The following is a 72089-nucleotide window of genomic DNA, read 5'->3' as shown; positions in this document are numbered from 1 at the left end:
CGCCTAGTGGATGGGCAGCATTAGATTTGCTTTATATGCTTAACTGACAAGTGTATACATGGCATGCACAGTGGCGTATCTATAATGGGTGCAGTGTGTGCGGGGCACAAGGGCCCCCGGGTCCAGGGGGGCCCCGCACCGCACACACTGCACCCACATTTTTTTTTAAACTTACCTGTCCGAGGTCCCACATCGGGTGTCACTGCTGCTCTGACACCGTAAAAATGGCCACCGCGGCCATTTTTCCGGTGTTCTGCGCATGCGCAGTAGACTCCGGGCACACTCTAGTGCCCGGAGTCTACTAATGCTCCAGTGGCTGGCCAGCCGCGTCAGTCGGCTGCCAGCCACCAGGGAGAGAGGAGGGGGCCCCGCACGAGGAGTGCACACGGGCCCCCTCCTCTCTTAAAACGCCCCTGGGCACGCATATACATCGGAATACCTAATTTGGACTAATTGTTACTTAATACTGTATATTACACTATCAGGCGCTTGTCCTTCTCCCCCTTTTTTCCGGAGGTTATCCGTTATTTGTAAGGAGACACAAAACTTCTCAGTGACGGACGGTCGGTTTAACAAATCATACATTAAAAAAAAAAAATCCTACAGCAGAACCACAACATATGAGGCAGCTAAAGAAGGAGCAGAACTGAGACAGAGGGTAGAGAGGGCCCTGCTCATGAGAGCTTACAATCTAGCGTATTAGCCAGTTCTGCCTGAGATTGGCCTGGTACCCATCTTCGTCTGCTCTGTTTGGGTCTAATTTAGGTGCTGAATAGATGGCGTGATTTACATGCAGGCAGCAGCAGAACACTTTGTCAGCCCCGTCTACTACCGCAATGTCCAAGTCCCGTCGAGATCAGTTTTAGCCCTGGGCTGGGAATATAGGCGGTGGAAGCAGTGGTGGTTTGGCACAAGGGGGTCTATTCACTAAGCCAGGGGTTCCCAACCACGGTCCTCAAGGCACACTAACAGTCCTGGTTTTAATGATAGCCATACTTGAGCACAGGTGACTTAATTAGTATCCCAGTTAATTTGATTTAACCATCTGTGCTGCAGCATGGCTCACTGGCGGATCCAGGGGGGGGGGCGATTGTGGCGATCGCCCCACCCTAGAAGTCACCTCCTAGCAGCACAGACTCTGCTGCTGCTGGACAGCGCTCCGCGTCCCCATAGAATCCAGCAGCTGGTCATGTCACGCTGAAGCAGGCACTAGGGGGAGGTCTGGGCACTAGAGTGTGAATATGTATAGTAACAGGTGTGTGTGCAAGAGTTAAGGAGTGGCAGCCATTTTCCCGAGGACCATCTCCCATCAGGATAGCATGCCCGGCTCCCGAGTCCCGCATGCTGAATACACCCCCACCCCCCCTTTCCTTCCTCTCTGTTAGGTGAGGTCCAGGAGCTGTGGGGATCGAGCTATTAGTGAGACTGTAAGAGGGAACTGATTGGGGAGAGTGCTGAGGTGGAGACAGGCAGAGTGCAGGCTGTGGAGGTAGTTGTTAAGTACATCACAGGAGAGCACCCGGCTCAGGGATAACGTGGTACCATAACAAGGTAATAATAGCACATATGTTCCTTATATTTCAGTGTTGGTATAAATGTGGCTGTGTGTATATATATATATATATATATATATATGGTTATCTGTGTATATATGTGGCTATGTGTGTATATATATATATATATATATATATATATATATATATATATGGTTATCTGTGTATATATGTGGCTATGTGTGTGTATATATATATATATATATATATATATATATATGGTTATCTCCGTTTATATGTGGCTGTGTATATATATATATATATATATATATATATATATTAGGGGTGAGCGGGTTCGGATTTCTGAAATCTGAACCCCTCCCGATCCGAGTCAGACTCGACTTTTCCCGCCTGACTCAGATCTGAAATCGAGGCAATACGTCATCGTCCCGCCTTCCGGGTCTTGCGGGTTTTGGATCCTATATAAGGTACCCGCGTCGGCGCCATTTTCTCACTCGGCTGTGGATAGTCAAGAGGGAGGGTGGGAGTTAGGGCTGGCTGGGCTGTGTAGTGTAGTGTAGTATAGTGCAGTGTAGTGTTGTGCTGTGCTGCGCTGTGCTGCTGTTGTCCATAGGGGCTGTGTCCACTCCTCCAAAGTCCATAGGGGCTGGCTGTGTTGTGCTGTGCTGCTGTTGTCCATAGGGGCTGTGTCCACTCCTCCAAAGTCCATAGGGGCTGGCTGTGTTGTGCTGTGCTGCTGTTGTCCATAGGGGCTGTGTCCACTCCTCCAAAGTCCATAGGGGCTGGCTGGACTGTGTTGTGCAGTCAGTTGTCCATAGGGGCTGTGTCCACTCCAAAGTCCTGTGCAGAGTCCCAGTCCTAAAGGGGTGCTGTAGTGTTGTCCAGGGGGTGCTCTGTCCATCAGGGGTGCTCCCCCCAAGTGCAAAAAAAATAAAAATTTTCTGTGTTTGTGAATTGTGTGCGCAGTAGCTGCACGTGCATCAACAAAGTAGTGCCAAGCGTGCGCCTGTGTCATAAGTAAAGGGCCGGCTGGCTTGACCGTTAAAGGGTGCTGTAACCCCCAAAGTACACTCCAAACAAAATAAAAAAATATTTTCTGTGTTTGTGAATTGTGTGCGCAGTAGCCGCACGTGCATCAACAAAGTAGTGCCAAGCGTGCGCCTGTGTCATAAGTAAAGGGCCGGCTGGCTTGACCGTTAAAGGGTTCTGTAACCCCCAAAGTACACTCCAAACAAAATAAAAAAATATTTTCTGTGTTTGTGAATTGTGTGCGCAGTAGCTGCACGTGCATCAACAAAGTAGTGCCAAGCGTGCGCCTGTGTCATAAGTAAAGGGCCGGCTGGCTTGACCGTTAAAGGGTGCTGTAACCCCCAAAGTACACTCCAAGCAAAATAAAAAAATATTTTCTGTGTTTGTGAATTGTGTGCGCAGTAGCCGCACGTGCATCAACAAAGTAGTGCCAAGCGTGCGCCTGTGTTATAAGTAAAGGGCCGGCTGGCTTGACCGTTAAAGGGTTCTGTAACCCCCAAAGTACACTCCAAACAAAATAAAAAAATATTTTCTGTGTTTGTGAATTGTGTGCGCAGTAGCTGCACGTGCATCAACAAAGTAGTGCCAAGCGTGCGCCTGTGTCATAAGTAAAGGGCCGGCTGGCTTGACCGTTAAAGGGTGCTGTAACCCCCAAAGTACACTCCAAGCAAAATAAAAAAATATTTTCTGTGTTTGTGAATTGTGTGCGCAGTAGCCGCATGTGCATCAACAAAGTAGTGCCAAGCGTGCGCCTGTGTCATAAGTAAAGGGCCGGCTGGCTTGACCGTTAAAGGGTGCTGTAACCCCCAAAGTACACTCCAAACAAAATAAAACATTTTTTTCTGTGTTTGTGAATTGTGTGCACTGTGGTTGCACGTGCATCAACAAAGGAGCAGCGCCAAGCGTGCGCCTGTGTCCCATAAGTAAAGGGCTGGCTGGCTCATTTCTTAAAGGGTGGTGTAACCCTCAAAGTGCGCTCCACAAAAAATAAAAAATTCTTCTTTTTTTTCTGTCTTTGTGAATTGTGTCTGTCTGTTAAAGGATTACATCGGTGACAGCATCCAAGTAGGCATGTCAGTCCTGTACCTGTACTGGCAGGAAAAAGAGGCAATTTGGAGGTCCCTGTACAAACTGGCTCTATTTTACCTGAGTTGCCCCCCCTCCAGTGTGTACTCCGAAAGAGTGTTTAGTGCAGCCGGGAACCTTGTCAGCGAAAGGCGTAGGAGGTTGCTTCCACAAAATGTGGAGAAGAAGATGTTCATAAAATGAATTATCAACTCTTCCAGGGAGACCAGCCCCCAGAACGTACAGAGGGACCTGTGGTTGTGGATTCCAGCGGGGACGAATTAATATTCTGTGAGGATGAGGATGTACACAACACTGAAGAGGGTGAGGAATCGGTGGATGAGGAGGATGAGGACGACATCTTGCCTCCGTAGAGCCAGTTTGTGCAGGGACAGATTAATTGCCAGCTTGTTTTGTGGGGGCCCAAACGAACCAATCATTTCAGCCACAGTCTTGTGGCAGACCCTGGCGCTGAAATGATTGGTTTGTTAAAGTATGCATGTCCTGTTTATACAACATAAGGGTGGGTGGGAGGGCCCAAGGGCAATTCCATCTTGCACCTCTTTTTTTTCTTTGCATTATGTACTGTTTGGGGCCTAGTTTTTCAAACTGCCATCCTGTCTGCCACTGCAGTGTCACTCCTAGATGAACTATGTGTTTGTGCCGCCCACTCGTGTCGCTTAGCATAGTCATCCAGCTACCTCGGTGCAACCTTTTGGACATAAAAACACTATTGTGAGATATGAGGTGTTCAGAATAGACTGGAAATGAGTGGAAATTAAGGTTATTGAGGTTAATAATAGCATAGGCGCAGAAAAACCAACAATGTACTAGTTAAATGATAGCTACACTCTTAATTGGTTGCTACAGGCAACACCTGCACTTTTTAGAAGTTTTAGTAAATCTACCCCCAAGTTTCTGCCTCTGCTTTCTTAGTAAATCCTACATGTCAATGCAGAGAGAGCATTACAATTATTAAAGGGTATTCTGACAATTTAAAGCCGCTTATAGAATTGCTTTACAATGACTATTTGTGAGATCCAATGACTATGAATGGGTTACCATTATGTACTTGTTAAATGTACTCACTGTGGACTTGTTTTAGAGTTAATGTTAGTTGGTTGCAAGTGCAGCTGCATTGTGTGCCCGGAGATAAATCCGGATCTTGTCCCATATTCAGAGTTGGGCGCATCTATACGACTGCACCTATCCATCCTACCGTGAACGTAGCCGTCATCACTATCAGCGTCAGTCCTATAAATGGTGTAAAAGATCCGTCTGCTATCAGATGGACCTCTGCAAATGCTCAACACTGCTTAGATCACAATTCTGCATATACGCCAGCGACACGCCCCTCTGTAAACCTCGTCTACATGCGAATGCCCAATTGCTACCCAGTTATACCCATTCAACCTCTAGTAAAACGTGACTGAGATTTGCATGGCCCAGAATCACCTATAGATACATTTCAGCTCCTGTTGCTAAAAATTGTAAGATCTGTCTGTGAAACTGACTCACATTTAATTCTGAATCGGGTCCTGTCTACTTCAACATTGGAGAGGTGTAATACCAGCATATTGTAATGTTTTGCTTAGGGATTTCCCATATCTAATATTATTTTATAAATTGTCTTATTTTTTGACCCAAACCTAATCCTTAACTTTTTTTTATTTCATTTTAAAGATCAATAATATTGGAAATTATTGGAAACCTTGGTTTTTCCAACATGTTAAGTCTTATTTGAAGAGTAACCGAAGTGGAACAGAGTACATCCCCCTACGGCATTACTATCACAGACACACACGGAGTATCTTCTGGGAGTTGCAGGTAGGTGTCCAGCTCCGCCAGTGCACAAGTGCTCTAGAAAGATAGGATTGTACCAGTGCTGCTAGTAGGACTAGATTTGTAATATCATGTCGATAAACATCGCCTGTTCCAAAACGTTACAGAAGTATTAAGAGCTTTATCGTTTATTAATAAATTATTTATTAACCGTGTGTCAAAAAATTTGTAATAAACTTTTCTTTTTGTTCTCCCTTTGTTTTAGGACATAGGGCCTGATTCAGACCCACTCGCGAGTGGCTGTCCGCTCGCAAGTGGGTCGATGGTGTGCACTGCGCATGCGCACGACGGAGGGAGCTCCATTGTGCGCATGCGCGAGACGCGACGAGCGAAGGACTTTCCTTCGCTCGTAGTGTCTGATCAAAGGGGGCGTGCTGTCGATGTTGATTGACAGCACGCCCCCTTTGTTGGGCGTGCCAGGGGCATGCCTGCCAGACGGAGGCGTTCCCAAGGGGACGCCTACCGTCAGAAGCCGGCCCCACTGACATCACTAGTGATGTCAGTGGGAGTGATTTTGGCTCTGATAGAGCCAAAATCACTCCTGGCCTTGCGGTTGAGAAACTCAACCACAGGCTTCTGGTCGCACTGGCGATGGTCACGATGGTCAAGACCATCGCAACCATCATCCTGCACGCTTGTATAGGCTGTGGGTGGTGACCCACAGCTATGCGAGCGTCCAGGAGGACGCTCCATAATTATGGAGGTGGGCCCTGATTCAGAGCGAGCGCTCTGGTCAGAGCGTCCGGCTCTGAATCAGGGCCATAATTCCTTTTGGTAATCACCCAGTGTTCCGGTACCTGTTTGGTTGGATGGTTCCTCCAAAAATCTCCTTATTAAAGCTCACCCAGGGCGAGACCATCCGAAGGCTGTATGAGCAGCACCACGTGGTTCAGGATATGCTTGTTCCCATGAAATGCCTACAAAAATCCATCACTGCTTTCCACAAGGAGATTAATGTGAGTTCTAAACAATTATTACTGCAATGTACAGAGAATATGGCAAGCTTAAAAAAAAATACATTTTTGTTATTGATAAATGATTTCCTCTGTGTCCTTTTTTTTTATTGTTTTGCAAAAAAATTTTTTTTAAATGTTCAGACTACTGGATCTGATTTGGATGCTTTTCTTGCCCCAAAACGTTATGTCCCACAATCCTTGAAACAGTCTTCCATGATTATTCCCTACCAGTTAGGAATTGGTAATCAGGGGTGTTCGAGGAGTTTAGGCGCCCAGTGCAAATCGAAAAATGGCGCCCCCTCCAAAAAAATTTGTGGCCTGGTCCTATTGCCCAAGGTCACTTACAGGAGCATGGGCCTGATGCCCACTAATCAGTGCCACAGACCTAAGGCCTGATTACAACCACGGGTCTAGTGCCCGACAACCTGGTGGTCTAGGGAGGGGTTAATGACGGGAAGGCCTCATAGAAGGCTTACCTGTCTGGCGGGAGAGGCTGCAGTGGAGAGCTTCGTTAGCTCTTTTACTTTCCCACTCTCCAGTCCTCTGCTGCATTCTTCTGCTAAATCAGCCACGGCGATTGCATATGCAGCTTGAGAGCCCACTGTGTGCTAAGACACTTGCAGTGTCTGCATCAGGTCAGACCAGCTGTAAATGCTGCGTGAGTGGTCGATGTGCATCAATGGTACCGATGTTTATACAGAAGACCGACAGTGGACGGATGTGAGATAGCAGCAGTGGGAGTCTTTATGTCGGCGGTGCTTTGGCAAGCATTAGCCAAATGCTTGCCAATTAGCGTTCACAGCTGTGATCGCCCGCTGAATCAGGTCCACTGTCCCAGCGCCGGCCACTGATGTGTCCCACTGGGGACACCTCTCACTGGACTGCTGGTGCTGGAATCACACACTCGATCCCAGTGTGTAGCACATCTACACACTCTACATTGCCCTGGCCGGCGGCGCTCCTCTCTTCCGGGCATGTCATGGCACCCAGGGCACGTGCCCCGCTCACCCTGGCCTCGTTACGCCACTGTTGGTAATGGCTCACCTGTAGACAGATGGTGCCCCTCCTGCTACCACAGGAAAGAATACTTAATATTTTGTGAGAAAGTGAGGCTAGTAAGGAATGGACATTGGAGGTCAGCTGAAACCTGGGTTTTGACAACCCTCATGCACTGAAAACCTGAAATATATCGGATCCCAGAGTCTGAACCCTTTCCAGAAAGAAAAAAAAATTGTGTGCGACACCCCTAATGTGGACAGTGGTGGAACTTGCACCCCACCACCCAGAGATGGAATTACCTCCACCTTTTAAACACACGTCCAATTTTCGCTGGGAGTTCTGCTTGCCCTGTCTACTAGGCCCCAATAGAGCCACACTCTGTAGCCTGTTAGCTGTTGGAGAAGACTCTCTGCTAAATCATTCCCTTATCTATAGTAGGAAGGCAGGTTGCCCTGGGTTGCTATCCAGGACTGCAGGAGGATACAGGCAGGACAAAGTCCTGATTAATCTGCAGGTAGTTTACTCTGACATTTGTCACAGCCATTATCTGCATCAAGCAAGGATTAAGGCTCAAGACAATCCTGTAGATCACTAAAATGATTTAGGCTTTCTAGTTGTCAGAGTAAAAGGACAAAACCCTTCCCTGAGTAGGTAAGAAACAAACAGGAGACCATCCTCATTGGGTAGTTACCATTGGTCCGGTCCATATGCAGGCTGATGTGGCAGGACAATTGGGAGGAAGAAGCACTGGGAGACTGGTTATAGATAGTAGGCACATGCATCTGTAAAGTGCAAGGTCCCCGACCAGTCCGAAACTGCTTCTATAACTCCTACTATTGAACACGTCATGTGTGCAAGACTCAAATGCTGCTGTGTTTATTTGTAGCCTGATTTGTTGCTAACTCTTTTAAATGTGATATACTTAGATATTAGTGAGAGCTTATCATGTTGATGGATCTTTGGTGCAATATTTCTACATACAGTATATCCTGTTTGTATTTCATTTCAGTTGTAGTCAGTGTTAGTGGTATATTTACTGAAGATCATATTTAATCGATTGAAAATCATTCAAAATCCATCAACATTTTTATTGTGTTTTTAAGTATTAGTAAATGTGTGATTTAGCCCCACACACAACATCGATGGTAATCTATTTTGAGTGATTTTCGAAATCAATTAAAATCAACTTTTAGCAAATATACCCCTAATGCTGGGTACACACTAGACGATTTCTCGGAGGATATGGCGAATTGGACGGACATATCATCTGGATCGTGTAGCGTGTATGCACTATGCGCACCCCTGCACAGCGACATGGGGGTCATTCCGTTGACCGTGCATGTATGGCAGATGGAGCGAGCCATCTGCCGAAGCCAAGAGGGTGAACAATGTATCGGTCGGTGGGACACCGGATAGTGCAGTGTGTACGAACTGCCCGGTATATCGTTCCAATCGTACCATCAGGTGTCGCATTGGCGGGTCGGGTAATGTGTACCTGGCTTTAGTGTCAAGAATTCTAGACTAAGGGCCTGATTCCCTACGGATCGCTATTGCGATTACACACACATGTCTGCTGTGAAAATATGCTAATGAATGCAATCGCAAAGCCGTCGTACAGCCAGCATAGAGATGCCCACTACCACTATCTCACATCTGTAATACCTTGCAGTCCTGTGTCTACATTGGGAACATCGAGTAACATCGGCCCCTCATGCACAATTACAGCAGGTCTGACCTTACTCGGAAATTGCTATCCGCATTGCACGCAGTGAGTACTCAAGTTGCGTATGCTTTCGCAGTGGCTAATTTATGCACGCCCATGCAACGGCGTTCAAAAGGACTGGCACGCCTGCGTTTCTCCGACCACTCCCACGTCACCACCCCCAAACACTGACCTCCATCACTCACTCTGCGATGGCTTTCTTTCTGCGTGGGTGATCACTGTGCGATCACAATGCTATCACGCACACGGCGTTTCATACGCAAGTGCAGTACGCCCCATCGACCAATCTGCGCACGTGGTTGCAATTGCGATTCGTGATCAATCAGGCCCTATGAGTTGAGCTTGATGCAGCTATGTCCAGGAGCAATTTTGTTTTTACACTGGAATTTAAATTTGAGCTAGCACGTGCTCTTCCCAACTAGGGGATAAAGGGCCTGGTTCAGAGCTGAACGCTCTGAATCAGGGCCCTCCTACCTGTTTTAGGAGCATCCTCATGGACGCTCGCATAGCTGTGGGTTACCACCCACAGCTTATGCGAGCGTCCATGATGATGGTCGCGATGGTCAAGACCATCGCGACCATCGGGCTTGCGACAGAGACCCTGCAGTAGGGTCTCGCTGCCGCAAGCCCTGGAGTGATTTTGGCTCTATCAGAGCCAAAATCGCTTCCACTGACATCACTAGTGATGTCAGTGGGGCCGGCTTCAGACGGTAGGCATTCCCATGGGAACGCCTCCGTCTGGCAGCCACGCCCCCGGCACGCCCACCAAAGGGGGCGTGCTGTCAATCAACATCGACAGCACGCCCCCTTTGGTGCGAGACCCGGAGCGATGGAGAGCCCGTCGCTCTCCGGGTCTCGCGCATGCGCACGACGGAGCTCCCTCCATCGTGCGCATGCGCAGTGGGGCAACATCGACTCGTTTGCGAGCGTCCTTTGCTCGTGAACGGGTCTGAATGACCCCCAAAGTTACTTATGGTCGTTTTTAATCTATTAAAAAAATCGATCAATATCGATGTTGTGTTTCAGAGACTAAATCACATATTTACTAACAGACAATTTTTTATATACATTTTTCAGTGTTAGTAGATGTGTAATTTAGCCCCTAAAATCAATCTTGATTGATTTAGAATTAAAATCGACCTTTAGTACATTTTACCCCTAAATCTCTCTGCAGATTAAGGGCCTGATTCAGAGCCGCACGTAAGCGGACGGTCGTTCGCTCCGAGCGATGTTTGCCCAACTGCGCATGCGTACGGATCGTTATACGCATGCGCGTACCAGTCAGTGCGGCTGAAAATCGTTTGTTCGCTAAATAGCGAATGCCTGCTAATGAGTGACAGGAGGAGGCGTTTGTGGGTGGTAACAGGGGAAGGTGCTTGAAAACGGGGAGTGGAGATCCGAACGCAGGCGTGCTTAAAGGTCAAAACGGGTGTTTTAAGGGTGTGCATAATTAATACTGGAGCGTCATTGACCACGTCACTGGGTTATTTTATAGCCAGAACTGCTCGCAAATTTGTGGTAGCAAACACCAGCCACAAGAATAGCAAGCAGTTCATACGCTGGTCGATGTACTCGATTAATCTAATAAATAGCAGACATGACGTATGATGCGAGCGGCCAGGGGGCGTCTCTTTCAAAATTACAACCGCAAGTTTTGTTCGCTCGTTCAGACATAGAGGCGTGAACAGACCGCAAAGAGCGAACGGTTCATTTGAATAGCCACCCCTTTTTGTTGAACGAACGACCGCAAATAGCGACCGGCTCTGAATCAGGCCCTAAATCTGCCCTGTCTGCAGTGCAATGTGGTTTTCCAAGGCTCAAATTCCTTTTTTTGCTTTGTTCCTAACCCTGTATCAGCCCCTTTGTTGGGTTTTAAATCATGTAAATCTTGGGTAATAAACCGTGGTTCTTGGGCTTTTGTCAGGACTCCTGAGTCCCAGGTTGCAGCACATTTATCTTTCTGCTCTGTAACTGTATATTACATTTTGAGGCATATGTTCTTTTCTTTATTACAGGTTTACCCACTTTGGCTTTGTCCATTCATATTACCAAGTCAGCCAGGCATGGTACATCCCAAGGGCAATGAGGCTGAGCCTATGTAGATATTGGAGCATATGGGGAACCCAAGACAAAGCACTTTGATGCCAAGGCTTCCATGCGCCAGTTAGAAATGTTTGTCAGAGATGCTCATGGGTAAGTTACCGATATAAATTCCAGTTGTAGCCTCATTGGGCAGTTACTTTACCTGTATTATTTGCCTGGACTTATTTGGTCAGTATCACAAAAAACTATATTATTCCAGTACAAATGTGCAATACTACACTATTTTACCCTTAATCACTGATCTGCCTATTGAGGAAATGGATAGAATTTTGGGGCCTATTCATCATCGATAAATGGCCCGGTAATCATGTGGAAACGCTAGTTTCCGCATATTTTAGTTACCGGGCCATTCATCATTAGGGGTCCCAAATGGGCCACCTGATATTCAGCAAACTCCGAAAACTTTTTGGAGCTTGCTTGCAAGAACAAGCGCCATGTTCAGATGGCGCTAGTTTTCTGATCCCCGCTCCTTCATATGGGTTCCTATGGGAAGGAGTTCCGGGGATGCGAAGAGGGATCCAAGCGGATCCCTCTGCCGCCTTCTCGCTACCTTTGCACATGCGTAGCCGCGCCAACGTGGAGGAGGTAAGTAATGCAGCTACTTCTCTAGTTGCGATACTAACCAAGGGGACAGTTGCCTTTCAGAGCAGTTGTCCCCGCACCGAAGAAATGATGAATTAAGTTTTCCCCGCTGCAAGTTGGATACTTAAGTATCCCTTGCAGCGAGATCAATACTTAATCATCAGGGGCCATGCGGCCTCCGATGATGAATAGGCCCCTAATTGCTGTAGCATCTGTTGTACAGCTGCCGGAAGCATAGAGTGTGATTTGTTTATTATAACCCTCCTGTGGTTGCTTTAACTGGTGCTTTAACTGATGTTGCAACATTAATTTACTTGGGGTCTGATTCATGAGATGTACGGAAACCCGTTTACATACATCTCTGATGTTTTTAGATCTGCGCAGAGACCGCACTACGCATGCGCAGATCTGGGGCTGTGATGTTGCTTGCAGTGCCCCACATGCTGCAGCATGATTGACTTGCTGCTGGCATTTGGGGGTGGCAACAGGTAACGTCCTCGGATGCATCAGCGAATCAGAGAAGCCTACAGGTGACGTCTATTTACAGAAGACGCCTCCTGTGGCATTAGTCTATTATCACACAGCTGCTGAGTACAAAGACGCGGCAACTGTATGATTTCCATCCGTTTCTGACACAGGCCATTGGTGCGCATATACAAGCAGACCAAATGCATATTTACATCCTGTAGTTGTTTATTTGCCTCCAAATGATAATTATTTCTTTCTCTGTTCAGCTTCCAAATGCTGTATGCAGACTGTTACATGAGCCGTGATGAATTCTGGGAGATGTTTGACTCTTCTTTGTATCAGAAGCTGCGAGAGAAACTGAACTGCAAAAACGCTTTTCCAGAGGTGTATAATAAAATCTGTAAAGCCGCACGTCATTGATGGCAAAAGACATAAGCTACAGAAATGGACTGTATACAAAAACCCATACTACAAGCCTTTTCCCAGCCGCTTGTAGGGGCTCTGAGCCTAATATTGTGCCATCACTGACGCAAAGACTCTTTAGAAGCTGCACCTTGTACAACCTTGTGCAATTACACCTTGGCAGTCCCAGAGTAACCTATTGTTGTCCAACGCCACAGATTTTTAGGACCCATGTAATTCAGACATAATAATTGTGATAAGAGGTCCAAAACGGAACACAAGTTTGGGAAATGAAGACCGAATTTCTATCCGGGGCTGAATGTGAGTTTTTTTTTTTCAGAAATGTGAAACCAAATAATGGTAATGTTTGTGTATTGGGAAGTGCCAACAAGCATAATGGTTTAATCAAGTGCTTTGTTTGTTTCTCTATATTTTATTATGTCATAATAAATATTGAGTTGTGTGTAGCCACCTATGACTATTTATGAAATGCATATGAGCAATGCTCGTACACCAATATACTTACAGCATCTGCCTGTACAAATCATTCCGTGGGCCCGATTCAGAGCAAAGCATTGGGCACAATTGCGCATGCGTCCGAGAAGCACTACACGTGTGTCCTGATGGTTACCAGTAGGGATCGCAGATCAATATTGCATAAAGATCCATGCAATTGCAGTGGGGCTCTTGGGCGATGACTGTGGGGTGGGGGCTCACGGCAGCGGTCATGCCCGTGACACTGGCAGCCATGGACCCACTGCAGGTCCAATGGTGCAGCCATGGATTCGCGTTGCAGCCGGTGAGCTTCTCTATAAAACACACATCCGCCGCAGCATTACCCTACAGCCGCTACCTTCCTGCCTCCACCTCGGAGTAAGGCCCGTTACCTCTGTTTGTTATGTTTAGTAACTTCCATAATTATAGAATCTCTCATTGTGCAGTGAGAGAAACATTTCATTGGGTGATCTTCTCGCATCTACATCTATATCTGCCTGTTATCTGCGTACAGCTCAGTCTTTCCATATGACTTTCCATGCAGTTGCTCATCATCTTAAAGTGAGATTAAACTGCTAATTATCTTTGCTTTGCTCTAGAGCTGTGGTGTTTAACTTCTGGGAAGTAATTTGGGGGGAATTCAGGGCCTGATTCAGACCCGGTCGCTCTGAAAGCGCTCGCTCTGAATCAGGGCCGGGGTTTTGTTTTTTTTTAGAACGGCCTCCTGGCCGCTCGCATAGCTGTGGGTGACCACCCACAGCTACAGCAAGCGGCCATGATGAGGGTCGCGATGGTCAAGACCATCGCGACCATCGGGCTTGCGATGAGACCCTTGTGGTAGGGTCTCGTGGCCGCAAGCCCCAGAGAGATTTCGGCTCTAACAGAGACGGAATCTCTCCACTGACATCACAAGTGATGTCAGTGGGGCTGCCCCCAAACGACAGGCGTTCTCATGGGAACGCCTCCGTTTGGGCAGCCACCCCCCCGGCCCGCCCACCAAAGGGGGCGAGCTGTCACTCAACATTGACAGCTCGCCCCCTTTGTTGCAAGACCCTTAGCGACGGAGTGCCTGTCACTAGCCGGGTCTCGCGCATGCGCACGACGGAGCTGGCTCCGTTGTGCGCATGCGCTGTGGGCCACCATCGACCCCGTTGCGAGCGCTCAGCGCTTGCGACCAGATCTGAATCAGGCCCTCAGTTCTATGCGATGTGATATCAGGCAGTTACAGGAGTGCCCACATCACAAGTATCCTCTCATCTCTATCTGGTGGAAGAAGAGATTTACGATGCAGGCGGATGCTATATGCCGTTTTGCGACGGTAAAGCGCATGGATGGTGGATAATTTTATTTATTAAATGAAATAACCTCTCTCTTATTGACAGTACCAAGCCTGGCATTCCTGCAGGTCTCGCTGTATTCCATCTCGTCTCTGATGATTACCGGTCATTACTCCATGTATTGGCTCCCCGGAGATCTATGAATGAATGCTGACTCAGAGCTGTGCGCTATTGCTGCCACAGATGAGATTTTCACAGTTGAGGATTTGTGAGAATATGCTAATGGCACAGCGGCCGGGACTTGTACTGAGATGCCCACCTGAGCCATCACACCTGCCGCAATTGCGTGCACATTCGCTGCATCGGACACAGATAATGCAAACATCGACTCCCTGAGTGAGTCTTTGGCCAATCAGAATGTCCACCAGAGCCATGTTATCTGCGTACTGGATCACAGACACAGCTGGAGAACCGCCCGGAACATACCTCCATTTTAGTTGACACTCCCAGTTACCTCCCACAAAATGTTCGCTTCCTGTCCATCACTTGCAAATCACTGCACCGTAATCGCAATTCAATCGCCACGTGTGCTCATTGTGGCTGTGACGCATGCGTAGATCATCGATAATCGCTCAATTGCGTGAACATCAGATTAGCGTACAACTTTGAACCCTACACTTGCTAATGACTGACTTTTGGTTTGTGTACTGATTCCCAGTGCTGTGCTGCCAGCTCCTGACCCCCGGCCTATCCCTAACAACATGTCTCATGATTCTATTGTCACCTCGGCCCAAACTTCTCAGTTGCTGCCTGGAGGAGCCAGGGGGCCACAGAATGTGCATAGCTCACAACAAAGCAAATTATGTCCTTAGGGTGGCCCTGTTCCATACTGGGGTATTCACTAGACCCATCCCCCATGTGAGCCAGCACAAACTACTAGTAGAAAGTGGGTATATTGCTGGTGCTGTGACAGCAGGTGTTTACTTGGTTCCATCAAAGGACCACATCAAACTGTAATGGTACGTACACACTGGGCGATTAAAGTGGACGACTGAACGATAACGATATCGTTATCGTTCAGTCGTCCACTTTATCGTCCATTTTTAACACAAAAAAGATGAACGATGACGACGACGCGCGTTCCCGCGGGTCGTTCGTCATCCTCGTTCATCGGGCTGACATGCAGGCCAACCTGACGACCTCGTCAGGTTGCTGCATGTCAGGGAATGGGTGAGAGAGCCCGGCGCTGAACGATATCGCTAATGATATTGTTCAGCGGCTGTGCTCAATGTCATGAACGACATTGAGCACAGCCTGCCGGGGACACACTAGACGATATCGCTCAGGGAGCATATCGTCTAGTGTGTATGCACCTTAAGTCCTTTTAACAGAATATTACAACTTTCGCACATTTAGTTATTAAAGATTCCACATATATCTCTCTTCTGTGCTCCTGTAACACTTTCATGGGTGCTCTGATGTCCTACAATATGACTTGCAGGATCACGCCACCTATATTAGAGCTTTAAATACTAGGGAAAAAAATACAAAAGAATTGAACAGAGGTACAGGAAAGTGAGAAAGATGTAATTATAAGGCAACCTTGTGAGAAGTAGCGTAAGCCTCCACAACTCTGTGTGTGAGATGTGATGTGTGTAGTGTATGCTATAGTAGATGACTTGGGGGGTGATGTATCAAACATTCTAAAGAGTGGATAAGTTGGGCTTAGCAACCACTCAGCTTCTACCTATCATTTTATAGAATATACTAGATAAATGCTACCTCGGAGCTGATTGGTTGCTATGGGCAACTTCACTTGTCCACTCTTTTTAGAGCAGGGGTTGGCAAAAAAGCGGCCCTCCAGCTGTTGTTAAACTACAAATCCCAGCATGCATTGTAACAGTTTTAGTAGGGCATGCTGGCATTTGTAGTTCTACAACAGCTGGGGGGCCGCTTATTGCCCACCCCTACTTTAGAGGGTCTGATTCATTTCCCTCTAACAGTCATAAGTCCTCCTTTCTACTTCAGGGTCCATAGGGTATCCACAGGATACCTTGGGGTATAGGTGTGACGTCAGTCGCAGGGCACCATAGAGTTAAGCTTTCAGCCTCCCAGGATGCACTAGGTCCCCCTCCTATACCCCGCCCCCGGGCCAAGGCACCTCAGTTTAGTTTGGTGCCCGGCCGGAGTCGGGTGCACCTGTTGGAGTGGGGGCTAGAAGAGCCCCTGAAGCTTTTTCTTCATGCAGCTGTGGCTGCACATCTGGATGAACAGCATGGACAGTCAGTCCTGACGTCCATGCTGTCTTCCCTACACCCCGCCGGTACCAGAACGCCGGTACTGATCCGGGGATGCTGGTGGGCGTCTGGGGTCACAGCTAGCGGTGACCCCAGATGCTCCAGACCATGGCCGGATTCAAGGGGGACAGAGGTAAGCAGCGGGGTCCCGCGGTGGGTCCCCGCTGATCACATGGTCCTAAGTCCCCAGGCAGGGGGCTCCCTGGGGACTGGCTGCAGCGTGGAGCCAGGCGACCAACCTGCGCTTCCACTACCCCCTGGGACAGCGGACCGCAGCAGAGCGGTAGCGCTGCGGCGTCCCAGGGGTTAAATGCATGCCAGGGGAGCGCGCCTTCCCTGTCTCACAGCCGGCGCCTCCCCCGCTGCACACAGCCCTCTCTGCACTGTGCTGACTGGTCCTGTGTCAGCGCTCCTCCCCCAGGCCAGCTTCTCTCTGCTCCTCGGCGGCCATCTTCTCTGCAACGCATGGTGAACGCTGCTGGAAGTCTGGAAGGAAGCATCGTGGTCTGGGTCCCCCCGCATACCTCTCCTCCGCTGTGGCTCAGGTCTGTGTATGCAGCGCTGTGTCCTACCAGGCCCTGTGTCTGTGTAGTTGAGTGATCAGCGCTGTTAGTGCAGGAATTGTTATTTCTCTGCATTGTATGTGACTGTGCTAGCGCTGCCTGTAACTTTTCTTCTCTAAACTGTCAGCTTTATTACTGTCCCTGTTCTTTCTGCTAAAGCCCTTGCGGTGCGGTGCTGCAGGGTGGTCTCTCGCCTATTTAATACTTAATTGGTGAGAGAGGTCACATACGTGGTGCCATCATGTCTGAAAGTGATTTTCCCCTCCGGCTACAGTGTACCACGTGCAAAGTACCGTTAGCGGAGGGGGAGGGTAGCGCGGAGGGCCTTTGCCGGCAGTGTTTGTCCATGGCGCGGCCTATTACGGTTACAGCACCGGTACAGGAGCCGCCCTGGGCTTGTTTCGCTCAGGCGTTAACAGCTTTAGTGGGCCAGTTAGCTCCGCAGCCCGCGTTTACTCCGATGGGTTTGTCCCAGCAGTCTGTGGTGTCGTCACCCATGCAGGGGTTCCCACGACAATTGGTGGTACCCCACAGTCTCCCTATTTCCCCGCTCCCGGGTTCTCAGGAGCCAGCGTGGGTTAACTCCCTGACGAGTTCTGTACAGCACTTGTCGGATGTGTTGCAAGGGGAGTCTGTGATGCGGCCTCATAAAAGGCCGGTGGCGTCTCTGTCCGCTCCTTATGAGGATGACGAAGGGACGTCTGATGATGGGGAGATTCTGGATCCTTACGATCAGGAACCTTTCCATACCAAGGACGCTGATGCTAAGTCCAAAGTATATATTCCTGGACTTATTCGGGCGGTCCGCACAGCCTTGGTGATTGAGGACGAAGTTCCCCCAGCGGCTAAATCTAAGTATGCCTTTTTCAAAGATGTGAAGGGCGATGCCACAGTCTTTCTTCTTTCGGGTCAGTTGGTGGACCATTTAGAGGAGGCGTGGAAACAACCTGGCAAAAGATACCAGCCGCAGAGACGCCTGGCGGTGGCTTATCCGTTCGCGGATAATTATTTTGCTAAGTGTGAATCCCCTCCACAGGTGGATTCTCACGTGACCCGTCTTGTCCGTAGTGCCACATTGCCGATGCCATCCATGTCCTCCCTTAAGGATGCTACGGACCGCAAGGTAGAAATCTGCCTGAAGTCCGCTTATTCCCTTGCAGGGGGGGCAGCACGGCCGGCTATGGCCATTTGCTGGGTTGCCAGAGCGATGGAGCGCTGGGCGGATTCATTAGAGGCTTCTTTTGAATCCGACTGTCCGGCCGAACAGGCGGAGTTGATTGGCAATCTCCGTGATTCGGCCACCTACATCAACGAGGCGGCTCTAGACATTAGTACTCTGGTGTCTAGAATTTCTTCAGCAGTGGTAGCTGCTCGTCGCACCTTGTGGCTGCGATCCTGGAAGGTGGACGCAGATCCAAGAAAGGTCTGGAAGCGTTGCCGTTTACCGGAGAAGTTCTCTTCGGTCCGGATCTGGATAAGATTGTGGCCACGCTGGCGGCAGCCAAATCTGCTTGTCTCCCGTCGGCCGCTGCTCCTTCTGGTTCTGGACCATCGTCCTTTCGGTCATCTAGGGCCCAGGGCAGGCCCAAACCACAGTCGTTTCCTCGACAGGCTGGCCCTAAGAAATCGGTCAAGCCCCGGAAACAGGCATGGAGTACCAGACGTCCGGCCCCCAAGCCAGATGACAAGCCTGCGGCCTGACGGTCCGGGTCTCCCCTTGGGGGATCCCAGGGTGGGAGGCCGCCTGCTGCAGTTCTCCCGGTGTTGGTCGTTCACTACGACAGACACTTGGGTTCTGGAGGTGGTCTCTCACGGGTACGCCCTCTCCTTCCGGCACAGACCCCCGGCTCGATTCTTCACCACGGGTCTACCATCAGACCGGAACAAGGCTACGGAGCTGCGGAAGGTATTGCACACTATGCTCCAGGCTGGAGTTATAGTGCCTGTTCCATTCTCCCAGAGGGGCCAGGGTTTCTATTCAAATCTATTTTTGGTACAGAAACCCAATGGGTCATATCGTCCGATTCTCAACCTCAAAGCACTCAACAAGTCTTTGCGGGTCCCGGAGTTTCGGATGGAGACCCTACGGTCCATCATTCTGGCGCTGGAACCTGGGGACTACATGGTGTCATTGGACATACAGGACGCTATGGCGGTCATGGCGGCTTCTCTGCGGCTGCAAGGAGTCCGCATGTTGCCGTACTTGGACGACCTGTTATTGGTGGCAGGATCTCCAGAGCTCCTGTTACACCACTTGGACCTGACCATTGCACTGCTGCAATGGCACGGCTGGCTAATCAACTGGCAGAAGTCCACTCTAATCCCGTCTCGGAGGATTCTGCATCTTGGAGCCTTATTGGACTCGGGACAGCAAAGGATCTTCGTGACGGAGGACAAGATCTCTGCTTTACAGTCAAGGGTGCGCAGTTGTCTGCACAGCCGCCGGGTGTCCTTACACTCGGCGATGAGGTTACTGGGCTCCATGGTGTCGGTGTTCGACATGGTGGAATACGCCCAGTTTCACTCCAGACCTCTGCAGCACCTGATCCTGTCCAAGTGGAACGGGCTGCCTCAGTCTCTGAAGTTCCAGATGATTGTGCTCACCCCGGAGGTTCGCCTGTCCCTTGCGTGGTGGTTAAAGACGACCCACCTCAACAAGGGACGTCCGTTCTGGGTTCCAAATTGGGTCCTGTTGACAACGGACGCCAGTCTTCGGGGCTGGGGAGCAGTTTCGGGTCCACACTTGTTCCAGGGCAGGTGGACACCGACAGAAGCGGAGCTTCCAATAAATATCTTGGAACTCCGTGTGGTCTTCAATGCTCTCCTGCAGGCACAGCGGTTTCTCCAGGGTCACCCGGTGCAGGTCCAGTCGGACAATGCTACCACCGTGGCCTACATAAACAGGCAAGGAGGAACTCGCAGTCGGGCGGCTCTCGTAGAGGTCTCTCGGATCCTGGTTTGGGCGGAGCGCAATCTTCCGGCCATATCAGCGGTCTTCATCCCGGGAGTGCTAAATTGGGAGGCGAACTTTCTAAGTCGCCAGGACGTTCATCCAGGGGAATGGTCCCTGCACCCGGACGTTTTTCAACTACTGGTGGACAGGTGGGGTCTTCCAGAAATCGACCTCATGGTGTCCCGGCACAACAACAAGTTGCCGGTGTACGGGTCTCGCACAAGAGACGAAGGGGCGTCTCTGGTGGATGCTCTGTCCGTCCGGTGGACGTTCAGGTTCGCATACCTGTTCCCTCCGGTCTCCCTTCTTCCATGGGTAATCCGGAAATTCAAACAGGAAGGAGGGACGCTCCTGTTGATAGCTCCCGCGTGGCCCAGACGGCACTGGTTCTCAGACCTTCAGGGTCTGTCCGTGGACAGTCCTCTGCGGTTGCCGCTACGACCGGACCTTCTGTCTCAGGGTCCTTGTCTTCACCCGGACCTGACTCGGCTGTCTTTGACGGCGTGGCTGTTGAGACGGCCATGCTGAGGTCCTGGGGGTTTTCCAGCTCTGTGGTGCGTACCATGTTACGAGCTCGGAAACCGTCTTCCGCGAGGATATACCATCGCGTGTGGCATACGTTCTTCCAGTGGTGTCGACCGAGAGGTTATGCACCGCGGGAGTTTCGTCTGTCTCGGATTCTCGCCTTCCTGCAAGCGGGACTAGATCATGGGCTTCGCCTTGCTTCTTTGAAGGTACAGGTTTCGGCCCTATCTGTCTGGTTTCACCGTAGGATTGCTACAATCCCGGATGTGCGCACCTTTATGCAAGGTGTTCTCCGTATTCAGCCGCCCTTTGTTCCACCTGTGGCGCCTTGGGATTTGGCTGTGGTCCTGAGGGCTCTCCAAGGACCGCCGTTTGAACCACTGGGCTCAGTGGATATTAAATGGCTAACAGCTAAGACTGTTTTCCTTCTGGCCGTTGCTTCAGCCAGACGTGTTTCTGAGTTAGGGGCTCTTTCTTGTAGACCCCCTTTCTTGGTTTTTCATGGGAACAGGGCAGTGCTCCGCACTCGGCCCGAGTTTCTTCCCAAAGTTGTTTCCCAGTTTCATGTTAACGAGGAAATAGTTGTTCCGGCCTTTAACTCACCGGGTCTTTCCGTGGGTGAGGCCTCTTTGGATGTTGTGCGGGCCTTAAGGACTTATGTTGACCGCACTTCTTTGTTTAGGAAGTCGGACGCTTTGTTGTCCTCTATGGCTTCTGTAAAAAGGGTTGGCCTGCTTCAAAGCAAACTTTGGCAGCCTGGATCCGTATGGCTATTTCTGAAGCTTATCTTCATGAAGGCCTACCGGTCCCTCCTTCTCTGAAGGCTCATTCCACTAGGTCTGTGGGTCCTTCGTGGGCAGCTCGACGTGGTGCCTCGGCAGTTCAGATCTGCAAGGCTGCTACGTGGTCTTCTGTCCATACCTTCGTGAGGTATTACAGGTTTGACACCTTCGCCTCTCAGGATGCTTCCTTCGGGCGGCGGATTCTCCTTTCTGCACAGGAGCGTCCCCACCCTTAAAGGATACTGCTTTGGGACATCCCCAAGGTATCCTGTGGATACCCTATGGACCCTGAAGTAGAAAATATGAGATATGGTAAGAACTTACCCTTGTTATCTCTATTTCTACGAAGTCCATAGGGTTCCACAGGACTCCCGCCCTGTCGCACCTGTGCTGCAGATGGGCTTTGCTCTGGTCACCGGTTTTCCGTCTCCCTCTGGTGAGAATGTGATTCTTGTATGTGTCCAGATCTTTGTTCTCTCTCTTCCTTCTCCTCCTCCGGCCTATGGCTTGGTAACTAACTGAGGTGCCTTGGCCCGGGGGCGGGGTATAGGAGGGGGACCTAGTGCATCCTGGGAGGCTGAAAGCTTAACTCTATGGTGCCCTGCGACTGACGTCACACCTATACCCCAAGGTATCCTGTGGAACCCTATGGACTTCGTAGAAATAGAGATAACAAGGGTAAGTTCTTACCATATCTCATATTTTTTAATTAATTGTATATCAATTTATGTGGTATGAATATTTGCATTTCCTTACAGTGCATAATTGCAGGCTATACAAAGTTGGATGGAAGCGTAAATACAGCTAATTCAGACAATTCTTTTACCCCAACTATAGGCTGGTGCACGTGTGAGCTGATGTTGATAAGTAATAAGCTACGCATATGGATAGTGGGCAGGGCAGAGCACAGATGCGTACAGCTCTGCTTCCAGGCGAACATACGCATCCTTTTCCATGCACGTAAAGAGGGAGCATCTGCGGTAGAGTTGCGTTCAACTCTGCATTGACCCTGTAGTTTGTGTAGGAGAACTATCTCCTCTATAGACCATGGGGTACATTTAATAAGTGGTGGGTTTGGTTCTGGTTCTGGTTGCGATTGTGGTGGAAAATGAAGGGAAACAACAGATCTGGTATTCTGCCTTTTACAGATACATTTTTCACATAAAAACCACTCACATTTACAACAATAAAATATAGCCCTGCATAAAATCTTTGTTCTCTCCAACCATAGTAGTGCACATCTTCCTACCAGAGAGCAGGGTTATGTCCTGCACCACTAGGAGATTCCTCAGATTCGTTTCCTTTGTCATCCACATAAGTACAAGTAGTGAGATCTGCTTCTACTGTGCTGTCATTCATTTATACTTCAAGTTGGAGGCACTCATGTATATAAAGTGTGGTTTTAAAATTGGATCCTTCTAGTGTGTTAAAGCATAATACTGTGAGTTCTATTCGCTGAAAAACTTACTATGGCTTTCCTTTGTTTACCTCTTTTTCTTGTTTGTTGGGCTTTTAGTATATTATTATTTAATATATCATTAAAATTTGTATTGCAGTATATAATTAGTGGGTTACTTATGTACACCACCATAGTATAACTTCCTTTCTCATTTCATTGAACATGATCATGTTGTAGTTATTAGCGGTAGCACCCTATGAGTTGAATATAAATCTGTTATAGTGTCAATGGTGAAGTTATTTAATCGGAGGGGGATATCATTGCCAACAATTATTATTGAAAGATAACAGCAGTGACTACTCCCTCATAGGACTCTAATTCATTTACCCATCCATGCTGAATCCCTCAATTACACTGAAGGACAGTGTTATGAATTGAGCTGTTGGAAAACCTGGGAGTGCTTCATAAAATAACAAGAGGTAATAACTATTGAATATCTCCTGGAACATATAAGAAACAGACCACTATATATAACAATTATCCTGATGAAAATGAGTAACGTGTGCAATTAATAGCAATAGACAGATTTTTGCATTAAGATGTTAATGATTAATTCCCACAGTTCCTCTTAACACATAAAACATTAGATTATCCATCATTTCAAGTTCTCAGCCAAAATGATGTCCGGTAAGCCTCATCCTCTCTCTCATGTAGTAGTAGATTGTAGTAGAGGACCATTAGCCGGTGCTACTAATGGCTGAACAGGCAAAGTACTGTGTGATCTCTGGATCCGTTCCCTAGAACAACAAACAGTGGAATTAGAAAATATAATGGCCGTCAGAATGAGAATTCAAGTCCATCTTCTTGTAGGGCACAACTTACATGTTAAGAGGATGTATAAACAATACACTACTGAGGGGGACATTTCTGAGACTGATGCACAGATAACAGAACACAAAAGTTGCTGTAACTCAGCAACCAATCAGTTTTTCTAGTACAGTTTGAATAAATTAAAGGCAGCATCTAGAGCTCTTTAGCCTCAGTGAGCCCACTGGTTGCTAATCACATGTTAGTATATATTATACTAAGGATGTGGTTCCCAAACTGGGTTCTGTGGTACCTGGGGTGCAAATAAATTACTTGGGCCACCATATTTGTAGGCTGGGCCATGTGCTACCTGTTAGCCTTAGAACGTCAGAGTGCAGCCAATTACACAGGCTGCACTACTTGTGTGTGGCTGTGCTGTACAGCCCCATCTGTCTTCTCATTTCTCCTCCCTCCTTCTCTGTGCAGCAAAGTGAGAAGAGGTTAATGAGCACCAAATATTTGCTGCCAATACAACAAGGGTGAATGAGCGCTCTGCACAGATTCCTGTCCTGATGGGAGAATTCATTGTTGTCTCTTCTTCACCAGTCCAGCCCTGACTTTGGTCCACCCACCCAAGTTTGTCACATCCTCTGTGTGCATCTCTGCTCCCTCTCTGTGTCCCTATCTGTCCCTCTCTATCTCCAAAATGTAATATGTACCTGTTTCTCTGTCAATCCTTTGTGGGTATATCTCCCATTGTCCCTCATCCCAGCTATTCCCCCTGTGTTTTTTTGGGGGGAGATTCATTTAAGTATGAAGTTCCAACTGTGCACACAGCAGGTTATTACTGATGAAAAGTCTAGCTTACTCTTGCTTGCACCTCTATGGGGTGCAAGAAAAAACGTGTTAGGAATTCCCGTCATAGGACCCACATTGTATTAGTGCACAAGGTTCCAACAGAACCTCGAAGCTAATGGAGGAGTCTATTTACTAAGCTTTAGATGGAGATAAAGTGGACAAAGCTAAAGTACCAATCAACCAGCTCCTAGCTGTCATTTTTCAAACACAGCAGTTAGGAGCTGATTGGAATGCACTTGATCTTAGTAAATAGCTCCCCCCTGGCCTAGGGATGCTGTGAAAAAAATGCTGAGGACCTAAGGGGACCATGTACCAAACAAAGTTTGGGAACCACTGTACTAGGGTATGTTAACCATTGAATGCAAAAGAACCAAATTGTAACTCACTTGAAAGCTTTTTCTTTTTCCCGATCAGAGAAAGAGCGTGCGGTTTTTGAGAGAAATGCGGATCGGTAAGTTTTGCCACTTGTGGGTTTGTTGATATCGTATCGACCAACGCCGACTGGGTTCTGCAATGTGACAAGTACAGTAGATTAACTGAATGTGAGAAACAAGGGGACTGGATAATCCGGAGGTTCTAATACTCTGTCTAAGACATAAGCTTTCAATTTGAAGACAGTACTAATTCAGGGTCCATATTCATAAACGTGGCGAACAGAAGGAAAATGCTAAAAGTATTTGAAACTATTTTTATACTATAAAGCAAAAAAATAAAAAGCTTGCTGTAAATGTGAGTGCGAAATACCCATAGATCTCAGGGAGTTACTGTGTAAGTTTGTGCAGAGCAACCCAAAATCTTAGGAAGAGCTAACTTAGGCCGAGTCAGCACCAGTAATGCAGAAATAAAAAGAACATCTATATTCTATGCACAATAAACTTACATTACTTCCAAAGAGGACTCTGCATGACTTTCTGTCAAATCGCTTAGCAGAGGTCAGGAAGGGAACCGAGGACTGCCTCACAGAAGCGAACCAGGACCTGGGGAATGCTATCATGAAAAACAATAGATCAAGATGCAGTGACACACAGTATATTAGTATAACACAGGCATAACAGGCCGCACAGACACTTCCTGTAAGAACTCTTGCTGCGCGTACATAAACATTGCAGATGTTATTGCCTAGGTGTCATTAGTATTGATACTGGAAGCTAGTCACTAGGAGGACTGTCACAGATCACCCCACTAACCATGTGCACTTTATTGCTCCCTCTAGGGACTGATTCTGAGCCAGACAAAGTGGCGTACGTGTTTGCGCTCTTCTGTCACAGTCTCACCTGTGACTTTATGCTAATTCTACAATAAGCACTTGGTGTACAGCCGTGCGCAGGAATGTGCAAGGACTGAGACAGCCACTTTGTGCATCTGTAGGTGCTACATTACTGCTTGGTGCGTCACTGCTAGGTGCAGATTCTCCGTCAGAGTGTGGCCTCCAATGCACGCAATTAAGCATCTGATTCCAAAACCCCTCCTGCGACACACCCGCAAAACTCCCATAACACACCCATAAGATGCATCTTCCTGTGTCAGAAGAGCCACCTCCCAGTTACCGTTCAGGAATGCCCAATACATTTCTGATTCCATGCAAAGGTATCATTGGGTCCTGCGACTTTGTACCCACATACTGTGGGACGCTCAAGCTGAAATTTAAACGCATGCAAAGTTGAAAAAACATTGACCAATGCGAGAATATCGGCATTGGAACATACTCATAATAGGGCTCAATGGGTACATTTACTCAAGTGAGTTTTTAGAAGTGGAGATGTTGCCCATAGCAACCAATCGGATTCTAACTATTAGATTCTAGTTAAATGTTAAGTAGAATCTGATTGGTTGCTATGGGCAACATATCCACCTCTAAAAATTCTCACTTTATTAAATATATCCCCTAGTGTCTTCATTTACCTTTATGTAGCATATGTGGTGTAGCACTTGCATGAAAGTACGTGATCACCAGCCAGCATCAGTGGGCTACTATAATTATATGAGACGCAAGAGTGGGATGGCCAAGTATAAGCTTCCCCAATATATCATTTCTGCACGATTCATGCTGCCCAATAGACACCAGCACAGCAGTTCCAATGCCTTATTTAGCCCCTCAGTTCCTTCCATCTTTAACATACTGTATGTGCAGTCCTTTTAAATAACCAGCTCTGGAAAGCTGTGTTCTATATGTACAGTACATACATTTTGTATTAAGGAATGTATCAAATTCAGGATTCTGTTGGAGACTTGGATGGACCTTAACAGCAACTCAAACATTTGGGATTCATTTAGATCCATGGGATTCAGCCAACTAAACCCAAATTCTGAGCTTACAGGAATGTTAGTGCACAAAACACTTGTTACAGCCAGGAGTCAAAATACTATTTTATCATGCTAAGTCTTAATATGCAATTAAGTAATGGAAACATATTATATGGCCCATCCATAGTTGTGTACATTTGCATAAAGGGTGCATTTGTATACATTCACACCCATCCAAGTTTCCATGGTAATACAGGCTAGATTTTGAAGCAGACATCCTGCAAATGGTTTGTACTGGATAATCAAATCCTGAATACTGACAAGTGGCCGGGGACAGTGGGCAAGCGAGCTGTAGAATATCCTGTCCGTTGGAGTTTTTGGAAAGCGATGAATTGTTCCAAACTTGCCATGTTTCTTTTTTTGATCATTTTCAAGATCTTCAATGAATGACTTTGCATCAAAGTATCCTAGCTCTGTCTGATAACATTCCTAGGGATATAATGAAACAGACATAAATACACACACAGAATAACCACCATATTCTGGCCACTTGTTTTTGCCTTTTTGGGAGAATGTAGGTGGGTTGAGTCTAGCACGTGATGTTCTGAAGCTATATCATGTGCACTGTGAATATATTTCATACACTTCTATTAGCACATTCAGTCATATTTTTAACCTCCATCTGTATTGAATCAGGAATACTAGAAGCAGAATTTAGGGTTGGCCATCGACCATTGATGATTGGCAACCATCGATGGTCTGATGTCGATCATAACTAGTTTTACCGTCAATCGGAGGCCACCAATGGTGAACATCAATGGCAAAATCCAAATGGCTAATGCCGGCTGTGTTCAGCGCATGCGCAGAGTTAAACCATTGATGGCTCAATCATTGATGGTTTCTTACTGATGGTTTGAAACCATTAGCCATGGATAACAGAGCCGTTGTTGGTCGACCCTAGTAGAATTTTGTGCACATGATTGGCGTAGCAGCACTGATAGCAGAAAGGCCGAGTTTTGCATAAAAAAAAAATCCTGTGGATATTCATGTCCCTGATGTCCACTCAAAGCACTAATCTTATAGGTAGGCATGGTATGTAAAACAGTATCTATGCTTATAAAGTAAATGCAAAAAAGATGAGGCAGTTTGTGTCCAGTTCTCCAAAGAACAGGAAACCCAATGTAAGGGCCGATGCAGATTTGAACGTAACTTTGTTTTGCAATTGGCTTCTGAGTGTTTTTGTGCTGTGTATGCTCCATAGCTGAGTCCTATGCAACTCAGTCGCATGACCGCTTCGCAGGCCTATCAACAGAATTGCGTGCTATGCAGAGTAGTGTGTACACAGCGATATGGCGGTTATCAGACTGGTGCATTCATAACAATGGTGTCTATGAAAGCGAGCAAATGCATAGGGACAGTGGGCTGAACAGATGGGACAGCACAGTTGGTATAGTGGTTAGCATTGCAGACTCACAGTTCCAAGATCAGGAGTTCAGTTCCTGACCAAGGCCTTCGGCTCTCCCAGTTTCCTCCCAGACTCCAAAAAACATAGCGTAGATTTACTGACTTCTGATAAAAAAGGACCCTAGTGTGTATGTATGTTCATGGGATACGGACCATAGATTGTAAGAACCATTGGGGCAGTGAAGGACTGAATTGTTCTTTGTAAAGCGTAGCATTATATATTCTAAATGTAAATAAATAAATGCGTACAGCTCTGCAAACAGGTGATCAACCACATTAGTTTCCTGTGCGCACAGTAGCGTATAACTGCATCCAACTTACATTCAACCCCTCATCGGCCCCATAGTGTGAAACTTGTGAGATTATTATATATATAAATAATATAAAATAAGAGATATGGTAAGAACTTACCTTTGATATCTCTATTTCTGCAAGGTCCATAGGGTTCCACAGGGATACCTTGGGTTATAGTCATGGCTTGGCCATCGGGCACCACACAGTTAACTTTGTGCTCCCAGTATGCACTGGGTCCCCCTCCCCCAGGCCAAGGCACCTCAATTCAGTAATAAGCCAAGGCCATAGGAGGAGAGAAAAAGAGAGAAGGAAGTCTGGAATACACAAGAATCACATTCTCACAACAGGGAGACGGAAAATCGGTGACCAGAACCAGACCCATATGAAGCACAGGGCGACAGGGTGGGCTCCTTGTGGAACCCTATGGACCTTGCAGAAATAGTGATAACAAAGGTAAGTTCTTACCATCTCTCTTATTTTCTGCAGCAGGCTCCATAGGGTATCCACAGGGATACCTTGGGAGTTCCCAAAGCAGTATCCTCAACGGTGGGGGCGCTCCTGTGCAGAAAGGAGCTGCCCATGATGGACCCACAGACCTCATAGAATGAGCAGTAACAGAGGGCGGAACAGGAATGCCCTCATGACTGTAAGCCTCAGAAATCGCCATGCGAATCCACCTGGCCAACGCTTGCTTGTTGGCCGGCCAACCCTTCTTATGGAAACCATAGAGGACGAACAAAGTGTCCGACTTCCTAAGGGAACTGGTATGGTAAAACCGTAGAGCTCGTACCACAAGGTCTTGTGAGTTAAAGGCCGGCACTACAATTTCCCCATTAATGTGGAAACTATAGACCACCTTAGGCAGGAACCCAAGGCAAGTCCGAAGCACTGCCCTGCTGCTGTGAAAAACCAGAAAGAGCCCCCAAATCTGACACCCTCCTGGCGGAAGCAATAGCCAGGAGAAACACAGTCTTAGCTGTGAGCCATTTGAGATCCACTGAGCCCAGTAGTTCAAATGGAGGTCAATTCCCAAGGAGCCACAGTAGGCACAAAGGGAGGCTGTATGCGAAGAGCACCCTGCATAAAAGGTGCGAACATCCGAGAGTGGAGCAATCCTCCACTGAAACCACACAGACAGTGCGGAAACATGTACTTTCAATGAGGCTAGACGAAGACCCTTATCTAATCCTGCCTGGAGAAAAGCCAGAACCCTGGATATCCGAAATACCTGGGAATCGTACCCCCTGGGGCGACACCATTCAAAGAAGGTATGCCATACCCTGTGGTAAATCCTGGCAGAAGCAGGTTTCCGAAGCATGGATGTCTCAAGACCCACGCCGTCAAAGACAGACGACTCAAATCCGTGTAAACACAAGGACCCTGAGACAACAGGTCCGGACGTTGAGGAAACAGCAACAGAGCGTCTATGGAGAGACTCTGAAGATCTGAGTACCAGTGACGTCCGACCACACTGGAGCCACCAGCAGGATCATGCCTCCCTCTTGCTTGAACTTCTTCAATACCCGAGGAAGAAGGGAGAAAGGAAGAAACAGGTACGCAAACTGGAAGGTCCACCGAACCGACAGAGCGTCTACCAGGAGAGCCTCTGCGTCTCTTGTTCTGGACCCGTACACTCTTAGCTTGCATTTGTATCTGGAGGCCATGAGATCTATCTCTGGAAAACCCCATTTGTCCACCAGGAGTTGGAAGACCTCCTGGTGAAGTGACCACTTCCCTGGATGTACATCGTGTCGACTGAGGAAGTCCGCTTCAGAGTTGAGTACTCCTGGAATGAACACTGCCGTATGGAATCTCATGCATGAACACCACACATTATGCACAGTTAAGCTGCTAACATGACGCTCAGTAGCGAATGTACAATATCCTGCATGCGAACGCTGTTTATTAGCTGCATGCGTGCACATCTGCCCCAAATCAGATAAACCTAACTAGCGTCTTTACATCAAACCCCACATACTCACACATTACATATTCACATACAAGGTTCCAAAAGCTTTAAGGTATAAGATTCAAGTATGCACATTTACTATAATTGCTATGAAATAAAGATTATTTTGTAACTAAGGTTTTATATGTGATAAGTAAGCCATGTTTGGTATTGTACTGATGCATACTCTCTCAACAGTATTCCGGTAACATCGATGTAGAGATCGCAACAGGCATTCTCAACTTATGGACCGCAGAGACTTCAAGCAACAAAATGAACATTATATGACCAACCATTAGGATTTGCATGAGGTGGGAAACCAGAGACCACCAGTTGTTAGAGGCTGGACTGTGTATATTTGAACCAACCTGTTAAATGCCTTGTAACATATGCCCTCTCCTTTAGGACCAATGGTATTAGCAACAAACTTCTCTATTGTGTTGTCTATTTCTGGAGGGTATAAATATGTGTGCTCTGACCCTGGGTTTCGAGTCTTCGTGCTGAATGCTGATTGACGAGGGGTTTCTTGCTGATGCCTACATCTGGTCCAGAGCGCTGCGTATGTATAACTGTACTTGGGTCTGTATAATTCCTTTGCGCTAAATTTGTACTTATAACTAGCGTGTAACTGACTGTACTTTTGCTTGAATAATATTTTGTGCTTTGGAACCACAGGTTCTAGGTCTGGAGTCTTTATTTACTGTATAACTGCGTACGCAAAATAGCGTCGTCCTTAGAGGTTTATAGGCAGGATATCAGAAGGTATAGGCAGGGGTGTATAGAGGTTCAAAGGCAGAATCCTTAATCCGACCATGTGATCCATCCCATCTGAAGAGGATCAGCCTCTGTAGAGGTCTTGAACGAAACTGGGCATATTCCACCATGTCGAATGTCGACACCATGGAAATCAGTAATCTCAATGCCAAGTGAATGAACACCTGGCGACCCTGGAGACAGGAACGTAACCTGGTATGTAGGGCTGAGATCTTCTCCTCTGTAAAGAAGATTCTCTGCTGCTGAGAGTCCAACAGTGCTCCCAGATGCATCATCCTCTGAGATGGCATCAGTGAGGACTTTTTCCAATCGATCAGCCGTGAGTATGCAACACCGATATTGTCAGTTGCAGATGATTGCGAAGTACCTCCGGAGACCCTGCTAGGAAAAGCAGGTTGTCCATGAAAGGTAACAGGCGAACCCCCTGTAACCGCAGGCGAGCCGCCATGACCGCCATTACCTTGGTGAACACCTGCGGAGCCGCGGAAAGAACAAACGGCAGCGGTTGAAACTGGTAATGGTGATCCAATACAGCAAATCTGAGAAACCTCTGAGGAGCCGTAGCAATGGGGATATGCAGGTAGGCATCCTGAATATTCAGGGACACCATGAAATCCCCAGGTTCCATAGCTAATATAATGGAACGTCGAGTCTCCATACTGAACCGAGGGACCCTCAGAGACTTGTTGAGAGCCTTGAAGTTGAGAATAGGACGGACAGAACCGTTCGGTTTTGGTACCAAAAAGAGATTGGAATAAGAACCCATCCCCCTGAGGGACGGGGGGACTGGAACTATGACCCCGTCTTGGAGCATAGAACTTACCACTTTCTGGATTTCCAGAGCCTTTGTGGAATGAAGGCCTACCTCCGGAGTGTAGGAAACAAAACTGATGGGGAGGCCTTCTGTTGAAGGAGAGGGCGTACCCGTGAGAAACCACTTCTCTGACCCAGGTGTCTGTGATAATCATCCACCAGTGCTGGGCAAACCAAAGAAGTCGGCCTCCCACCCTGGGGTTCCCCAAGGGGAGGCCCAACTCATGCTGAGAGTTTGCCCTAGGCTTGGTGACAAGGCGTCTAGCACTCCAAGGTCGCTTCTTGGACTAGGGTGTCTTCCTGGTGGCTCCTGATGGCCTGGGAAAAGACTGCACCTTCTGCTTACCTTGAGGACGATCGTCTTTTCAGCCTAAGTAGCAGTCCTAGACGGAGCCTGAGGCGATGGCAGACATGCAGACTTTGCAGCTGCCAATGTACTTACAATTTTATCCAGGTCTGGGCCGAAGAGGACCAGACCATTAAACGGCAAGCCTTCCAGGCCCTTCTTTGAATGCAGACGTGGAATCTAAGAACGTAACCACCACGATCGGCAAGCCGAAACTGCTGCTGCTGAAATCCTGGAAGTAAGCAGGCTAACATCCAACGCTGCTTCGCTAATATAAGTAGCAGAATCACGGATACTACCAGCACCGTCTGCTCCTCAGAAGCATCAGAGGAGAATGACGATTAAAAAGCATCAGCCCATTTTTCCATGGCCCAAGCCACCCAACAGACCGCCATGAGCAGTCTGGCGGATCCCCCGGCCAAAGAGTAAATGGATGTTAAGTAAATCTCTACCTTGCGGTCCGAAACGTCCTTAAATGAGGACATAGACGGCATGGGTAAGATTGCACTCTTAATCAGGCGTGTCACATGGGAATCCACCTGAGGAGGGGTGTCCCACTTAGTGAAGTAATCCTCTGCAAAGGGATAAGAATATGAGTCTCTTTTGGGGCTGAAACATTCTGCCTGGGAATTTCCACGCTTCCTCCATATGGTCCACCAGCTGACCAGAGAGGAAAAACTGACGCCTTACCTTTTAAAGTATGCGTAAGACGATGCAGTCTCAGGGAGACAGTCATCCTCCATAACCCTGCGGAAAGCTTTAATTAGCCCGGATACATAAATCCTGCACTTATACTCAACCGCTTAAGTGGGTCGTTCCGAGTCAGATTCCGGGAGCTCCCCTTCATCTGACATCATCATCGTCATAATGTGGTAACAGTGGCGCTACTAATGGTCTCTCAGCAGGCCGTAGAGCGGGCACCTGCAAAACGTCCGTTAAGTTCTGTACTGTGGCGGACCGAGGGCCTGATTCAGAGACGGATGCTCTGAAAGAGCGCTCGCTCTGATTCAGGGCGGTTTTTTTTTGTGCAGCCTCCAGGCAACTCGCATAGCTGTGGGTGACCACCCACAGCTATTGCGACCGGCCAGGCCATCGCGACCATCGGGGCTTGTGGTAGGGTCTTGTGGACGCAAGCCTCAGAGAGCTTCCGGCTCTAATAGAGCCGGAAGCTCTCCCACTGACATCACTGGTGATGTCAGTGGGGCCACCCACAAACGGTAGGCGTTCGCTTGGGAACGCCTCAGTTTGTGAAGCCACCCCCCCGCCACGCCTCCAAAATGGTGCGAGCTGTCGATCAAAATTGATAGCCGCCCCGTTTTGGTGCAAGACCCGGAGCAACGGAGCGCCCGTCGCTAGCCGGGTCTCACGCGTGCGCACGTCAGAGCCGGCGCTTGCCTGCACTAACAGCGCTATCATCAACCACTCAGATGCAAAGTCTGAAGTGGGAATAGCGCTACCTGACCAAACATTAAGCTGTAGGAGAGGTAGGATGGTGGGGGACCCAGGCTCCACATTCCTACTCAGCGTTGCTGTGCATCCAAGATGGCCACCGTGCGTTCTGTAGGCGGAGCCGTGGGGAAGGATCCCAAGCACCAGCGCGCCAAGCCTCAGTAGAAAGGCAGCTGGTGCAGTGAGAGAGGGGTCTTTCCCATAGTCTAAAACCGGAAAAGCACCCTCTCTGGCAGGCCATTAACACTCAGGATGCTGGAGCGCTTCCTTAATGCTCCAGCCCCATATCCCTGGTGGTCTAGTGGTAGCGCAGGATGAGTACCTGGCTCCACTAACTGCACCCCTCAGGTAGCCCCCAGCCCTGAGGACACTGGACTGTGCCACAGTGGGCTCCGTCCGCAGACGCCCCCTGTGCTTACCTTGTTGCTCCCTGTGCACCTGACCACAGTCCTGCTAGCTGGGACCCCCAGAAAAGCCTGCCGAGTTCCCTGGTTCAGTACCGGTGGCTCAGCGCCAGCAGGGGTGTAGGTGGGGGTAGTGGGGGCTTCCGCTGGACTGTCCCCACTAGCCGCACTTGCAGTCTTCTTAACTTCGGGGCTGTTTTTGCCAGCAGCCCCCATGCAGTGACCCGACTATGGCCGGGTACCAACTGAAACTGAGGTGCCTTGGCCTGGGGGCGGGGTTATAGGAGGGGGGCCCAGTGCATGCTGGGAGCACAAAGTTAACTGTGTGGTGCCCGATGGCCAAGCCAGGACTATAACCCAAGGTAACCCTGTGGATACCCTATGGAGCCTGCTGCATAAATATATTTTAAATAAACAAATTCAAATGTTGTTTTCTGTATTAGTTCCCTAATCGTAAACAATTATAGACATTCCACCCATAACTGCACCAAGTGGGACAATAATAACACCAATTTGACCTACAATGTTACAAGTTTCTCCAGATAAAGTTGGCCAAATCTGGCAATTTCCACATACAATTTATTCATTTACCACCCCTGCAGTGTCTTTGATCAAGAGGTCATAAAATCTTGTGGGTGGCTGTATTTTATTGTACTGTATTGTATTGTATAGGGTGCAGTTATTCAACCTCACCTCCTGATGGTCAGATCTGCCTTATTCAGAGATGTACGCAAACCCAATGGTGTGAGATCTGTGCATGTGCAGATCTCGTTCTGAGAGATCGCTAGCAGTGCCCCCTAAGCCACAACATGAATGACAAGCTGCGGCAGTTTGGGGACTGGGTGGTCTTGAAAACAGATGTGTCTGCCCCGTTTTTGAGGCACGCCGTGGCCAGTGTCTGCGTCTTGCAACACAGGGTTACTCAGATGGCAGATGTTCCCACAGAGTGAGCCGATGCTGCACCCCTCGGATCTGCAATGCATACAGTAGGCGTCATTTTAAACTAGACGCCACCTGTGGCATAAGCATATTATTGCACAGCCGCTGCATGCAAAGTCGCAGTCTGTGCATTATCACCCATCTCTGATCAGGCCCAGAGTCTTCTGGATTTCCAAGTTGGCCACAGAACAGAGAAGATTGCTTTTTCTTATTTTTTTAAACAAGGGAATATTGTGATCATTACATGGTAGCCATAAATCACAAACAATACTTAAAGAGAAGTATACCATTTATATAATAATTGAAAATAAAAAAGTACAGGCATATACTATTGTATACCTCCTGTACCGTTCGTCATATACTGGTTCCCTAATTTCTTATATTCAGTTTTATACATGTACATACTATATGTGGTCAGCATCTTCCATTCAATGACCTCTAATGGAAGCGTTCCACTTTGTAGCATACTTACAGGTGTAGCAAAGTGTCCGTACAGGATGTGCTGTGATCTTGGCCCGGTGAATAGGTCATAAGGTCCTCTTTTACCCACAACGTGCTTCAAGGTTTCATCTATGGAGCATTTTAGGTTGTAGGTTCCTGGTCCCGGCACACATTCCTGAAATATGAGCAGTGCATTAGGAAAGCAATGACACACGGCCCCTCTCATCCCATAATCACTTACATTGCTGCTTGCTGAGCCACATTTAGTCGTTTCGCTGTCCATTATACCCTTGGAGCTGGCAGACTCTGAAGCCCTCTCTTCTATGAGTGTGTGGATTCCCTGCTTTGCCGTAAGTTCCAGGTCCTGGGGTACAATTCTGTGTGGAGGACAGAAACAGGAATCATGAACAAAATAGATCACATAGCAAACATTCATCTGCATGTGACATCATTCACACACTGCCAGGAAGGGGGTACAGAACTGATTCAGGTGTCTATTTATTAAGATGAGAAAAGTCCTTTCTCTGGTGTTTTCACCAAAGGGCTTTTCTGTGCTTTTATTACATTATTAACAGATTAGCACCAGTGAAATCAGTTTGTGAGGCTTACCCCCGCCCCTATAAATCTCTATGGAGATGGCAGCTTACTGTAATTTATTCAGATTGCGTTACACTGTACCCGACAACGGGGACATGCAAAAATGGAAATACTTTGCTTCGCCAGCGTCGGGTCAAGCTACCGTGTAAAACAGAGGGGGCGCTGCCAGGGCATGCTTATATTACTGTGACCGTTCGCCGGCAGCACTAGGCTGGGAATTGGTTAATCGGTCCCATAAATGCACAGTGTGTACCTAGAACTAGCCTACAGTTTGGCTGACCCACAATGTGTAGAGGATCATTGTGCATATTCCTAGAACTCCTCTATCACTGTTTAACATGCTCTACCTTTAATTCGTCCTTGAATCGCACATCTTTAGTGTTACACAGTCCTCGCACGCTGGCAGGTTTCTTTTCCATTAGCTCCAGAAATGACTTTATGTTGTATCGACCCGGCCCCATGTTTTGCTTCTAAAGTAATCAAGCATACAAACGTTTCAGAAAATTGATTCATGTTTCCCAGAGTGTAAATTACAGCTTCACCTCACCAGCAAACGGTTCCTCTCCCATGTTTCCTTGTACAGGACATGTGGCATCACAGTCAGCCGTTCTGTTTCTTCTGCTCTTTTCCATCCAGGCGTAGATGCAACTCGCTCCAGAACGAAAGGATTATAGGGATTATAGGTTCCAGGCCCTAAACGTCTTGCCTGGATTAAATCACAGTCTTTTTACAGATACAATTTATGTCCAACATTCACATTCTTACTTAAAAATAAGAAAAAACGTGAAAAATGTTTTCTTTCTCAAGAAAAACATATAGAGAAAACCAGTCTTACCCTATAAAATACAGCCCTGCAATCAACAGAGGCTTAGGTAGATGAGGGACAGAGGGGGTAAGTGGTGTCCTGTGACCTCTAAAAGGACATTATTGTTATTCGGATGTAGCCTTGAACTGTACATCTTTCATAAACTTTCTTGAATCTAAAATCAACTTCATCAACTAGATCTTATTTAATAACATGGTGCAATGAGCATGAACTGTTTCAATCCACAGCAACCAACCAGATATCACTTTACAGGACTCTAGAGACACAAATTAATTTATGTAGTTGCCATTGGCTACTGCATGTTCCCCTCCTAATATTTTATGAAATATGTTCTTTAGAGTTTCTTAGCCAGTGGTGTATCATATATGTACTCACTGTCTCTGAAGTTGCCCTCTTGCAGGAAGGTACTTGTGTGTAGGAACCAGGTTTCTTAAATTCAGGATAAACCGCAGATACATCAAATCTATGGGATAAGATAGAAAATCTAAATGTAACTATTTATGTAAAAAAATGTATTTGTTGTTCACTCATTGGTTCGTGGCTAAGAAGTGTGTAAACATTAAAGAACAGTGGGGCCTGATTCACTACGGATAACTATTGCAATCGCGGCTGCGATTACGCACACAGGTGTGCTGAAACAATATGCTAATGAATGCTATCGCAATGCCGTCGCACAGCCAACATAAAGACGCCCACTACCGCTATGTCACATCCGTAATACCTTGCAGTGCTGTGTATACATCGGGAACATCGAGTAACATCGGCCCCTCACGCACAATTACAGCAGGTATGACCTTACTCATAAATTGCTCGTTGCACGCAGTGAGTACTCAAGCTGTGTATGCCGTCGCAGTGGACAATTTATGCACGTCCATGCAACGGCGTTCAAACGGACAGGCACGCCAACGTTTCTCCAGCCACTCCTCCATCACCACCCCCAAACACCCTCCTGTCCTTCAGTCTGTGATGGCTTTGTATCGATCGCAATGCTAACTCACGTACGCGCACTGCAATGCATACGAAGTACGTACCATCGGCCGATTTGCGATCCGTAATGAATCAGGCCCAGTGACCGCAAGCCATGACTGATTCTACATAAGTAACTAATTGCTTACTGACCATATGATAGAGGTTCCCAAACTCCGCCATACAGTCCATGTTTTAAGGATATCCATGCTTGAGCACAGGTGATCTACCGTATATACTCGAGTATAAGCCGAGTTTTTCAGCACAAAAACTGTATAAATCACCGGGACTCTTGGAAATGGTTGCACCAGTTGTTTAGCAGATTAGAACTTAGATGCTGATTAAGTACCGCCGTGTGTAAAGTGGAATCCAGTTCCGACTTATATATTAAAGTAGGGTCATATGTTAATTTTTCATATACTGCAGTGTCCAAAAGTTGATTATCTAATTCCTGTTTGTACTGGAGAATATTTTGAATATTCAGGATTGAGGATGTTCATGGACACCATTGTTAATACACCGCTATTTAAGGTAAGCTTCCTTATTTGTCACACTTTTGCACCCTGATGACAAGACCGCCCAGGTCTTGAAACGTTGGCGAATAAAGTCACTTTTCTTCATTTATAAAGACCGTGGAGTGCCGCCTGTAGCTGTTTTCTGACAGACATCGCATTTTTACATACATACACATATATATATATATATATATATATACACACTGTACAAAAAAAATAGGCAGCACTCGGAGACTGGATAAGACTCGTGAAACCCTCAGCCGAGGGACTTTTAATCAATCATAGGTCGACGTTTCGGGGTCTTGCACCCCTTCCTCAGGACAGCAGAATAACACAATTCAAACAAACAGACATATTTATATCATAACTACTCACCACTAAACAGGCGCCATGCACACCTGAGCTCCGTCCAGCAGCCGCACTTCCGGTCGCGGCAAGTCCGCAAAAACCGGAAGTGACAATTAGATATCAGGTCTAAAAAATTTGAGAGGAGAGGGTATCCGGTGGAAGAATTGATTAAGGCTAGACAAAAAGCATTGTCTGAGTAGGGAAGAGTTATTGAGAATTGATCCTAAGGACAAAAAGCTAAATCAGCTACCATGGGTCCATGAATACGATGTTAAGAGCAAATATACCAACAAAAGAGCTAAGAAGTTATGGCCCATTATTACATCTGATCCAGAGCTAAAGTGTTTGCACAATACTAAACTATTACCTAGCTATACCAGAGGGAGAAATATCAAAGATCTGGTGGTTAAAACTGATGTGACAAATTTTTTAAAACCTATGCCTAAGCCCAATTTCTTGACACGTAAAGATGGATGTTTTAAGTGCCTAGGGTGCACGACGTGTTCATATCTTGAGACCGGGGATACCATACTCCATCCATACTCGGGGAAAAGATATAAAATTAAGTGGCCTTTGACATGTACCTCTAGATTCATCATCTATGTTATTATATGCCCATGTGGCCTATATTACATAGGCAAAACTGAATGCCAATTTAAAATCAGAATGGCTCAACATAGATCGGCAATTAGAACAGCTATCTCCACTAATGGTAGTGAACAACCGGTAGCACGCCACTTTGCGCATAACAAACACAGTATAGCGACCCTCAGATATAAGATTATTGACCATGTACCCTTGTCACTAAGGGGTGGTGATAGAGGAAGGAAACTCCTGCAATTGGAGACACAGTGGATCTGTAGATTGGATACTCTTTTTCCTCGAGGGTTAAATGACTCTTTGGGTCTTATTAATTTCTTATAAATTTGTGTAATTTTGGATGGCTTTATATGCCAATGTTGTGGATCTTCTATGACATGAATATGTTCATTAAGGATTGTATATGCATTTAAATTTGGTAGTAGTGGTGTTTTTTTGCCCACTAGATGGCTCCATTTCTCCATTATGTAGTATTGATTTTTTACTTGTCATATTGATGACAATAAGAGGCAATGTCATTAGTGGCAAAATGTTTTTTATAGTGTTACTAATGCATTTTTTATCTTTAGTTATATGTCCACGTTAGAATATGTGTATTTTATTTGAGTATTTATATGTATGTGTATTCACTTTACACTTTTTGTAAGTATCACTTTTTATACACAACAAAGTTTGTATAATCCTTTCTGTGCATGATATTTGTACGCAGATCTTATGTTTTTTACACAGTGTACATGTGCTGAGATATATACACTTTATGGATCTATTGCATTATGATAATGACTAAGTTTGTTCACGATCGCACTGTGTATGTTATTGCAGGTTGCCATGGCGCTGGGTCCCGCCCGGGTGACGTCACTTCCGGTTTTTGCGGACTTGCCGCGACCGGAAGTGCGGCTGCTGGACGGAGCTCAGGTGTGCATGGCGCCTGTTTAGTGGTGAGTAGTTATGATATAAATATGTCTGTTTGTTTGTATTGTGTTATTCTGCTGTCCTGAGGAAGGGGTGCAAGACTCCGAAAGGTCGACCTATGATTGATTAAAAGTCCCTCGGCTGAGGGTTTCACGAGTCTTATCCAGTCTCCGAGTGCTGCCTATTTTTTTGTACAGTGTGTATTGGGGGTGCTGTCCTCCTAATAAGGAAGGCACCGGAGCAAGGTGTGGGCTGTTTGTCCAAGTTACACTGCGTGAAGGAGTGCCGGAGTTGTTGCTTATATATATCTATACACACACACACACACGTATAATACGAGGGCAAATAGCACCCTGCCCTCCAGGAGGGCAAAAAGCGCCCTGCCCTCACAGCCTGCGGGTGCCGTCTTCACCCGCGGGACGCAGTGTCCCGCAGGGGGAGAAATGTGCGGTGACCCAGTCACCGCCGGAGAATAGACGCCGGGTAGCATCTATTCTCCCTCTCTGCAGCGCTTGGGGGCTGCCCGGCGTTACCGTAAGTGCCGGGCACGCCCCCAAGTATGACGAAAAGGGGACGCGTCTTATACACACACCCCCTTTTTGGGCGCGCGCACAACGTTGCCCTCTCTAGCTCCGGCACCCTGCCTGCCGCCGGAGCTAGAGTGAACACTAGGACACTAATATATATATATATATATATATATATATATATATATATATATATATATACACCCACACAGGACACTATAGAATTATATATATTTCTGCTGGTGCCTACCTGGTGCTGCAGTACTGTACAATAATATTGGGCAGTTTGCTGCTGGGCGCTGGCGGCCTGGCTCAGTGCTGCATTACATCTGCTGCCTGGTCTGAAGTCTGAGGCTGACGGCGCAGGGGCTAGAGACAGAGCAAAGGCTCCGTCAGCCATTTTTTTTTTTTAACTCCATCAAGCATCCAGCTGCCTGATCGCATGGAGGGGGATCAGATATTGAAGGGCGGGCTGAGTGTGAACTGACCTGGCGTCCCGGCAGCCCAATCCACCCCCATCCACCCCCGGAATCAGTCCAGGAGGGGCGCATACATAGCACCAGGACTCAGGGAACATTGAAGACTGGAGGCGGAGCAGCAGACTGGGCCGGCCAATGACATCGCCGGCACAGGACCCAGGCAGCTGCCGCAGCCTCTAGCATTGTGAGCCATATTCAAGTAGAGGTGTAGTTTTCACCTGTCCGACTGTTCGCTTCATTCGCCTGTTTCAGAGGCGAATTTATTCCATGCTCGTCCCCGCTTTTCGCCTAATTCAATTGCAAGACAGGCGAAAACGGAAATAGGCGACTGCGGAACAGGCGAAAAATACTGAAAGAATTGGGGAAATGAGTCTGTACCCCAGAAAAAGATATATTAACCTAGGGAATCAATATAAATGTGTACTAATAGCCCTAATAAGACTATTTTGGGTACTTAAGTTGTGTAAATTGCTTGCTATTAGCGTCTTTGTAAAAGTGGTGAAGAATGGCATAAAGCTGTATTTTTTGGTGAAATTAAGTAAACCAGTCAAATTTGGGGTGCTTGAAAAGGGTGCTAGCATGTTTTTATGTCTCTAAAGTGAACTTTTAAAAAACGTGAAAAATCCACCTGCTGCATGCACCTGCAATCCCAAAAACCCCTGACCCATACTTGGGGACCCCCAAGAAGTCTATTTCGATACTTTTAATGTTTATCCCCCCACTTTTTAAATTCTCACCCCAAAACTGACATGTCTTTTTTGGGGTGTTCTTAGGTTTTTGTTTCTGTTTTTTTTGCAGATTTGTCCTTTGGTGGGCTGTCCCAAGGGGTCAGAGTTTTTTCACCACGTTTACACCCCAAAATAAAGATTTTGCATTTCTTTTCACCAGCTATTGATTGGAGAATCATTTTTGGAGAATTGTTTCCACTTAGGCGAAATTGTCCTGGAATTGAATTTGGCGAATTTTTTTTTAGGCAAATTTTTCACAAAAAAACAGGTGAATATGGCTTTTCGCCTCTAATTGAATTCCCCTCTATGTGTGTCTGTTTAGTTTGTCTTCTCCGCGGTTGGGTGGGAGGGAGCGGGTGTAATGGGCGCCGCCACTGGGATTCACCGGGTCTCAGCCTGCAATAGTGGCTTCTAAGAGAGGGAAGGCAATGCCCTCTCTCCAAGACAGCCTCAGCGGGCCGCCCATCAGGTCCCGACGCTCTTAGGCAGCTGCCTAAAGCTGCCTAATGGAAGCGCCGGCCCTGGAAGTGTCAGCTTATAAAACCTGCCACTACGTAAATAAAGCCCCTATAGTGCGAAGTTAGAGTTCAGCTGGAGACTATGGTGTATCCCTTCATGAGTGTTGGTGCAGTATTATATACATCAATTACCAGACCATATTTCAGTTTTTCGGTTATTCCAAAAAAATATATTTTTTAAAATGCTTTTTGTGCCCTGTTGTATGACACCTGACAGGAAGATCTCAACAGAAGGACAGCACTAGAGCATTTCATGGTAAAAAAATATTTTTCTAAGTTGGTTTAATTTCACTTTATTTTTCTATAAACATTTAGTTCTAATTTTAAGTTGCATAACATATCTGCAACTGCACGTTTAAATGTATTAACATGGGTGGGAGCTTTCATACTGCTAATCCTGCCACTAGCTAAAATACACTATAGGATTTGACGGCAGATAGGAACCACTTGGCCCATCTAGTCTGCCCATTTTATTTTGGTAAAAGAACCGTATATGATGCTTTAGAAACATAGACTCTAGGGAAATAGTGCACATTTATCAACAACATAAAAAATTATATTTCCATTTAAAATTCGATTCGCTGTTTACCAAACATGAAACTGGCATTTCACCTAAAAATTTTCAAAGTGTCTTTTCAAGGTCATCAAGGCAAATTTACATCATTATTGGTAGAGTTCAGTATAAATGGACTTTGTCATTGTGTAATGTCAAAATGCCAAACTATTGGAACAGTGTGGAGGGTCAAAGAGCCTGATTCATTACGGATTGCACAGCGAAAATATGCTAATGTTTGCAATCTCAGTGCCATCGCAGCCTAAAATAAGGATGACCACTTCTCCTTACTCACATCCATAATACTTTGCAAATCTGCATAATCATCGGTAGCAACGAGTACCATCAGACCCTCACGCACACTTGCACAAGGTCAGAATTTGCTAACCTCATCGCACGCAGTGAGATCCCAAGCTGCATATGCCATCGAAGTGGCATTTATGCACGCCACTGTAATGGCGTTCAAATGCACTGGCATGTCTGAGTTTTGCCGACCACCCCCCCAATCACCACTCCCAAACACTCACTCTGTTATAGGCCTGTGTAGTCACTGCGATCGCAGTCCGATCGCAGTGACATTTGCGCACTGCAATGCAAACGCAACAATCGGCCGTCTTCGTGCATAATCGCAGTTGCGATCAGTAACAAATCAGGCCCAAAGTGCAAATAGGGGTGTGTTTACTTAATACAGAGTATTATCCTTTATTTCTTGCGCTGCTTATACATGAATGACTTACACCAATATTGTACCGTGTAAACCTTTTTTTTATCAGGAGACATCTGGGCATTATAGAACAGTTCTCTACTTGAAAGCAACTTCTATTACTATAATTGATGCTGCTATTATTCTGGTGCCATTTCAATTATAATCTATGTGATTCCCACTGTTGTCACATTCTCATTATTGCATATATTTTGCCACATTTTGGACTCAATTACTAAACATTATTTGTCCATATTATCTATTGTAGGCATTATTATTCTTTATAAATGATTGTCTATCTCCCCTTTAAAATACCTTGGGCTCATTTCAGCCATCTACTTAACGCAGGGGTGTATCTAGGGGTCCGAGCACCCCTGGCAAAGTAAAGGACCTGCGCCCCCCCTCCCGCTCCCCTCCTTTTTATAGGAATAATTATACTTTCTAATTATAACTTAAATATTTGCAAATAAAAACAAAATTAATCAGTTTTAAAAGAACTAAAAAACTCTTTATGAAGCTATCTGGGGCTGCTATGAATAACAGGCACACAGGAAATTAACTACTGCACAAACTTCTTACCCCGTTACCCTCCTGCTCATCCCCCTTACTACACTATGGGTGGTATTCAATTGTTATAGTGCTCCCAATCTCCCGTCTAAAGTGACAGGAGATCGCAGGGCGCTTTTCAATTGTTGCAGTTTTTCGCGCTGATCGCGCCCAAAGTGTTCAGGTTTAGCCGTGTAAAGCAGCTTCCCCTGACCAAAGTGCTGGGTGCGACCGCGAAAAGTGATGTTTGGGTGCCCAAACAGGTCACTTTTCGCACATTTCAGCTCGCAACCCGCTGGGGCTGCGAGGGGCGTAACAATTGAATACCGCCCTATAAGGACAAAGCTATCATTGGCTACCCACTCCACTTACTTGGGTTGCAGATTGCTGGCAGGTCTCTGGTGGGCTGGAAGACTGCTGGGCCCTGTCACTGGTAAGCAGGCTGCTGGGCTCCCTGGCTGGTGCTGGCTGCTGGGCTCCCTGGCTGGCAGGTTGCTTGTCTAACCAGATGCAGCATGCAGACTCAGCATAGGGAAGTAGAATCCATGTGCAGGTGGAACGCATAATTCCTTTCTACTTCCCTTCCTGTGTACACACAGCACAAGTCCACTCACCACTATACAGGCAATCATTTGTCCAGTAGCCTGTCATTTAAAGTTTGTCCCACCCCCACCATTGGACCTTATCCAATCAGCGTGGGGTGTAGTGGACGGGTGACAGAGAGGACAGAGACAGAGACAACTTCAAGTACTGTATGTAATTTATGTGTTTAACACTTTGCTGCCAGCCAATTTTATGCGTTGGGGAGGAGGATTTGTGCTATAGAAGCTGCTGCCTGTGACTAAGAGCAGACGCTGCCTCTTGCCTGTCTGCTCTAAATCAGTGATCCCCGCAGCAGCAGTACACACACGATACACAGAGCAGTCAGGGAGGAGGGAGGACGGGCTTAGGCTGCTCAGCTCCAGGACAGCGTGTCCTGTCATGCTGCAGCTACATTGTTTCACATACATGATAGAAGAACTAACCAGCCAGCTGCTGTGTGTGTGTGATAGCGCTGGATGTAGATACGCCCCTGACTTAACGATACATTAAAGAAAGTTAGGCTGTAACATTATAGACCTTCTCATACACCAAGGTGTGCTGTTATGTCTCTGTTTGCTTTAGTTTCCCACTGTCCCAAAAGCATTATATTCCCGCAGCCTGTGCGTCCTGGGCTGGACATTTGTACCTGGCCTCCTGGCTGCCGAAGGGAGCTCCACTAAACTTCTTCTTCTCCGCCATACCTTCGCCTGGTCACCATAACAACGGAGACGCCTGTCTCCTTCCCTGCTACTACCGCATCACGTGATGACACTCACTAGCCAATCAGAGCACTGGCACAGTGGTGTGACGTCAGATGCCATGCAGCGTCCTGTGTGTGTTAGCGCCTGTCTCCTCATAACCTGCAGATGATGTCTCCTCCTGCCCTGGCTAGTGGCTACCTGTCAGTGCATTTTACTGTGATTGCTCTACAGAGAATATGAACTGCTTTATGTACCTTCCCACAAATACTGAGCCGGCCCTAGGCATACTAAGCAAATGCCTAGGGCGACTGAAACGCCTTGGGGCGGGGAGGCATTCCAGGGCTCTGATGCTGCCCCCACACCCTTCGCGACGCTGCCTCACCCCCTCCCCTCCCGTTGCAGCTCCGATCGGGCACTACAGTACGGTAGTCAGCCAGTCAGGTGACTGACTGTGAGCCAGGTCAGAAGAATGAGCGTCTGCATAGAAGCTCATTCTGGCTATTGGCTGCAGTAGGAGAGAAGATGGCCGCGGAGGGTATGCTGCGCGTGCCCAGTCACGGCCACTCTTCCCATGTGCCTTTGCGGAGCAGAGCCATGTGTGACCTCACGGCTCTGCTCCCAGACTAACCGCCGGCGCTCCACCCGCATTGCCCAGCGCCCAGCCCTTGCCCAGCAGCATTACCTGCATCAAAAAGTAAGTGTAACCTGCGTAGGCAGGCAATGTTGGCAGAGAGGGGGGCTGAGCTGTCATATATATATATATATATATATATATATATATCCCCCAAAAAAACAACAATGTCATAGATATGTGTGTGTGTATTTATATCTATCTATATATAGATAGATATACATACACACACACAAACATATCTATGATATCTTTGTTTTTTTGGGGATATATATAGATATATATCTATAGATATTTATAATATATATATATGTTGACAATGGATCAGCGGCACTCAGGAGTCTTTAAAAGTTAGTGAAGAAAAGGTGTCTTTATTTCGACGTTTCGGGGGTTAAGTGACCCCGTCTTTAGGAACCTGTGTGTGTTCCTGAAGACGGGGTCACTTGACCCCGAAACGTCGAAATAAAGACACCTTTTCTTCACTAACTTTTAAAGACTCCTGAGTGCCGCTGATCCATTGTCGACTTCATTGAGGGGAGTGATCTCTACCATCTGAGGGCACCTGGAGCAAGGTATATACCCTGACTAGGGTTTGCAGAGTGCCGGGCCATTTGCATATTATATATATATATCTATATATATATATAATGTATCTCAAATAGATATATCTCAAATAGATATATATATATAGATAGATAGAGATCTATCTCTCATCTATCTCAAATGAAGTAATTGCAGCACTCTGTGGACTTCAAGGAAATAACCACGGCACAAGGCATAGGGCCGTATTCAATCACCCGATTTTTCGGCGATATTATCGCCATCATGTAAAAATGGAGAAAACTTTCCTTCATTTTTAAAAAGGTGGAAAATGGGCAAAATCCCTATTTTTGTGTAAAAATGTGGGGATTTCTTACAGAGCCCTTTGGACAGCCCCCCCAATGATACTTTGGCAAAACATTTTTACATAAATTGCGTGCTTTGGCGAAAAATGACAGCTGAAATTTATTTATTTTTTGTGAAAAATGCATTTAATGTATTGGGACTGGTATTTTGAAGGGACATAAAGATGCGCCAAGTGTTTTAAACATCGTACGTTGCCGGCACAGGTGGTTTTTTAGTGGTTTTAAAGAACCACCTGCGCCAGCCACGTGCGATGTTTAAAACACTTGGCGCAGCCTTATGGCCCTCCGAAATACCAGACCCGATACGTTAAACACATTTTTTACGGGGAAAAAAAATTTAGACTGAAATTTCAGCGCCTGATTTTTGACAAAGTACGCAATTTACGAAATATGTTTTCGCTAAATTATCATTAGGGGGGCTGTCCAAAGGGTTCTGTAAGAAATCCCCACATTTTTACCCAAAAATAGGGATTTTGTAAATTTTTTCGCCTGCCCTAGGCTGGAGAAAAGGTTTCTCCAGTTTTTAGGTGAAAAATGTCAGTTTTTCGCAGTTTTTCACAAATCGGCCGATTCGCAAACGAAGGCGAAAACGGCCGATTTCGCCTCTGATTGAATACGGCGCTTAATGTTCGTAAAATTATGCATTGTGCTGTGGTCATTTCCTTGAAGTTCATGGAGTGCTGCGCTTCTCTGCGTTTGGGGTCAGCTTTGGTCTCTGGATGTGCACCCTTGCCGTTTATATTTTGTGGCGCCGACCTCTGTCCGTATAGTATATACATACATACAATACTGCGCACCGGCACTCCCACTATCCGTGTCATAGGGCAAGAAGCCCAATACTTGCTCTGGTGCCCTCCAAGGAGGACAGCACCCCCAAAATGTAATAGTAACAAAAGTCAGGCGGCACTCAGAGTCTCAGTAAATCCAATACCCTCACCAGAGGGATTTAATGGTCAATTGTCGACGTTTCGAGGTGATCCACCCCTTCCTCAGGACAACATAACAAAGTGAAACACATACAACAAGGCATATAAACACATAAAACAATATGCACTTACCCCACTGTACAACCATGCAACCATGGATTTACTGAGACTCTGAGTGCCACCTGACTTTTGTTACTAATATATATATATATATATATTGTATATGTATATATGTAAATGTGTGTATATATAAAAGATAGCGAGAGCTATAATGACAAACAGCGGTAATCTTTGATTATAACTGTTTTCTCTAGAAAAGATGGCATAACCCCTTTAGCAAGCGCTAAAGGGGTTATACTTCATTGATAAATAGGGGCCTTAGATTGGTGGTGGGATTATTTGATAGGGAGACCAGTCAAAATTTTGCCTAGGGCACCAAATTGGCTAGGGCCAGCTCTATTGTGCAGCCTTAGAAAGTTTACCTTATGTACATATGCTTAGTCTGGGAGCCTCTGTCTGGTCTTTCCTACTGTTAGAATTGCTAGATTACATGTGACAGAGCTAACAGCATCTGACATCTCCTGAGACAGATCTCCCTTGCAGCAGCAATGTCTGTAATAAATCCCTGCTGACAAAAAGTGCTAAAACTCATGGGATAGATGCCTAGTATCGTGTAGAAAGCCCTCTAGACTGGTGAAGTGCAGCAACTCGACATGACATCGATTTCACAAGTGGACGGAAGACTTCTGGAGAGATGTGACCCATGCTGTCTGGATAGCTTCCCACAACTCCCTGATATTTGTAGATGCAGGAATGAACCTCTCCACCACGTCCCATAAATGCTAGATTTGATTTCATGTTGGGAGAACATGGTGGCCACACCATTTGTCAAATCTCTCCAGAATGCTCCTCGAACCAATACTAGACGACTTGGGACCGATGACACGGTGCATTATCCTGCTGGAATATTCCATCATTGTGGGGGTGCATGAAATCCATGAAGGGCTGCAGATGGTCATAAAGCTATGCAACGTAGAGGTTAACGGTCAGTGACATTTTCAGGTGGCCCCAACCCATGCTAGATGAACACACCCCACATCATTATGAAACCACCACCAACCTAGACGGTACCTTGTTGACAACTGGGGTCCATGGCCTCATGTTGTTTGCGCCATATCTGAACCCTACTATCAGCCCGAAACAACTGGAACCGTGACTCACCGGACCACGCCACATGTTGCCAGTACTCCAGTGTCAAATTAGCTACAGTCAGGTGGATAAATATTGGGACATTGACAGAATTTTCATATTTTGGCCTCTATTCACCACCACAATGGCTTTGAAATGAAACAAACAAGATGTGCTTTAACTGCAGACTTTCAGATTTAATTTGAGGGTAATTACATCCAAATCATGTGAACGGTGTAGGCATTACAACGGTTTCTATATGTGCCTCCCACTTTTTAAGGGGCCAAAAGTAATGGGACTATCAACTCAAAAGCTATTTCATAGACAGGTGTGGGCTATTCCCTCATTATTTCATTATCAATTAAGGTCTGGAGTTGATTCTAGATGTGACACTTGCATTTGGAATCAGTTGCTGTGGACTCTCAATATGAGATCCAAAGAGCTGTCACTATCAGTGAAGCAAGCCATCATTAGGCTGAAAAATCAAAACAAACCCATCAGAGAGATAGCAAAAACATTAGGTGTGGCCAAATCAACTGTTTAGAACATTCTTAAAAAGAAAGAACGCACCGGAGAGCTCAGCAACACCAAAAGACCCGGAAGACCACGGAAAACAACTGTGGTGGATGACAAAATAATTATTTCCCTGGTGAAGAAAAACCCCTTCACAACAGTTAGCCAAATCAAGAACACTCTCCAGGAGGTAGGTGTATATGTGTCAAAGTCAACAATCAAGAAAAGACTTCACAAGTGTGAATATAGAGGGTTCACCACAAGATGTAAACCATTGGTGAGCCACAAAAACAGGAAGACCAGATTAGAGTTTGCCAAACAACATCTAAAAAAGCCATTACAGTTCTGGAACAACATCCTATGGACAGATGAGACAAAGATCAACTTGTACCAGAGTGATGGGAAGAGAAGAGTATGGAGAAGGAAAGGAACTGCTCATGATCCAAAACATACCACCTCATCAGTGAAGCATGGTGGTGGTAGTGTCATGGCGTGGGCATGTATGGCTGCCAATGGAACTGGTTCCCTTGTATTTATTGATGATGTGACTGCTGCCAAAAGCAGCAGAATGAATTCTGAAGTGTTTCGGGCATTATTATATGCTCATATTCAGTCAAATGCTTCAGAACTCATTGGACGTCTCTTCACAGTGCAGATGGACAATGACCCGAAGCATACTGCAAAAGCAACCAAACAGTTTTTTAAGGCTAAAAAGTGGAATGTTATGCAATGGCCAAGTCAATCCCCTGACCTGAATCCGATTGAGCATGCATTTCACTTGATGAAGACAAAACTGAAGGTAAAATGCCCCAAGAACAAGCAGGAACTGAAGACATTTGCAGTAGAGGCCTGACAGACCATCACCAGGGATGAAACCCATCGTCTGGTGATGTCTATGCGTTCCAGACTTCAGGCAGTAATTGCCTGCAAAGGATTTGCAACAAAGTATTAAAAGTGAAAGTTAGATTTAGGATTGTTTAGTTTGTCCCATTACTTTTGTCCCCTTAAAAAGTGGGAGGCACATATAGAACCGTTGTAATTCCTACACCATTCACCTGATTTGGATGTAATTACCCTCAAATTAAATCTGAAAGTCTGCAGTTAAAGCACATCTTGTTTGTTTCATTTCAAAGCCATTGTGGTGGTGAATAGAGGCCAAAATATGAAAATTCTGTCAATGTCCCAATATTTATTCACCTGACTGTACGTCAAGAGCCCAGGTGAGGCGCTGTGTCTGGTGTCGTAGTGTTAATGGGCACTCTGGTGGGTCTTTTGCTGCCATATCTCACAGATGCTAAAGATCGCTGCATTGACCTTCTGCATTTGCGTGTCTTCTGCCAGGGGTGGATTGGCTGTTGGAGTCAGCAGGAAGATTCCCGGTGAGCCGAGGCAGCCTGCAGTGGGGCCGGACCACATTAAATTACACACGGCAGGCTAAAGTGTGAGGCCAGGCATATATTACAGTCTGCAGTCATCCTGCGGGGCTGAGGGGCGGGCTGACAAATGAGGTGGGCGGAGCTAAGTGGGCCGGAAAGTGCTCTACAAAGCTCCGTACACACGGACCGATCAGCCAGCGATAACAATATCGCTGGCTGATCGTCCTGGTGTACTGGATGATCGATATCGATCATCCAGCACACCAATGACTATAGCGAGGTCCCTATAGTAACCTGCTCGATATCGAGCAGGTTGGCCAGCATGCATGGCCGATGGACGGTATCGCTATCGTCCATACGTGCCCGCACATCGCTGATCGTTGGTAGGCAAAAAATGATCGATAACGATATGAACGATATCGTTATTGTTCAAATCGTTCATTTAAATTGCTGCGCGTATACGCAGCATACGTCAGTCAGCCGGTTGTGCTGGGAGGCCACGCTGACAGATGAGCTGGGCGGCAGATGGAGCTGAGGGGTATAAAGGAAGGGTAGTGGATAGATCCCTTTCATTATTTGTACCCTGACATTAGTTACTGTCCAATGTCATTCCTTACTGCACTCAATCCACGTCACTTCCATAGTGTTCACTCTAGCTCCGGCGTGACGCAGGGCCGGAGCGAGAAGGGGGCGTGGTCATCAAAAAGGGGGCGTGTCTATAAGACGCGTCCCCTTTTCGTCACTCTTGGGGGCGTGCCCGGCACTTACGGACACGCCGGGCAGCCCCCAAGCCCTGCAGACAGAGAGAATAGATGCTGGGCGCATACGCCCGGCGTCTATTCTCCGGCGGTGACCGGGTCACCGCAAATTTCTTCACCCGCGGGACACTGCGACCCGCGGGTGAAGACGGCTCCGGCAGGCTGTTAGGGCAGGGCGCTTTTTGCCCTCCTTCTGGAGGGCAGGGCGCTTTTTGCCTTCCAGAAGGAGGGCAGGGCGCCGCGCCCCGCTAAAACAGCCTAGCGGGAACGCTACTTCCAAGTACATATATTGAAGGGGATCTAAACACTCCCATAAAGGAAAGTAAAGGAAGCGCCAGGGCACAGATCTGACAGATGGGCTGCTGGTGCTGATGATCGCAGCTGCAGCCTGCCTCTCGCTCACAGCCACATGTCTCTGTCTGTGAGTCAGAAGCCGCTTGGGCTGGGATCGTTAGCACCAGTGGCCCCTCAGTTTTGATCATTAGACCCAGCCAGATTTTAGATGGGGGCATTGGTGGTGTGTGCTCTCCTCCCCCACTCTTGCAGGGGACTTTAGTCTCACTGTCCGGCTGAGTTTCACTTTCCTCTCCCGACTACTCTGCATGATGCCCCACCCCAAGGTCCCCCACAGCTCCTCCTTTCTCCTCCGCCCCCTACTTCCCCTCGCTGGGCTAAATAGAGGCACTCAGACGTTCCTCACCTGTGCCTCTCCACCTACCCACCCCACGTGTTCCCCTAAACCGCCACCAATGTGTGCCTCTGCCACCGTTATATGCTGTGCCTCTGCCCCTCCCCTTACAGGTATGCCTCATTCCTGTTTCCCATCCTTTGCCACATTTTCCTTCTGTCCTCCTCTATCTGTGCCTCTGATACTTCCCCCTGCTATGTCTCTGCCCCCTTTGTCATCTGTACCTCTGCAACCATCTCCATTTGTCCCTATGCTTCTTTCCCCATCTAGTACCTCTGCTACCTCATCATGTGTGCATATTCCACCTCCCCATGGCTGGTGTCTGCCATCAGAAGTGGTGCAGACCATAGAAATACAGGTGTGTACAGCACCACTTCATTCATCTAAAGGATGGCAGCTAAGCACAATGTTATGTTAATAATAATTTTATATTTCTATTTTATGTTATTATTATTATTATTATTATTATTATTATTATTATTTTATGACCGGACAGGAAAATTAAAGGAAAGGATGGCGGTCCACAGATCAGCCATCCGGGCAGCACTGGTGTTAGTGAACAACCGGTGGCAAGCCACTTTCTAGAATATAATCATCCCCTTACATCGCTAAAATACAGAATGATAGACCACATCCCTCCACTTAAACATAGGGGTGATCTGGGCAAGATGCTGCTTAGACGGGAGGCACAGTGAATTTTAAACTCGATGTTGTCGCTCCTTGGGGCCTAAATGTAAGTATTTCGTACTCATGTTTTCTGTGACAGTTAGACTGGCTTGGACGGCTGGGTTGCAGACCAGAGAGAGGTGCCTATGGATGCAGTCTCCTGGTTCGGTCCCCATACATACTTCTGGCCAATATGTTTCTTCTGGGACTATTCCCTCATTGACATCAATGATAGTGACATGAATATGTGTTGCTTTCCTCATATGGTGTATACTACATACTATACTTTTTGATATTATATTTTTCTTTATGGCTGCTCTATCCTATTGACAGGACCCCCGGCAGGAGGCTGAGCATGGTGAAGGGGAGCACATATAAATGGTGAATACACACTTATTCTTTATTTCTGATGAAAATGTTGGTTTAAACATTGAAACGTTGACATACCAAAGGCTGCTGTTTTATTCTTTTGAGAAACCCTGAGTGCCGCAGTCAATACCTGCATACATCCTCATGTTGGAGACATGACATAATGAGAGCAGCGGGGTGAAGTATAGAATTAGAGAGAGTGCCGGTATGCACTGAAAAAAAACAGCACTTCAAATAACTATGCCAAAATGTAATTTATATATAATGCATGCTCATAAAACAGCCTCCAGTATTATTCTTCAGTCACAAATCAAAGTGCTACATGCAGAAAATAGCAGTTAATACTTAACGGACTTCATCTGCCTGGAGCCGATACAACAGCAATTGATCATGATATATAGATAGCCCGACGGCCGCTTCGGTGGCCACTGGCATATTCATCACGGGGCAAATCACAGTTAAACAATAACAAACACTACTTGTTTTTAGTGCATACCGGACTTTTTCATTTATCACCTATGACTGAGCACCCATCATTCATTTGATTATTGAGTATGCAGGATTTGACTGTATCTTTATATATATCGTGGTCTGGCGCTTCAAATACCAAACCTTTAACTGCAGACGGTGCCTTCACATAAAATCCAATAAGTATGTCATAGGTGCAGCACTCATCCATAAAGAACCACTCCACTCACAGTTCGTTTCAGTGCTTTAATGCACTATCTTCAGGATGCAAAAGAAGACTAATATAGGGTTAAGGTGCATACACATAGTCAGATCTTCCTTCAGATCTGTACAATAACGATTTTAAAAATCGTTCATATCTGAAGGAAAATCTGACATATCTGACATGTTGGTCAGATGAACGATGCGCGTTCCCGCTTGTCAGATAACGATATCTGACATCTGATGTCTTTGCAGTCAGATTTGGACGATTCCATTCATTTTAATGCAGTCAGAAATCGTTCAAATCATTGGTAAAATCGTTTAATTGTTCATTTGACACATCTGACCGTGTGTATGCACCATTAGAATACCTAGCGTTCCCGCTAGGCTGTTTTAGCGGTGTCCCGCGGGTGGACAAACATGCGGTGACCCGGTCACCGCCGGAGAATAGACGCCGGGCGCATGCGCCCGACGTCTATTCTCCCTTTCTGCAGCGCTTGGGGACTGCCCGGCATGTCCGTAAGCGCCGGGCACGCCCCCAAGTATGACGAAAAGGGGACGCGTCTTATAGACACGCCCCCTTTTCGTAACCACGCCCCCTTTTCGGACGCGCGCACCTTCGTCGCGCGCACAACATTGCCCTCTCTAGCTCCGGCGCCCTGCCTGCCGCCGGAGCTAGAGGGAACACTAAATACCATAGATTATTATGGTACCATGATGGGATGGAATTTATCCTTATCTTTTCTCTGACTATTACCATAACATACAGGTGTATTCAGGGGGTTTCCAATGCCTCACTTCTATAGAACTAAGTATTTGTGAGGTTTGTCACATACAGGAGTTCGTTGCACTGTGCCATATTTGGGCTGTGGGCTCATGCTGCTTAGCCAAGCATAAGACAAGACCAGTATTTTGCATTGCTACTAGTATCCTACAATAACACAGAGGTTGCATTATACCCAGTGCCATATTGTGTGCAATTTACTCTGCAGCTATGTTTAGCAAAGGCAAGAGTAACAACAGGCATCTGCTCACATACTGCTATCTTGCAAGTTATGTGCTGCAGGCTTAAGTGAGGAGGATTTCATACAAGATGGGCTATGTAGTAAGTATTATACTCCACCTGGCCCATCAGACAGAGCCGGTGCTAGGGCCCTCCTGAGCTTAATTTTCTCCAAGGTACTAGCCACTATTGCGGACCGCATAGCGGATCTGGCTGTAATTCCCCCTATGGGGTTATCACAGCAGGCAGTAATGTCCCCTTTGGGGTTGCCTCAACAGGTTCAGGCGATACAAGCCCCCTGTACTGCCACCATGGGTAGATGTACTTTCTAACTCGGTGCAGAGTCTGGTGGCTACATCTAATGGCTTTCACTCCATGTTGCAGGGTAAGAAGCCCCTTCCCAGTAACCCCTTTAAGCGTCCTGTGGTATCGTCACAGTCCACGCAACTTTCAGATTCTGAGGTATCATCCGATGAGGTAAAAGATGCTGATCTCTTTAAACCTGACTCCCTTCTGGAGGAGAATGAGAGTCGGTCAAAAATAATATTCCTGCTTTGGTGCGAGCTGTCAGATCCATCTTATTAATAGAAGATGACGAGCCAGCCCCTAAATCCAAGCACCCGCTGTTTAAATGGCAGAAAGGGACTTCAGCAGATTTCCCTATATCGGATCAGCTAGCTGAACACATGGCTGCAGCCTGGCAATCGGTCTGGTAAGAGGTTTCAACCACAAAAATAGCTAACTTCATGTTACCCTTTTTCTGTGGCTCATTGTGCAAAGTCAGAAACACCCCCTGTGGATTCCCATGTTACGTGTTTAATTAAAATACGTTGCCTATTCCTACAATTACTTCCTTGAACTACATAGGAAGGTGGAAGATTGCCTGAAATCGATATGCTCTCTTTAAGGGACTGTTGCCCGCCCACCCATGGCTATCACATGGGTAGCTAAACCTATAGAGAGCTGGGCTGACGCACTTGAAAACACTTTTCCCTCAGAAGCTTCTAGGAATCAGATGTCTTTTGTTGCTCACATTCGAGATGCAGCTTCCTATATTGGTGAAGCAACCTTAGATGCCAGTCTCCTAACCTCCACAGTTTCGGCCGCCTCTTTGTCTGCCTGCCGTACCCTGTGGCTGTGATCATGGAAGGCAGATGTGGATTCCAGGAAAGGCCTTGAAGGATTACCCTATAATGGGGAGATCTTGTTTGACCCATTGACAAATATCGTAACCACGTTGGTAGTATCAAAAGCGGCATTTCTGCCTTCAGCTACCTCTACTACAAGGCCTCGGACTATGGCCCTGATTCAGAGCCGGATGCTCTTTCAGAGTGCTCGCTCTGAATCAGGGCCTTTTTCTTTTATTTGTGTGTGTTGGCCTCCTGGCCGCTCGCATAGCTGTGGGTGACCACCCACAGCTTTTGCGAGCGGCCAGGTGATGGTCGCGACCATCGGGCTTGTGACGAGACCCTTGAGGTAGGGTCTCGTCCATCGCAAGTCCCAGTGGACTTCCTGCTCTAATAGAGCAGGAAGTCCACCTACTGACATCACTGGTGATGTCAGTAGGGCTGCCTACAAACGGCAGGTGTTCCCTTTGGAACGCCTCCGTTTGTCAAGCCAACCCCCCCTGCCCACCTCCAAAACAGGGCGAGCTGTCAATTATAATCAACAGCCGACCTGTATTGGTACCAGACCCGTAGCGACGGAGCACCCGTCATGCGCAGGGGCCAAACATCGACCCGCTTGTGAGTGCTATGCGCTCGCGAGCGGGTCTGAATCAGGCTCTAAATCTTTTTAAGTCCTTTCCTCCTCAAGGAAAGCCTAAAGGAAATCCTTTTCTAGGCATTTGGCTTCCACGAGGGCTCCCCAAAACCAGAACCAAGCAGACGCCCTGCTTCAAAACCCGAGGATAAACCCCTTAGCCTGGTGGGACGGGCCTCCCTCTAGGGGTTCCCAGAGAAGGAGGCCGACTTCTTCAGTTCGCCCAGTATTGGTGTCAAACCACCACGGATGCTTGGAGACCATGAGAGAAGTGGTCTCTCATGGGTATGCCCTCTACTTTCTCAGACTGCCTCCCCACCAGTTTTTATACAAATCCAGAAGGCCATACAGTACTTGCTGCAAGCAGGGGTAATTGTGCCAGTCCTGCTATCTCAGCGAGGGACTGAATATAATTCTACTCTTTTTGGTTCAGAAGCCGAATAGGTCTCATCGGCTTATCCTCAAATCCCTGAACAAATCCCTAAGGGTGCTAAGGTTCAGGGTGGAAACCATATGCTCCATCATCCTAGCTATGGAGCTGGGAGACTTTATGGTATCGCTGGATATTCAGGACGAGTACATACATGTACCTATAGCGCCCTCTCATTACCGATATCTCCAGTTTTCTGCCCTTTGAACTGTCCACAGCTCCATAGGTGTTTCCAAAAATTATGGCTGTCATAGCAGCCCACCTGCATGGTCAGGGTGTCCGACTGCTACCATATCTGGGCGACTTCCTGCTATTAGCAGAATCCCCAGAGGGGCTTAAAAAGCCATCTATAGCTAATCATTGCTTTCCTTCACAAGCACAGTTGGTTAATCATCTGGAAATAAGGGCCTCCCTGAATCCCTCACATAGAATGATTCATCTGGAGGCCCTGCTGGATTCTCAGGATCAGAGAATCTTTCTGAAATCAGACAAGATCTCCACACTTCGAGTATGAGTGCACAGATGTCTTCACAGTCACCGAGTGTCGATCTACTCAGCAATGCAAGTTCTGGGATCCATGTTGTCCACCTTCGACATGGTGGAATATGCTCAGTTCCATTACAGGCCTTTGCAGAGGCTAGTTCTCTCCAGATGGAACAGGTTAAGACATCGGATCAAAGCTCAAACGATGGTGCTCTCTCCGGAGGTGCTTCTGTCTCTATCTTGGTGACTACAGACATCTATTCTAATCAAGGGTTCGCCCCTTTTGGATCCCGGACTGGGTAATCCTAACAACGGACTCTAGTCTCCGGGGCTGGGGCGCAGTGACCAGTCCGCATTCCTTTCAGGGCCGTTGGACATCAGTCCAATCAACCCTGCCAATCAACATATTGGAACTTCGAGGTGTCTACTGGGCCCTCAAACTAGCCCAGCACATACTTCACGGAAAACCTGTACAGGTTCAGTCCGACAATGCCACAACAGTGGCTTACATCACTCACAAGGAGGCACTCAAAGTCGGGCAGCAATGACAGGAGTGTCACACATTCAAACGTGGGCTGAGGGTCACCTTCCAGCCATCTCTGCTGGGTTTCTTCCGGGAGTTCTCAATTGGAAAGCAGACTTCCTCAGCCGTCACGACGTGTATTCCGGGGAATGGTCTCTTCACCAAGTGGCATTTCAACTCCTAGTGAACAGATGGGGCCTCCCAAAGGTGGACCTCATAGCCTCCCGGCACAGTCACAAACTGCCAGTGTACGGGTCCAGAACAAGAGATGCCGAGGCAACCTTTGTAGACGCATTATCAGTGAAGTGGACCTTCCAGTTTGCGTACCTATTCCCTCCAGTCTCTCTTCTTCCTCAAGTTCTTCGCAATTTCAGACAAGACGGAGGCACTGTCCGGCTAGTGGCTCCAGCTTGACCCAGGCGTCATTGGTACTCATATCTTTGGAGTCTCTCCATCAACACAGTTCCTGCTGCCTCAACGACCGGACCTGCTGTCTCAAGGTCCTTGCCTTTACCCGGACCTGGGTCGTCTGTCTTTGACAGCATGGCTCTTGGGACATCCCTCCTAAGGTCCAAAGGATTCTCTAGCTCTGTCATCAACACGATGCTTAGAGCACGTAAGCCAGCTTCTGCTAAGATCTATCACAGAGTGTGGCATAGGTATTTCCAATGGTTTCGTCCCAGAGGTTACGACCTCCAGGTGTTTTGGATTTCCAGAGTCCTGGCCTTCCTTCAAGCTGGATTGGACCCTGGTCTCATTGAAAGTGCTTGTCTCTGCTCTGTCAGTATGGTTCCAACGTAGACTTGCTCCGCTAACGGATATCCACACCTTCCTCCAAGGTGTCTTATGGATTCAACCTCCCTTTGTCCCCCCAGTGGCTCCTTGGGATTTTGCAGTAGTTCTTTGGGCCCTCCATTTGAACCACTAGAGTCGGTGGAATTCAAGTGGTTGACGACTAAGACTCTTTCTCCTAGCAATTGCTTTGGCCAGGAGGGTATAAGAATTGGGGGCGCTTTCCTGTCGTCCTCCCTTTCTGATATTTCACCAGGACAGGGCGGTGCTTCACACTCATCTTGGTTTTCTACCTAAAGTTGTTTCTAATTTCCATATTAATCAGGAAATTGTTGTACCGGCCTTTCAGTCACCAGACCTCACAGCTGGTGAGGCCTCCTTGGATGTGGTCCGTGCTCTCAAAATTTATGGGACCGGACCGGTTCCCTTCGGAAATCTGATTCCTTATTCGTACTCTTTGGATTTCACAAGAGGGAATGGCCAGAAAACAAACACACTTTGGCTAGATGGTTTCGTTTGGCTATCTCTGAGGCTTATACACAGACGGGCCTGCCTGTTCCAGTTTCTGTTAAGGCTCATTCTACTCGGTCTGTGGGCTCCTCGTGGGCAGCTCGCCGTGGTGCCTCGGCTGTCAGCTGTGTAAGGCGGCTATGTGGTCTTCCATCCAGACCTTCCTGAGGTTCTATGCTTTTGACACCTTCGCCTCTCAGGATGCTTCCTTTGGGCACTGGATTCTACTCTCAGCGCAGGAGCGTCTCCATCCTTAATTGGACTGCTTTGGGACATCCCCAAGGTCAACCCTGTGGACCCCCTATGGACCCTGAAAAAGAAAATGAGAGATATGGTAAGCACTTACCCTTGTTATCTCTCTTTCTTCGAAGTCCATAGGGTCCACAGGGCACCCGCCTTGACGCACCTGGCTTCATATGGGCTGTGTTACTGGTCACTGGTTTTCCATCTCACTTTCTGTGAGTATGGTTCTTGTGTGTTCCAGTCTTCCTTCTTTCTGTTGTTCCTCCGCCGGCCTTGGCTACTTATCAACTGAGGTGCCTGTGGCTCGGGGGCGGGGTAAAAAGGAGGATGGACCAAGTGCATCCTGAGAGCTAAAACTTTTAACTGTGTGGTGCCCGTGGATCCAGATCCAGCTATACCTAAAGGTCAACCCTGTGGACTTCGAAGAAAGAGAGATAACAAGGGTAAGTTCTTACCATATCTCTCAAGCGGGTGTAGCCAGGCTGTATACAAGGTGACTATGCTGGGAGGGTATGGTGAAGGTGTGTAGCCAGGCTGTATACAAGGTGACTCTATGCTGGGAGGGTAGGATGAAGGGGTGTAGCCAGGCTGTATACAAGGTGACTCTAGGCTGGGAGGGTATGATGAAGGGGTGTAGCCAGGCTGTATACAAGGTAGGGTCTTGATCATCGCGACCATCAACCTGGTTGCTCGCTAGAGCTGTGGTGGTCACCCACAGCCCAGCGAGCGGCCAGGAGGCCGGCTCATAAAAAAGTAGCGGCCTCCCTCATTCAGAGCGAACGCTCGCATTTTGCGAGCGGCTCTGATTGAGGTCCAGTGTTTCGGTCAGCACTGATCGGGAGGAGGCCCGCCCTCATATCATGTTCCTTAGCTGGAGAGAGGCCTGCCTCCAATGAATTCAGCAGCCTCTGTTCAGACAGCTGCCTTAGACTGACGGCTCGGCAGTCCCACCCCACCGGGCCACAATGCCACCAGTGCTCCCGAGAGGGGGGGGAGCGGGTACTAATTACCCGACCCCTGCCTTGATGGAGGGGCCCGGTGCTGCCTCCCCCTCCCTCTTACATTAAAGCAGCAGCCACAGCAGTCTCCAGTGCCTGTGGGGAGAGCAATCATACTGATTGCACCCCCCTCCACTGGCTATGTGCCGGGTCTCACAAAGCCCACCTCCGTGGCGCTGCAAAACTGTGTTGTTTTTTTCTCTAAGGGGGTGTGGCCATGCCTCCCGCAGTTAGGCCACACCCCTTCCCCATGGCCCGGTGCGGCTCTCCTGACCGCCACACCATGCCATGCCACTCCACTCTCAACTCTGCTCCTGGACCTCAGCTCCTGCCTCCCAAATCCCAGCTGAGGTGCTCTGGAGGCTGCTGTGGCTACGGATGCTGCTCCAGTGAGTTTGCGGGGACCAGGCATGCTCAACAACCCAGGTAAGTACTCCCTTCCCTGTGTCTCCACCCCCCTTCAGCCAAGTGTCTCTCAAACCCCCACCATCTCACTGACCCCTTCACCGTCCCCAATCCCATTGTCTCCCCTTTCCCTCCACAACCATCTCCCCAATCACTGCTCCACCTCTTAAAAAAACCCAGCCAGCCCAGTAACAGTGCCCACCCCATTGAGTCCAGTGTTCCCCCTTCCCACCCCCAATCTCACTGCCCTTCATTCCCGTCTAGACAGGTGCACCCCCATCTCACTGTCCCTTCTTCTAGCCCAGTGTCCCTCCCATATATCACTCTCTCTCTCCGCCCCCACCCGATCATTAGGACCACTTGGTTGGGCACGGATCCCGGCGGACAAAATCCCAACGCCGGCATCCCGACAGGGTTAGGATACCGACATCGGTTGGTCTGTATCCTAACCCCCCCTTTCCCTACCCCTATACCTCCCCCTCCCACCCCCGCACCCTAAACCTAACCCTCCCCCTAGCGCCTAAACCAACCCCTAACCCTCCCCCAATGCCACTACTTACCTTTGGGATTCCAGCGCCGAGATTCTGTCAGGTGTTGGGATTCCGGCGCCGGCATTCTGACCAGCGGAATACCCACAGTCGGTATTATGACCGCATCCCGGACCGCTGGTAGGATTAGAAAAAAAGGCCGGCGGGTCAATAATCTTCATTAAAACATCAATTCTTAAAACCATATATACAAATGGCACCAAATTAGCAAATATATTTTATTAATATAAAATTGTTAGATCAGAGAAACTCACATTTTGCCCTGCCCCAAAACTTCTGTTATTGTGGGATTATCTGGTTGAATCGCTATTGCATGATGATGATGTTGGCTTTATTCCTAGGCAATCGGGCGGCTTCCGCACCATTTGAACACCTGCATGGATAGTGAATACCGACACTGCCAGTCCAAGAAGGATCTATTCTTCAGAGGTTCCCCCGTTGCAGAGAAACCACAATACAATTAAGGTGTATTTTTATTTAGTACACACAAAAAATAGTTAATTTTTTTTCCTTCAGACATTTCACCCCCTGGCTCTACTTGGTGTAGGCCCGTCCATGCAAGTAGTGAATAGTGCTGGTTGCTATCACTGTTAGCCAACGTGTGCCACTTTATGAAAATTTTCCAGGGTCACTTAAGTTTTCCAATCCGCCCCTGCACTTAGTACACACTAATAGGAATAAACCTATTGTAATAGGTAGCCTATTCAGCTTGTAAGAGTCTGGTAGCATGAACTATAATAATTGTTTTTCTTTTCCTTATGTAGTGCATAACACAGTTCGTGGGCATATATTGTCCTGATGAAAGAATACACCAAATGCCTTTAAACTGAATATTTTATATACTGGCAGAGATTATGGGCTTCATTCAGAGGCGGCCGTACGGTCTACTAGTGATGTCAGTGGAGAGCTTCCGGCTCTGACAGAGCCAGAAGCTCTCCGGGGCTTATGACAAGTGAGACCCTACCCTAGGGTCTCGTCGTAAGCCCCGATAGTCATTACCCTAGCGGTCATTAGAGCTGTGGGTGTAAACCCACAGCCTAACGACCGAAACAGGCGGCCGGTCAGGATGCAAGTGGCCACCCAGTTTCTGAACGACCGCTTGCATCCTCCGACCGCCTCTGAATGAGGGCCTATATGTTTAGATTTTGAGGATATACAATGTTACATTGTGTTACATTCTAATTGCTATGCTGCGTACACACGGTACGACAGCAACGATCAGATAACGATCAGACGATCGTCTGAATGTTCTGCATGTGCTGGGTCGGGCATCCAGCACATGCAGCAGACCCTCCACTACTATAATGACCCCCGATCAACAATCACTGGTCCCTATAGTAAACAGGCTTACCTGGTCGATATCGGCCAGGTCTGCCTGCTTGCACAGACGACGGTAGTTCGTCGTCAACTAACATATGTGGACGCGCATCGTCCATCGTATGGTCGTTAGCAGGGCCCAGAAACTGTCAGATTTTAACAATAACGATAGGATCGTTATCATTGAAATCTGACATGTTATCGTACTGTGTGTACAGGAGATTACTCATAGGTCATCCTTAATGTAAAGCTGGCCATACTCTAGTGCGATTTCAAGCCGATTGCCCGATATGCGACACGTCGTACGATGAATCGTGTGGAAATCGTGTAGTTTTTAAGGTAGGATACGATGCGATGCGCGCTCCCGCTACTCTTAAAATGTATCGTATGATCAGATGTGCAGCCCATATTATCCGTCGTATGCTGATCGTGCTGTGCTTTTCAGTATGCGGTGCATCATGCGTTCGAGCTGCGTCATTTGTTAAAAAAAAAATAGACTGATGCACGCACGGGGAGATCCATGATGCATGCATCTGTCTTTAATAAAATAAACACAGTTGCAGGGATGGTTCAGTGAGAAGGTACAAGTTTTTGTACCTTCTGGGAAATACTTGAGGGATTTTCTTGCCTCAATGTGCTTTTTTTTTTTTTTTTTTAAACAAATATTTTTAATAAATTTTCTTTTATCAATAGAAAAGAAAAACAAAGTACATATAATAAAGAAATAAACGATCAGTATTGTACAGCATTACATACAAATCAGTACAGTAGCAGAGTATCTGACATTCCGGCAAACATCTAAATAATATTTCTATAGTACATACTTTAAAGCAGAGGGTGAACAATTACAATCACTCAATTTTTACATTATCACTCTTGCATGTATGACTTACAAAAATACTGTGTGAAAAGCACTTATAAATAAACTGCTGACGAGGCACTCCAAACACAAAAACTAATAAATCATAATCACTATTAATTAGAGAGGGCGTGACGGGATCTCTGCCACAAAGACCAGACTTTATTAAATTTACTCGGACAGCCACGTTTCTGATACAAATAGCGTTCATGGGATGTTGTAAAATTAACCAAGGCGACCCAGGATGCAAAGGTGGGCGGATCATGGGGCCATCCACATGAGGGGAATACAAACCCTTGCCACAATTAAAAGGTTATTGACATATAATTTATGGGAACCAGAGAGTGAATCCTCCAAGTCCAGGCCAAATAAACAGATACGTGGAGTTAATAGAGGTACATGAATACCCGTATCTCGCACACCAGTAACCACACTAGTCCAAAACAAAGCAATACAGGGGCATGACCAGAGGAGTTGCCAGAAATCAGCAGACGGAGCAAGGCGCTTGGGACAGGAGTCCACGGCAGAACCTCCAAACTCAAAAAGTGTAAGTGGGGTCCAATGAACCCTTTGCAGAATATACAATTGTATCTGCTGAAATATTGTATATGCCGTAGCCACCTGAGGAGACCCGATAACAATCTTCCAGTCATCATCAGACAGTACCCAGATCATTGTCCCAACGGGCTCTAAGGCCAGCCAAACTCCCTCCTCCCCCAGAAGACAAAAGTAAGGAATAGCCTACCGAAACTGTTCTACTAGAGGGCAGAGTACGCACCAATAGGCGCTTTGGGGCTTCACTAAAGTTAGGAACTGCATCCCTCCACTGCACAGAGAGCATGTTGAATCTGGAGGTATCTATAAAAGAAGTGAGCTGGGAGACCATATTTGGAGGACAAATACGTAAATGAATAAAGAACCCCATCTTGGTACAGCTGCCCAATAGCTACCACTTCATATGACCTCGAAGCCTCTCTACCCTGTAATCCCCTGACCTCAGAAATAGAGAGATTATCCCAAAGTGGGGAACATAGATCAATTGGAGTCTCCCCCAATAGCTTCTCCCGGCCAGCCACACTCTACGAGCCTGTTGCAGCAATGGTGGACACCGTGAGAGAGGTGTACAAGCCAACAAAAATTGTAAGGGGGAAAGCTTCAGGCCCGCTTTTGCAAGGAGAGCCAAGGGAAGATCTCCCCGATCCACCGGAGTAACCCACTCCCTCATCTGGGACATCTGAGCTGCTAGGTAGTAAAGATATAAATCAGGCAACGCTAGTCCACCTTCCCCTCGAGGTCGACAGTGTCTTATAAGCTATACGTTGAGCATTATTTCCCCAAATAAATGAAGTTATACAGCTGGTAATCATCTTAAATTGGGACAAAGGGATGTACACCGGAGAATTTTGTAATATACAGTCAGGTGCATAAATATTGGGACATTGACAGAATTATCATATTTTGGCCTCTATTCTCAGTAGGTCTGCTGTTTCAATGTGTGTCGGCGCTTCGGCCGCCTCTTAGGGGTTCCCAGCAGGTCCCCCTCTGCTGTTTCAATGTGGGTCGGCGCTTCGGCCGCCTCTTAGGGGTTCCCAGCAGGTCCCCCTCTGCTGATTCAATGTGGGTCGGCGCTTTGGCCGCCTCTTAGGGGTTCCCAGCAGGTCCCCCTCTGCTGATTCAATGTGGGTCGGCGCTTCGGCCGCCTCTTAGGGGTTCCCAGCAGGTCCCCCTCTGCTGATTCAATGTGGGTCGGCGCTTCGGCCGCCTCTTAGGGGTTCCCAGCAGGTCCCCCTCTGCTGTTTCAATGTGGGTCGGCGCTTCGGCCACCTCTTAGGGGTTCCTAGCAGGTCCCCCTCTGCTGATTCAATGTGGGTCGGCGCTTCGGCCGCCTCTTAGGGGTTCTCAGCAGGTCCCCCTCTGCTGTTTCAATGTGGGTCGGCGCTACGGCCGCCTCTTAGGGGTTCTCAGCAGGTCCCCCTCTGCTGTTTCAATGTGGGTCGGCGCTACGGCCGCCTCTTAGGGGTTCTCAGCAGGTCCCCCTCTGCTGTTTCAATGTTTGTCGGCGCTACGGCCGCCTCTTAGGGGTTCTCAGCAGGTCCCCCTCTGCTGTTTCAATGTTTGTCGGCGCTACGGCCGCCTCTTAGGGGTTCTCAGCAGGTCCCCCTCTGCTGTTTCAATGTTTGTCGGCGCTACGGCCGCCTCTTAGGGGTTCTCAGCAGGTCCCCCTCTGCTGTTTCAATGTTTGTCGGCGCTACGGCCGCCTCTTAGGGGTTCTCAGCAGGTCCCCCTCTGCTGTTTCAATGTTTGTCGGCGCTACTGCCGCCTCTTAGGGGTTCTCAGCAGGTCCCCCTCTGCTGTTTCAATGTTTGTCGGCGCTTCGGCCGCCTCTTAGGGGTTCTCAGCAGGTCCCCCTCTGCTGTTTCAATGTTTGTCGGCGCTTCGGCCGCCTCTTAGGGGTTCTCAGCAGGTCCCCCTCTGCTGTTTCAATGTTTGTCGGCGCTTCGGCCGCCTCTTAGGGGTTCTCAGCAGGTCCCCCTCTGCTGTTTCAATGTTTGTCGGCGCTTCGGCCGCCTCTTAGGGGTTCTCAGCAGGTCCCCCTCTGCTGTTTCAATGTTTGTCGGCGCTTCGGCCGCCTCTTAGGGGTTCTCAGCAGGTCCCCCTCTGCTGTTTCAATGTTAGTCGGCGCTTCGGCCGCCTCTTAGGGGTTCTCAGCAGGTCCCCCTCTGCTGTTTCAATGTTTGTCGGCGCTTCGGCCGCCTCTTAGGGGTTCTCAGCAGGTCCCCCTCTGCTGTTTCAATGTTTGTCGGCGCTTCGGCCGCCTCTTAGGGGTTCTCAGCAGGTCCCCCTCTGCTGTTTCAATGTTTGTCGGCGCTTCGGCCGCCTCTTAGGGGTTCTCAGCAGGTCCCCCTCTGCTGTTTCAATGTTTGTCGGCGCTACGGCCGCCTCTTAGGGGTTCTCAGCAGGTCCCCCTCTGCTGTTTCAATGTTTGTCGGCGCTTCGGCCGCCTCTTAGGGGTTCTCAGCAGGTCCCCCTCTGCTGTTTCATTGTTTGTCGGCGCTACGGCCGCCTCTTAGGGGTTCTCAGCAGGTCCCCCTCTGCTGTTTCAATGTTTGTCGGCGCTTCGGCCGCCTCTTAGGGGTTCTCAGCAGGTCCCCCTCTGCTGTTTCATTGTTTGTCGGCGCTTCGGCCGCCTCTTAGGGGTTCTCAGCAGGTCCCCCTCTGCTGTTTCAATGTTTGTCGGCGCTACGGCCGCCTCTTAGGGGTTCTCAGCAGGTCCCCCTCTGCTGTTTCAATGTTTGTCGGCGCTTCGGCCGCCTCTTAGGGGTTCTCAGCAGGTCCCCCTCTGCTGTTTCAATGTTTGTCGGCGCTTCGGCCGCCTCTTAGGGGTTCTCAGCAGGTCCCCCTCTGCTGTTTCAATGTTTGTCGGCGCTACGGACGCCTCTTAGGGGTTCTCAGCAGGTCCCCCTCTGCTGTTTCAATGTTTGTCGGCGCTTCGGCCGCCTCTTAGGGGTTCTCAGCAGGTCCCCCTCTGCTGTTTCAATGTTTGTCGGCGCTTCGGCCGCCTCTTAGGGGTTCTCAGCAGGTCCCCCTCTGCTGTTTCAATGTTTGTCGGCGCTTCGGCCGCCTCTTAGGGGTTCTCAGCAGGTCCCCCTCTGCTGTTTCAATGTTTGTCGGCGCTTCGGCCGCCTCTTAGGGGTTCTCAGCAGGTCCCCCTCTGCTGTTTCAATGTTTGTCGGCGCTACGGCCGCCTCTTAGGGGTTCTCAGCAGGTCCCCCTCTGCTGTTTCAATGTTTGTCGGCGCTTCGGCCGCCTCTTAGGGGTTCTCAGCAGGTCCCCCTCTGCTGTTTCAATGTTTGTCGGCGCTTCGGCCGCCTCTTAGGGGTTCTCAGCAGGTCCCCCTCTGCTGTTTCAATGTTTGTCGGCGCTTCGGCCGCCTCTTAGGGGTTCTCAGCAGGTCCCCCTCTGCTGTTTCAATGTTTGTCGGCGCTTCGGCCGCCTCTTAGGGGTTCTCAGCAGGTCCCCCTCTGCTGTTTCAATGTTTGTCGGCGCTTCGGCCGCCTCTTAGGGGTTCTCAGCAGGTCCCCCTCTGCTGTTTCAATGTTTGTCGGCGCTTCGGCCGCCTCTTAGGGGTTCTCAGCAGGTCCCCCTCTGCTGTTTCAATGTTTGTCGGCGCTTCGGCCGCCTCTTAGGGGTTCTCAGCAGGTCCCCCTCTGCTGTTTCAATGTTTGTCGGCGCTTCGGCCGCCTCTTAGGGGTTCTCAGCAGGTCCCCCTCTGCTGTTTCAATGTTTGTCGGCGCTTCGGCCGCCTCTTAGGGGTTCTCAGCAGGTCCCCCTCTGCTGTTTCAATGTTTGTCGGCGCTTCGGCCGCCTCTTAGGGGTTCTCAGCAGGTCCCCCTCTGCTGTTTCAATGTTTGTCGGCGCTTCGGCCGCCTCTTAGGGGTTCTCAGCAGGTCCCCCTCTGCTGTTTCAATGTTTGTCGGCGCTTCGGCCGCCTCTTAGGGGTTCTCAGCAGGTCCCCCTCTGCTGTTTCAATGTTTGTCGGCGCTTCGGCCGCCTCTTAGGGGTTCTCAGCAGGTCCCCCTCTGCTGTTTCAATGTTTGTCGGCGCTTCGGCCGCCTCTTAGGGGTTCTCAGCAGGTCCCCCTCTGCTGTTTCAATGTTTGTCGGCGCTTCGGCCGCCTCTTAGGGGTTCTCAGCAGGTCCCCCTCTGCTGTTTCAATGTTTGTCGGCGCTTCGGCCGCCTCTTAGGGGTTCTCAGCAGGTCCCCCTCTGCTGTTTCAATGTTTGTCGGCGCTTCGGCCGCCTCTTAGGGGTTCTCAGCAGGTCCCCCTCTGCTGTTTCAATGTTTGTCGGCGCTTCGGCCGCCTCTTAGGGGTTCTCAGCAGGTCCCCCTCTGCTGTTTCAATGTTTGTCGGCGCTTCGGCCGCCTCTTAGGGGTTCTCAGCAGGTCCCCCTCTGCTGTTTCAATGTTTGTCGGCGCTTCGGCCGCCTCTTAGGGGTTCTCAGCAGGTCCCCCTCTGCTGTTTCAATGTTTGTCGGCGCTTCGGCCGCCTCTTAGGGGTTCTCAGCAGGTCCCCCTCTGCTGTTTCAATGTTTGTCGGCGCTACGGACGCCTCTTAGGGGTTCTCAGCAGGTCCCCCTCTGCTGTTTCAATGTTTGTCGGCGCTACGGCCGCCTCTTAGGGGTTCTCAGCAGGTCCCCCTCTGCTGTTTCAATGTTTGTCGGCGCTACGGCCGCCTCTTAGGGGTTCTCAGCAGGTCCCCCTCTGCTGTTTCAATGTTTGTCGGCGCTACGGACGCCTCTTAGGGGTTCTCAGCAGGTCCCCCTCTGCTGTTTCAATGTTTGTCGGCGCTACGGACGCCTCTTAGGGGTTCTCAGCAGGTCCCCCTCTGCTGTTTCAATGTTTGTCGGCGCTACGGACGCCTCTTAGGGGTTCTCAGCAGGTCCCCCTCTGCTGTTTCAATGTTTGTCGGCGCTACGGCCGCCTCTTAGGGGTTCTCAGCAGGTCCCCCTCTGCTGTTTCATTGTTTGTCGGCGCTACGGCCGCCTCTTAGGGGTTCTCAGCAGGTCCCCCTCTGCTGTTTCATTGTTTGTCGGCGCTACGGACGCCTCTTAGGGGTTCTCAGCAGGTCCCCCTCTGCTGTTTCATTGTTTGTCGGCGCTACGGACGCCTCTTAGGGGTTCTCAGCAGGTCCCCCTCTGCTGTTTCATTGTTTGTCGGCGCTACGGACGCCTCTTAGGGGTTCTCAGCAGGTCCCCCTCTGCTGTTTCAATGTTTGTCGGCGCTTCGGCCGCCTCTTAGGGGTTCTCAGCAGGTCCCCCTCTGCTGTTTCAATGTTTGTCGGCGCTTCGGCCGCCTCTTAGGGGTTCTCAGCAGGTCCCCCTCTGCTGTTTCAATGTTTGTCGGCGCTTCGGCCGCCTCTTAGGGCTTCTCAGCAGGTCCCCCTCTGCTGTTTCAATGTTTGTCGGCGCTTCGGCCGCCTCTTAGGGGTTCTCAGCAGGTCCCCCTCTGCTGTTTCAATGTTTGTCGGCGCTTCGGCCGCCTCTTAGGGGTTCTCCGCAGGTCCCCCTCTGCTGTTTCAATGTTTGTCGGCGCTTCGGCCGCCTCTTAGGGGTTCTCCGCAGGTCCCCCTCTGCTGTTTCAATGTTTGTCGGCGCTTCGGCCGCCTCTTAGGGGTTCTCCGCAGGTCCCCCTCTGCTGTTTCAATGTTTGTCGGCGCTTCGGCCGCCTCTTAGGGGTTCTCAGCAGGTCCCCCTCTGCTGTTTCAATGTTTGTCGGCGCTTCGGCCGCCTCTTAGGGGTTCTCAGCAGGTCCCCCTCTGCTGTTTCAATGTTTGTCGGCGCTTCGGCCGCCTCTTAGGGGTTCTCAGCAGGTCCCCCTCTGCTGTTTCAATGTTTGTCGGCGCTTCGGCCGCCTCTTAGGGGTTCTCAGCAGGTCCCCCTCTGCTGTTTCAATGTTTGTCGGCGCTTCGGCCGCCTCTTAGGGGTTCTCAGCAGGTCCCCCTCTGCTGTTTCAATGTTTGTCGGCGCTTCGGCCGCCTCTTAGGGGTTCTCAGCAGGTCCCCCTCTGCTGTTTCAATGTTTGTCGGCGCTTCGGCCGCCTCTTAGGGGTTCTCAGCAGGTCCCCCTCTGCTGTTTCAATGTTTGTCGGCGCTTCGGCCGCCTCTTAGGGGTTCTCAGCAGGTCCCCCTCTGCTGTTTCAATGTTTGTCGGCGCTTCGGCCGCCTCTTAGGGGTTCTCAGCAGGTCCCCCTCTGCTGTTTCAATGTTTGTCGGCGCTTCGGCCGCCTCTTAGGGGTTCTCAGCAGGTCCCCCTCTGCTGTTTCAATGTTTGTCGGCGCTACGGCCGCCTCTTAGGGGTTCTCAGCAGGTCCCCCTCTGCTGTTTCAATGTTTGTCGGCGCTTCGGCCGCCTCTTAGGGGTTCTCAGCAGGTCCCCCTCTGCTGTTTCAATGTTTGTCGGCGCTTCGGCCGCCTCTTAGGGGTTCTCAGCAGGTCCCCCCTCTGCTGTTTCAATGTTTGTCGGCGCTACGGCCGCCTCTTAGGGGTTCTCAGCAGGTCCCCCTCTGCTGTTTCAATGTTTGTCGGCGCTTCGGCCGCCTCTTAGGGGTTCTCAGCAGGTCCCCCTCTGCTGTTTCAATGTTTGTCGGCGCTTCGGCCGCCTCTTAGGGGTTCTCAGCAGGTCCCCCTCTGCTGTTTCAATGTTTGTCGGCGCTTCGGCCGCCTCTTAGGGGTTCTCAGCAGGTCCCCCTCTGCTGTTTCAATGTTTGTCGGCGCTTCGGCCGCCTCTTAGGGGTTCTCAGCAGGTCCCCCTCTGCTGTTTCAATGTTTGTCGGCGCTACGGCCGCCTCTTAGGGGTTCTCAGCAGGTCCCCCTCTGCTGTTTCAATGTTTGTCGGCGCTTCGGCCGCCTCTTAGGGGTTCTCAGCAGGTCCCCCTCTGCTGTTTCAATGTTTGTCGGCGCTTCGGCCGCCTCTTAGGGGTTCTCAGCAGGTCCCCCTCTGCTGTTTCAATGTTTGTCGGCGCTACGGCCGCCTCTTAGGGGTTCTCAGCAGGTCCCCCTCTGCTGTTTCAATGTTTGTCGGCGCTTCGGCCGCCTCTTAGGGGTTCTCAGCAGGTCCCCCTCTGCTGTTTCAATGTTTGTCGGCGCTTCGGCCGCCTCTTAGGGGTTCTCAGCA

General features: G+C 48.3%; 1 protein-coding gene across 3 annotated transcripts; it reads right to left on the bottom strand.

The window, feature by feature from the left end:
• Positions 1–23522: 23522 nt before the first annotated feature.
• LOC148453622 (ciliary microtubule-associated protein 2-like) lies at positions 23523–45851 on the bottom strand. Of its 3 annotated transcripts, none has more exons than XM_088461887.1 (10): positions 45802–45851; positions 44946–45158; positions 37554–37641; positions 36895–37058; positions 35997–36132; positions 35787–35930; positions 27291–27372; positions 25520–25626; positions 25026–25147; positions 23523–23771 (listed from the first exon to the last, which is right to left on the bottom strand). In XM_088461887.1, exons 4-10 carry the CDS (start codon positions 36945–36947, stop codon positions 23681–23683), a joined length of 735 nt encoding a protein of 244 aa, XP_088318013.1. In that variant the 5' UTR covers positions 36948–37058; positions 37554–37641; positions 44946–45158; positions 45802–45851; the 3' UTR covers positions 23523–23680. The 3 variants fall into 3 exon arrangements, with proteins under 3 accessions (XP_088318013.1, XP_088318014.1, XP_088318015.1); XM_088461888.1 differs by lacking the exon at positions 45802–45851 and adding an exon at positions 36700–36822 and having other exon boundaries at positions 23526–23771; positions 44946–45182; XM_088461889.1 differs by lacking the exon at positions 45802–45851 and adding an exon at positions 36700–36822 and having other exon boundaries at positions 23526–23771; positions 36900–37058; positions 44946–45182.
• Positions 45852–72089: the final 26238 nt, after the last annotated feature.

Source organism: Taudactylus pleione, unplaced genomic scaffold (assembly GCF_031769625.1).
Source record: "Taudactylus pleione unplaced genomic scaffold, aTauple2 ptg001123l, whole genome shotgun sequence".
Classification (NCBI taxonomy): Eukaryota; Metazoa; Chordata; class Amphibia; order Anura; family Myobatrachidae; genus Taudactylus; species Taudactylus pleione.
This window is presented reverse-complemented; position numbering and strand designations above follow the sequence as displayed.

Bases quoted from the DNA above. Each gene is read 5' to 3' on its own strand.
- LOC148453622 (XM_088461887.1), bottom strand. From the start codon at position 36,947: ATGCCACATGTCCTGTACAAGGAAACATGGGAGAGGAACCGTTTGCTG. The intron at 27,373-35,786 runs GTAAGTATGCTA...TTATATCCCTAG, and splicing joins ACGGACACTTTGCTACACCT to GAATGTTATCAGACAGAGCT. The intron at 23,772-25,025 runs GTGAGTTACAAT...TTGTTGTTCTAG, and splicing joins GAAAAAGAAAAAGCTTTCAA to GGAACGGATCCAGAGATCAC.